The sequence below is a fragment of the Oryzias melastigma genome, linkage group LG9, assembly GCF_002922805.2.
Source record: "Oryzias melastigma strain HK-1 linkage group LG9, ASM292280v2, whole genome shotgun sequence".
NCBI classification, from domain to species: Eukaryota; Metazoa; Chordata; class Actinopteri; order Beloniformes; family Adrianichthyidae; genus Oryzias; species Oryzias melastigma.
This window is the reverse complement of record NC_050520.1, coordinates 1,435,324-1,496,911: the sequence shown is the minus strand read 5'-3', so window position 1 is coordinate 1,496,911 and position 61,588 is coordinate 1,435,324. Positions and strand designations below refer to the sequence as shown.

General features: G+C 39.8%; 2 protein-coding genes and 3 long non-coding RNA genes across 7 annotated transcripts in view; 3 read left to right on the top strand and 2 right to left on the bottom strand.

Annotated features, from left to right (window-relative positions):
• The first annotated feature begins 1,708 nt into the window (after positions 1–1,708).
• On the top strand, positions 1,709–4,113 carry LOC112148889. Its single transcript, XR_002919705.2, has 3 exons — positions 1,709–1,811; positions 3,211–3,291; positions 3,733–4,113. It is a non-coding gene; the product is annotated as an uncharacterized LOC112148889 (long non-coding RNA).
• A 9,155-nt stretch (positions 4,114–13,268) lies between these two features.
• Positions 13,269–16,815, top strand: LOC112148614. The gene is made up of 3 exons (XR_002919649.2): positions 13,269–13,420; positions 13,941–14,080; positions 14,186–16,815. It is a non-coding gene; the product is annotated as an uncharacterized LOC112148614 (long non-coding RNA).
• A 4,824-nt stretch (positions 16,816–21,639) lies between these two features.
• xbp1 (X-box binding protein 1) lies at positions 21,640–24,753 on the bottom strand. Its single transcript, XM_024275855.2, is given in 6 exon segments — positions 21,640–22,588; positions 22,666–22,773; positions 22,776–22,832; positions 22,916–23,032; positions 23,999–24,095; positions 24,397–24,753. Coding segments are annotated over 6 exon segments (1,149 nt in total). The 5' UTR covers positions 24,627–24,753; the 3' UTR covers positions 21,640–22,048.
• Positions 24,754–27,102: 2,349 nt separating this feature from the next.
• LOC118599187 lies at positions 27,103–33,741 on the bottom strand. The gene is made up of 2 exons (XR_004948480.1): positions 33,398–33,741; positions 27,103–27,385 (listed from the first exon to the last, which is right to left on the bottom strand). It is a non-coding gene; the product is annotated as an uncharacterized LOC118599187 (long non-coding RNA).
• Positions 33,742–48,885: 15,144 nt separating this feature from the next.
• Positions 48,886–61,588, top strand: part of znrf3 (zinc and ring finger 3) — a 79,635-nt gene continuing 66,932 nt past the window's right edge. Inside the window, exon 1 of one of the 3 annotated variants that reach the window (XM_036213406.1) lies at positions 48,886–49,491. In XM_036213406.1, the coding sequence (XP_036069299.1) occupies positions 49,255–49,491 (237 nt within the window). In that variant the 5' untranslated portion in view covers positions 48,886–49,254. The remainder of the gene's footprint in view (positions 49,492–61,588) is intronic. The other 2 variants (XM_024276006.2, XM_024276005.2) reach the window with 2 other exon arrangements.

Below are 61,588 nucleotides of genomic sequence, written 5' to 3'. Positions count from 1 at the left end.
ATTCATGATTTATGATTTTTTAAATAAAATTTATGAAAAAAAAATATAAGAAAATTTACAAACAGAAACAAATTATTCATTTTATAAAAAAATGTTTATTTGTTTAGATAAATTTAGCTTTAAATTTAAACAAAATAAAAAGTAAACATCTAAAACCACTTTTCCTGCTTCAGGATTTCAAACCTTCATTTTATTTCTCCATTTCTTTCAGGATTCTTCAGGTTTTTCAGACTGAACCTGCTGGTATCAACTGTCTTCAACTTACGCTGTTTTTCAATTTGAGTTGTTCATTTTCACTTTTTTCTTACCTTCTAACATATCTTTTTTTTAATGAATTTATTTGCTGAAATTCTATACTTTTTGTGTTTGTCTGTTTCCGTTCTTCAAATTCACTGAGTTTTTCTAATAGTTTTTTTAGCTTTTTTTCTTCTAAAGGAGCTCCTTTCCTCCCAACTCTCAAATTCTTTATCCTCATTAACCTTAAAAAATCTGGTAAATTTTATTTTTATATTTTTATGGATTAAATATTTAGACAAAATTGGAGTGGATTCGATTTTTTAAACCTGAACAGTTTTGATAATTTTGCCTGTTTATGAGGCTGCAGAGATGAACCACATTATCTGATTTCTCACTTCTTATTAAGCTTTAAAAGATCTTATTTTTTAATGATTCCTTTCTTATAGATGAGATCAGGCTTCACTTTCAGCTTCAGATGTTTGTCATTGATATTGTTGTTGTTTTCCTCATCCTTCTCTCTTTCCTCTTCTTCTTCTGGCCTCCTTTCTCGTGTTTTGCATTCTCATCATAATAGAAGTTCAGAAATCAAAGGATTAATTCAGCGTCTCTGGTTTAAAGCAATTAACCGCCGCTCCGACTAATCCCCCAGAATTCCTTCTCAAATCCAGAACTTGGCCTCTGCAGACGTGCAGCTCTGTCACCTTTCATTGTTTTTTTCTCCTGACGGAGGAGAAAAAGACTTTCTGTTTGAAGTCGCCAATACATTTTGAAACTTCCTGAATTAGTTTTTATCTTCTCAGAGTTTTTCTCAGTTAATCCGCCACATTCATTTGGAATAATTCAAATGAAACTCCATTAAGGGAACCTAAATCCGCCCAATTTGCACAAAGTTATTGCTTATTACAGACTTGGCTGCAGGTTTTTCTGGCTATTCCTCTTGAGAAATCATGCGGCACCTTTTCTTACGCGCCTCCTTTCCCTGAGTTTTCACTCTGTGGTTCATTTTGTTACAGAGATGCTGCATCTAATTTCATTTAAGATGACATTTATGACTTCAGTTTGCTGCGTTTGACTTTCCTGCTGCTTTCATGATGCAGTAATCAGGCCTGAACACCAGGGGGAGCACCAGGATCAGAAGTAAAGCATCACTTTTGGACTGAAAACGGTTTCTCTTTAGGAGTTTTCTTGCAGACACTTTGTTCCGACTTTATGGGGAATTCAACAGATGCATTAAAAACTAAATTTTTGTTCATGCAGTGGAATTTTTGACAGAAATAGTTGCATGGAGAAACCACGAAAAGGCTGAAGCTCTGTGGGGAAAAAAATAAAGAAACTCTCAGGAAATGAATGAATTCTGTTATCTGTTCTTAATGTTTCTGTCTGATGTAAATTGTGTTTTTGGTGTTTTTACCGTGTTTTTGTGTTTTTTTGTATAAATAAAGAAGATTAAGTTCAAAAATATGTTTGTATTTTTTCAAATTGTTGTGAAGCCGACGGGAGAGTGTGTGAACAGATGACTGATGGGAGGAGGGGCGGGCTTTCTCCACACCAATGCTTCTGTCTACAACTCAGAGGTGAATTTCTGATGAACTGTTGCTTTTTTTTCTTGCTAAAAACAGCAACAGGAAACACATTGAAAATGGATCAGAAGATGATCTCAGTGGGACTGTTTTGTCATTTTACTTCTTGTTCCGTTTGATTCTGGTAGATCTTGATCAGGTGACTCACCTGTCCTCTTGATTAATTACCTCCTGAGCAGTTCAATTTTAGATCACACACCGGCCCTGTTTCATTTTTATTGTTAGTTTCACTTTAAGTAAATGTCAGTGTTTCTTTCCTTCCAGCTCCTGAATTTAGTTTGTCTCTAGCCTACTTTTCCTCACAGTTGGAGAAGTCTTTTGATGGAGCTTCTCATGGGGTTGAAGTAGTTGCTTGGATGACGGCGAGACGATGACCACGCTGTGGTGAAACGGCTCTATCATGGCAGCTAAAGGAAAACAACCAATAATGTTTTCATATTTTTTTTAAAATAAAATGATGCTTTACATAAAATGCTCCAGTTATTTAAAGTTACAAGGTTTACTGCTGTCCTGTTGCTATTTTACTCCGGGGCTGTAGAGGGCGCCATGGAGCTCACTGGATAATCATTTACTAAAATAAATACATCTCAGGGAAATTCCAATCAATTATAATTTGTTAAACAATCACGAGTCAAAGACACATTTCTGGCAGGACAATAAAATATTTGATTTGAAGTCTGGTCTTGCTTGATTTGATTTGATTTGATTTAGGCTGGTCTGATTTGATTTGATTTGGTTTGATCTGGTGTGATGTGAGTTGGTTTGGTCCTGCTTATTGTAATTTGATTCGATTTGACGTGACTTGGTTGATTTTACTTGATTTAATTTGTTTGATTAGATTTTTTCTATTTAACTGAATTTAACTTAAATTAATTGAGTTTGATTTGATTTGATTTGGTCTGGTTCTGTCTGATTTGATTTTAAAAAAAGGTTTTATAAAATAATAACATATTGATACAAAGCGTGAAGCCTGAAAGAAGTTACATTAAATTATACATTTCTGGACATAGTAGAAATCCAAATTTCATCTTATGATACAAACTGTTTCCTTGAAATGATCCAGGTTGTCTTGTGAATTTTATTTTATTTATTTGCCACAATTATTAAATCAAAAACAAAATAACTGCACTGAAAGAAAGTTGATGCATTCTTGGGAACCATAAATAGATGATCACTTTCACATAAGTAAAGACTCGACTGAATAATCCGGAGAAGAAATTAAGGTAATTGAAGACTTTTGGTCAAAAACATTAAATTGAAAGTCAGGTGATTTGAAACCTGTGATGGTTTCCACAGGAATTCCTCAGACAACTGTTTCCTATGAAACTGGTCTTATGCGGTGACAGGTTCTACTTGTTTAAACCGTCCTCTTCTTCGTTGTTTGTCCCTTGAGCCTAAAACAAAGTCTTTAACCAGAAGAAGGGTGGCCAAACCGGCAACTTCCCCCTCCTTCAGGGCTCTGAACACACCTCAGGTAAGCACACCTGTTGGGTCTGATCAAATACCTGAATTACCAGAAGAACAAAGGGAAATGTGTTTTTTGTTTCAACCGTTTGCTCTATCCATCGTCTGATCTTCTGCTGGATTAGGATCTAAATAAATCCTAAATTTAAGATGCAAAAGATCCTGCATGTTTGTGAAGGAAAATAAACTGACACTTAAAAGCTTAAAAAAAGAAGACTTTCCATCATATAGGCCTGTAATATTTGAAAAAAAAAACAACATCATATAATATGATAGATTTTGTGCATTAAAGGACAGGATTGACTGGAAAAAAAAGTCAAAACAAACCCTTTCATCTGGAAAGGCTTTGATGAAGATTCCTTTCTTGCTTTTAATGAAGGATTATTCTGACTCGTCATTTTGATATATTTATACTTTTTACCCCAAACTCCATAAAGTGTTTTCATTCCAGAGAGAAGCAGGAGAATGATCTCCAGACGAGAGTCCCATGAGCAAACCAAGCATCCTGTGCACCACGTGACCCGGAGGCCCCGCCAGAAAACCTTATCTGCTGTGGAATGTGGCTGAGTGGCTGAAAGGGGGTTTTGGGGGCAAAATAAAGCAGATTTCTGTTTGAACGAAGCTGGATGCTGCATGAAACCACCAGAACCTGTAGAAGAAAACCTGCTGGTGTTCCTGCAGAACAGAGGAGCTGCAGGAGGAACAAGCTCATGTCTCTTTAAGATCAATAAAAAGAGTATCAGTGGTAATTGGAATTTTAAAAATGGAAAAAAATGAATTTTATTCTTAAACAATTAAATAAATGCTACATAAATGAGTAAAACGATACATAAAGTCGTCTCGGGTCTGATCTTTTCTTTCACTACATCAGACACTTTGATTCAAATCAAACCAGCGGTTTGTTTTAGCTTTGTTGTGATGTCTCCTCGACAGTGAAAATCTTCAGCACTTTCAAAGTGAATCCTCATTTTTCCAGACGGGATCCAGAGATTCTCCTGAGGCAGAGTCCTGTCATTTTTTTCTGAGGCTACAACCTACAATTTAACCAGCAGTCAGTCCCATTAAACCGTCAATTAGAGATCAGCCTGGAGCACAGACAGCCACGCTCTAAACTCTCTGAACTGTCCTTTACTCTGCAGGAAGGAAGACCCAACTCATTTAGTTCTGTTTGGATACAAATAAGGTAGATTAGGGATCACTGAAGAGAGACTGGAGATGAATCGTGGACCAGCCTTTTCTAACTCCTTGCTTCATGTTTGAGGAATTTTGTCTTTATAGGATGGAGTCCAGATGTTCAGATTCAGTCTCGCTGTGTTTGAAGCCCGTTCTGCTCCCATAGTTCTGACTGGATGAACCTCACTCAGGGGGCGTGAGGTGTTGACCACCACCTCCTTTAAGGCTCCATCTGTCCTTAAACATGCAGGTTTATCATTATCACTGAGTGAGTCAGCCGTTATATTCAGATAACAGGAGAATTTAAGCAACTCGTACATTCTTTAGAGCAAGGATTTGCAGGGAGGTCACATTTTTTGTAATGAGTCCACAGTGCTCATTCAATTTTTAGAATGTTTGATTCTGATGGAAAAAATGTGTAACATTCATAAGATTATAATCATTTCATCTTAAGAAAGATTATTATTTTAAATCAGAACAGTTTAAAAACATTGTTTTTTTTTTCTTTTTAATTATTATTACTTAATTTGAGGGGCTTGACTCAATGGATGACCAGCATAAAATGATCTTGTTAAAGACAGTTTTTAAATCTAGATTCTGGTCTGGATTGGTTTAAACTCATGTGGATTAGTCTTAATGGAGCTAGATATGGCCAAAAAAAAAAAAAGTTCAAATTTCTTTAATTTACTGTCAAACTCAATCGCACAAGGGACCAAAATCCAAAACACACTTTAGGTCGCGGGCCGAACAGGATAAACATTTATTAAACACTATAAAACAACATTTTCAAAGCTTTAAAACCATAACTTTATAACATAATTATAACTAATAAAAAGGCAGGAATATTATTCAAGAATAAATTAACTTAAACCTTGAATAACTTTCAATATTTTACTCTCCATAAAAATATATTTTGTCAAAATTACACAAGTTAGAAATGAGCGCAAGATAACATTGAGCCATTAATAACAATAAAATAAAATAATCTGGAGGGCCGGATCTGGCCCCCGAGCCTTGTCTTTGACACGTGGTTTACTTTCACACTGCACTCTTGAGAGTGGAGGAAAGGGCTGGAACCATCATGTTACCATAGTTACAACTGACACTCCTTTGGGGGCAACGTTGTTCAAAACAAACAAAGAAAGACCAAAAAAAAAAAGCAGAAAGAGAAGTGGATATCTCTAGTTTCTTAAGTAAGTAAATTAAGAATGTTCTGCCACCTACAGTATGGGAGGTGTAACAGCGTCCACACTTTGACCCTTAACGCTAACATTCTTTTGACTGCTGTAACTTTTCATCCGTTTACAGAATTAACGTAATTCCAGCAAATTCTGAAGCAGTTGATCTATGAACTATTTGTTGATGAGTTAACACTTTGAAGGAAATGTAACTTTTTCTAGCTATAATTTGTTTGTTCTCATGCCAGAACTTCACTCATGTAGTTTAAAGCGTCTCATTTGGGTTTGCCTGCAGGCTTCCTGGTGGCCCCACATGATGACTACCTATACGGGGCCTAAATGGGATCAGTCTATAATTTAGGTGAGCTGAATGCGTGAGCCCATTCATATCTTTAACGGGTTACTTTATTTTCCCTCCACACAGGGGGGTCTATGCTGCTGAGTTCACATGAGACCCACATTTAGCCTAAGCTTTAATAACCCGTGTGGGGCCCAAAAACACACATGTTGTCAGTGTCCTTTAGTTACCGCTTTAGGGCAACACGCCAAAAGCTTACGGCTTTTCAGTTATGCAATTTATTTGTGTTTCTAGACAAAAAATACCAGAATTACCAAAAATAAACACAAAATGTGTCAACATTTCGATGTAATTCCCAGAGTACTAATATATAAGAGAGCGTTTCATAACCAGCTGCTGGTCATCGATGGTTTTCAGGATGGAAAAGTCCAGCGTTTCAAGGATAGTTTGTGTTTGAGAGTGCGTGGGGGAGATGAGACTTATACTGGCGTATGTTTGCATTACTACTCATGCTGACTTAACAGTTCAAACCAACACAGACACTGCTAAAAGTTCACTTCACTGGAAACCCACAGGTTCCTGTTTGCATGAACGCTTCCCCTCCAAGGTCCTACTCTGAGTTTAGACAGTCTGTAAGGCGCCTGCAGGGACGGAGAATTAGTCTGACTTACAACAAAATGTTATGTATTTCTTATCTATGTGTTAGCGCTGCCCGCTTGTCTGCATGTAAAAGTCCTTCACCATGTGGGCGTGGCCTGGGGGGTGGGCCTAGTCGGGAAGAGGGTGGGAGGGACTGGAACTGGAGGCAGCATCGAGCCTGCAAAACATTTCTGGAATACCACACTCTGCCCTTCTGTCAGGGCAGCGGGGGAGTAAAGGCTCGCTGGAGGAAAACACGAGCGGGAACCTGTTTGAACTCTTGAGAGTCCTGCTTCAGGGAACTGAAGATTTGGTTTAGAAAAAGGAACAGAAGCGAAAGCGCTTACTATGAATTTGACTCCAGGGGTTCATGTTCCAAATTCTTTCCATCTCTAGTTTGTGTTTTACTGTAAAAAACATTAAACGAATCACTGTCTAGACAGTTTTTATCCTAAAGAATGAAGGTATGAAAGCAAACCTTCCACAACTCCCTCAAAAAAGACATCACTGTTAACATTTAAAACACAACTGATTATAACAGAAAACTCAACGTGAAGATCTATCTTTAATTTAACTAATTTAGGTAAAAAGATTTTACAATATATAAAAAACTGAGTTGGAATGACAATCCAAAGAGTGTAGGTTCCTGGTATAAACAAAGAAAAGGAAAAGTTATGTTGTCATCTATGCCTCTCCATTGGGGCGTCCCTCAGGGCTCTCTTCTAGGACTCTTATTGTAAACTTGTTTTTTTCTTGGGTGACCAAAACTGAAACCACATTAGAAACAATAATATTCTCCATACGATAAACCTCTGCAAAAGATCCCCCCACCCCCTTCTTTACATTAAATGTTGGTTGGTAAACCAGTGAAAACACTTCACAATACCTCCTACTGTCTCGGAGGATTCACTGGAGTAAAACTCTGGAAAAGGAGAGAGCAGTCACACTCAAGCACAAAAATTAGGCTTCAGTCACACACATCCATGAGGGGGGGTTGATCCATACAGGTGCTGCAAGTTTTTGGGTTGTCCGGGCCCATGGAGGGTTGTAGAGAGGAGTGGCTACATCTTAAGGGCAGCTATGCAGTTACCTTTAGGCTTGTACACCTTGTTTCCACTGAGCGGCCTGGACTGGACCAGTTCCCTCCTGGCCGGGCAATTCAAGTGAGCGTTTCCATGGACCATCAAAACGCATGCGAGGTGTAGACCGATGACGTAGCTGTGCGTCAAAATGGTGCAACTACAGCGAAAGAGAAGCTGCATCAACTGACTCTGAAAAGGATGAAAAATAAAAAGATAGCCGGAGGATCATTATAATCCAGAGCAGGTGTTTATTTTAGATAAAGCCGGTTTCTACACTGCCAAACAGTCTATTGTTGTGAATTAGAGAGAAAAAAAAACTCTTCATGTTGAGCAATACTCCAATGTTCTTCAATAAGTGTTTGAAGTGTTTTTGATGAGTATGGATTGGTAACGGACATTCTTCACCCGTGGGGGTCGGGTGACACGGAAACGGGGAGGGGGTCTCTCGAGGATTCGGCATGTCTCCAGTCCCCAACCCCTCCGAATAAGGGGCAATACTGTATGTAAAGAATTTATTAATCTTTGCGAGAAAATTGCAGGGGCGAAAAAGAATAAAGCCAAAAAGAGGATAAAACGTCTGGTTTGGATCTTGAGTTGGAAAAGCAACGGTCGGATGTTTGCTGTAGTCAGAAAACCTTCAATGGTTTACGACAGAAGCTCCACCCTAACGGATCCATTGCATTTTTCTATGGACCTACAACCAACGAGAAACCAGAAATGGTACCAGTCGGTCCTGGTTAACGAGTCCATCTTGTAATAGAAACATTCAAAAGTCCAGTCCAGTCTAGACCACTCAGTGGAAACGAGGCACAAGTGTGGCTGTATGTGGTGAGTATATCTTGAAGTATTCATAAGGCTAATACAAGTTGGAGACACTTATGACGTATCGGTGATGCTGTCGTATGATGCCATTATGCCACACTAGCTGCTACTAAGGTCAAAGTATCGGCTCCTTATCGATTGTGCGCAAATACTGCACGAACTAGGTTAGCACATGATACGTAAGTGCCCAAAAAATATTGAAAAATCCGTACGACGTGCGTGCTTCACCCTTTCTTGATTTACCATGTTAAGTCTTCACTACGACTTCTAACCTGCAAAATGCTTGTAGGGAAAAAAATGTGCACTAACATCTTTTTTTTTCTTTTTCGAGCTAGCGGTTTACGATCTTGATATTCCATATGGGTACTCGCACCCATATGGTCAGGTCTGACTACAGCATTAAAGATTGCTTGGAGGGGTAGACTTTAATGCTAACTTTTGCAAAAACTTTGTGTGTCCTGGGCTCTAAAGTATAGAATGATCTGCCAGTATAGATAAATCATGTACTCAATGGATACCAAACCAACTACAAATGCTTCAGTAAATGCAGCAAGCAGGTCTAAAACAATCCTAACAAATAAAATCATAGCTAATTTTAGGATTTAACTTATAAACTGCACTGCACATTTTGAGATTTGACTAAAAAATAACAAGTTGCAATGAAATGAACACTAAAATAGGACATAAAATGGTGTGAAAGTTTGCAGAAAGGCTTGTGTAATCTACGGCTGATGCAAACATTAAGCCTCTTGGCAGGAAACACTTTTAATCTCTTTTGTGTAAAAGTAGGACGTTTATCTTGTGTTTCAGTAAGATTATAGCGCTCTGTAGTATTATGAAATAAAATGTGTTTTTTTCCCCTCCGATTCTGGTATGTTCTCTTGGTAAGCTCTTTGACCTGCTGATAAATTCCTTTCAGCTGGCTCTTTGCTCTCCCTTATCGCTGCTCAAACAGTTAAGGACACAGACTCTGCTCTGAAAGTCACACACACTTGAATTTTTTTAATCCTTTTCATCATTTTCCTAGAAATGTATCAGAGCAGAAATGTGTGTTTCATTGAGGTTCTGTGTCACTTTGACAGCAGTCATTCTCTAAGTTTAGAGTGACATGTCACCGTATCGTGTTGAGTCTGAGCTTTGAAGTGTTGGCCTGAACCGAGGAGCCACATGTTGTGGCAACAGTAGTAAACTGTGACACAACTGATTACTTTACCCCCGACCTTAAGCTAGCAGAGGAGCAGCTACCCCAGATGAGTTACCAGTCGATTGCAGAGTACGCTCACTTCCTACTAATGTCACTTTAGATTCAACAATGAATCTGTTAAATATGTTTTGGGGGATTTTGAAATTGCAAACTCTGGGAATAACCAAGGAGAAAAGTCCCAGTCTGCATTGAAACCAGAAACCTTGTTGCTCCAAGGTGACTGCCCACCACCACCATACAGACTCTAACATCATTCACCAATTTTTCCTTATTCAAATGAAAGTTTCCAATTTTTCCTTTATTTCATCACTATAGTGATTCTCTCCATTCATTTTCCGGCATGTAGAAAATCTTGGTATCAAAACGTTCAGCTTGTTCGGGACATTACTGCTTGTATTTTTGGTATAAAAAATCTCACGGTTTCTCACCCCTCCCTTTCCCTCCTTAGTGTCTGCACTCTGCTAATTACCTGACCAGTTCCACCTGTGCCTCCCCTTTCTTAAGCTGCTCTCTGTCTGCCACTGGTGCCGGAGTGCGAAGAGCCTTTTGCCTTCTCTCCAGCCCCTCGTAAAGATCCTGTTCAAGCTTTTTTCCTTTCCCTAAGTTTTTGTTTGTCCAGTCCTGCCTTTCTCATGTTTTTGGATGTACTGTTCTGTCTGGACTCAAGTTGGATCATCTCAAGTTGAGCGTGGACCTCATCTGCAATCCTGTTCTGACCATGATCTCCTTCCAAGCTGAACTTGGATCTCGCCCGTATTCCTCCTATAATTCTCAGTTTAAGCTTCAACTACAACTTTCTGTCTCCACTGGTCAGGAGGATCCAGGGGTCTCCTCAGCTCTCCATCATCTTCCTCTGAGCCTGTGTCATTCTGGGGTTCTGCCTTAGTCTTCACACATAAACTTTATAGTTTTTAAAAATATTGAACAAAATATACCCCATAGGAAATAATTAGAACGTCTTCAAAATTCTAAGTAGATGAGTATGGACAGAAGATTGACTCACCCCGATTTGTGGGTGTGTAATTTAATTTTGGAATTTTCTGTGCATAATTCTTGATTTGAGCATAACTTTTGATTGTTACTTGCATAATTCTTGATTTGTAACTCATATTTTTTGTGCCTAAGTGGGAAAAAATACAAGATAAAATGTATACATGCACAAATTAAAATTACTACCGCTTGAAACTAATATTTAAAAATTACGCATGAATCACCTCTTACGCACATTTTGGCATTTGTGTAATGGAAACAGAGCTCAATGTGACCGAGGGTACAAGTTGTACAGAAAAAAAAAACATGAACCTGTTTGTTGTGACACTCTTTAAAGAAAGAAGAGAAGGTGTTTTAGAAGAAAAGGCCAAACCCTGAGGTCATGTGACCTGCTGGTTTTGGCCCTCTTGAAACCAGTTTTTCTGCTCTGTGATTGTTGATGTTTTGACTGCCTCAAACTGCTTCAGTTCTTTCAGATTCGCAAGACAGCCTGATATTAAAACATGACTACTAAAGCATTTTTGGACGTCTTGATGGAATGGCCACATGATAGTGAAACGACCACGCCCCCATTTCAGAACATTTTTTTTTATTTTTAATACATAATAGTTGGAAATATGAATTTCCAAAACACCAACTGTAATACAGTTATCCTTGGAAATGAGATTACCCACAAAAGCAGAAAAAAATCAGGTTGTAGTCACAGTGATGACAAATCGAGTAGTTTTACTCTCCTCTTATTTGGCTCTATCTAATTGTAATACAGTTCACTGTATTAAAATACATGTGACATGCCGCCCCTGGCCACATTACGTTTGGTTTGGATCTAGCTTTAGGGAGGAAGTGATGGTCTCACACCTCAAACGCCAATTCTGTGAGTCCACCAGTGTTTAAAAACAGAAATATTATAAGTACTATAATTTATCTACAGTGTGGGAGGGGCTGGGCTGTGGTGAAGTGGTTAGCACTCCTACCTCACTGTTAGAAGCCTCTTGTTCAAATTCTTGTTTGGTATTTTCCATGTGGAGTTTGCATGTTCTCCTAGTGCATATGTTGGTTTTCTTCAGACACTCCGGCTTCCTATCAACAGTCCTAAAACATGCCTCAAAGGTTATTTGGTGACTCAAAATTTCCCCCAGAAAGGAGGGCGGATTTCATTTGAAACACCCTTAACTAGGTCCCCTTGCCAGGGAGACTCATTGCAAGGACAACCAAGTCCCCAGGTCTAATTGTTCCATCCTATTTGGAAAATAAAGAGCCAAGTAGATGCCCACCCATCACCCCCTGAGTATAAGGCCCAAGCGAGACTTTTGATTGGGCACTGATGGGAAAGAGGCGCTCAACCATAGGAACTACCATGAGTGTGAACTGAATGTGAACTCCCCAACCAGTCAAACACTTCAGACCTTGTTCTGCCCATTGACTGTATCTGAGAAATGGAAATGGGATTGGTCCGAATTGGTATGAGTCAACTGTTTAATGGCAACCACTGTGGCCAATCGAGAGGGAGCTTGTTAGAAGCCCACACCCCTACCACCCTAAAGTGGGCTGCACGATATCTGTCAAACATTTTGAACATTGGGCGTGGGGCCAGCAGGCTCCACCTACTTTTATTGAGGCATCTGATTGGTCATTTTATAGCTTGAATACATTATAAAAATATCATGAAAAAGAAAGGATAATCAAGAACTTTATTTTTTTTTAAGTTATCAGAGCAAGAATGGTCATTCTGACTATTAGAATGACTGAGTAAAAGTTTTGAACGTAGTTTATCTGTGAAGATTTGTAATCCACAAAGGTTCCATTGAAGAACAATGTTTTAAAATTCATCTGGATTTTTTTTCCCAATAATAAAAGACCAAATAAATGCAATTCTTGAGTTCATAGGTGTTTGGACAGAAGCCCAGTTCTAAAAGTCACTTAAATCTGCGATTTCTCACACCTCCAAATGTATGTGTACATTTTTCCACTCTTCAATAGAAAGTATTTACACCTCACAAGGATTTTTACAACCACATTTTCCTCTGCTTGTCTCTTCATGTCAACTGTGGACAAAATGTTCAGAGTTGCGCAAAAATCTGGCAAAAAAACCTGAACTGAAAGAAACATTTGACTCTCAGACCTCATCGGTGTGGGGCTGAAATACGAAAACACCCGGTAAAACTGTAACAGCAAATTTGTTTTTGTTGTATCAGGTGGTCCTGATAAAATCAAATGAAAGCTGACGTTTTAAGCAGGAATTACAGTATTTGGGTCACATAAGTGCCTGTGTGTGAGAGTTCAGTGATCCTGTTGAAATAGATGTTTAGATGAGTCTCTCATTACAGGGTCCCACTGAGCACGCTTGGAAAAACCAACCATAAACATCAGGTTTCAACACTCCCTTATTCTAAAAGTCTATAGCAGTCTGGGAGTAAAAAATGTCTATTGAGGTGAAATCTTTGAGTGAACTTTAAAAGATTGTTTGTGTCTTTTGTTTGGAAGGAGGAACCAAAGATATCGTTGTGTTTCTCTCAGTCGACTGAGTGCCTCTCACTGAGCTGCCACATGTACAGACGTGTAACCATGGCGACGTAGCCTTGTGTAATGTGTGACGTCCGTTCTCCTGCAGCCTGCATGAGACTCTGTCTCATTAAGTTTCACTCCTGGAAGCCAAAACCCGACCTGCCGTCATCCTCCGAACAAAATGTTTCAGTCATTAATTCAATGCCCACGTCACGACCGTTCTAAGAGAAAAGATGCTCTTTTTTTATGTGAGTTTTGACCTTCCTGATGTTAGCTTGGATTTCATATCATTGTTTGTTCTCCTAAACTTTTCTATTTTGTCTTTAGATTATAAAGGCAGCCAATATTACATTTCCACAAGGTTAATACCGTTTTATCAAGTCCAAAACTTGATGTTAAATCATCAAGAACTCCACAGGAAACAGCTTGTTTTTAATTTTCCTGGTAAAGTTCTCACAGTAAATAGTTCCAGGGTTGGAGTTGTTCACGTTCCACCCAAACCCTCAAGGTTGTGGATGTTGTAGATGATTGTGGGGAATGGTATTTTGTTGTAAAACTGATAGGTCTGTTCCAGAGGGGACCGTTTCAGTGACCACGCCTCTGTTAGACTGCTCTAGGTCATCTTTGGCTACATCAGTAGCTTACCATCACCAAGCATGAATGAGGTGTGAATGAATATGGATATACATTGTGAGCACCTGGTAAAAAAGCAGATAAATCTAATCCACTATTATTATCCATTTTCCTAACCTGCTGTTTCCCTCTCAGAGCCGTGGGGTTGCCGGAGCCTGTTGGGTTAAGGTGGGATACACCCTGGACAGGTTACCAGTCTGTTGCAGGGCCTATGGGGCTTGAATGATTGGTTCGCCAGCTAACCGGCAGACAGAGAGTTGCTGTGACATGGCGAGGTGGTTACCTCCTATCATAAGGTCTCCTTAACCTTATATTTTCCCTTTTTCAATCCAAGTAATAATACATTTCTTCCCATTTTATTCGTATTTTTCCACCCTCAGACATCAAGCCTTCAAACTGGGTCACAGAAGCGTGGACGTTGAGGTGGACAGCAGTCATCATTCGACGTTCCTACAGAAGGAGGGAAGCTAACCGTACCGGGAGAGTCTCTGAATGATCTCATGAACCCGGACATGGAGATTACTGAGTTTCTGAAGACATTTTTAGAAAAACTAATTTTAATCTCTGAACATCCTCCACATCTTCAATCCATTATAATGAGATATATACACAGACACCGCTCCATATAGCAATGAGGCAAAAAAAGTTTGATGGTAGCTCCTCCCACACGAGTTAGGGTCACCAAGCTTATAAAGACCTTTTTGGACAGGCGTCCAGCAGAGAATTTGATGCAGGAATTGATTTTGGTGTGATTATCAGGAAGACATCCAACTCCACAAATGTTTGAATCTAAACCGCTTTGGATAAAAGGATCGACAGATGAAGTCCTGTTAGCCTCACAGAGCCACGACCTAAACTGGGTTTTCAGCCAATCGGAACCAGTTCCTCCAGGCCTCCTTGAAGAGGGAGAGATGCTCTTTTCGCTTTCTTGTTTTGTTCATAAAAAAGGAAACAATTGAAAATGACTTCAACATTCTTGCCTTCTGGGCTTTAGACATCCTCTGGTTCCAGTAAAAATGTACAAAAAAACACATTATACTCTCCATTTACTGATGCTTTTGTTTTGAACTTGGTACATCTTCACTTCTGACACCAGTCTGTTAACCCTACGTGCCTCATGTCATTATATCCTAACATACCATTATATCCACTTAATTACCATTACGTATTTGGAATTTAGGTCAGACATGAAGACGTTAAGGAGTTACAGTACATAATACGATTTTTTTTTCCTAAATGCTGAAAATGCAGCGCTTTATCACATGGTAAACGATGAAGTCAGAGTCTCCTATGACCTCACCTTGTCACTCTACGTCTAAATTTACCGACGGGGACTTTTCTGCAGCAACTTTTTATATGACAAGCTGGTGCCGTTATTATCGCTGGAAGGCCAACAGAGCCCAGAGGAAATCTCCTTTAGGCTTTAGCTGCAACTCTGACCGTCTCTGAAGGCGTAAAATTAAAATGAATGGATACATCTTCACTTCATTATTATGCAAGAAGCAGGAGAGACGAGGAAGTCATTTATGCCCCACTCTTGGTGATTGACGGCTGCTTTCAGGTGCTTTGATATATTGATTGAACGTTATGTGAGCATTTTGGAATGTAGGAATTCAATAAAGAGTTATTAAGTTGCTGCCACTAATGAGTACAACAACCTGTAGGGAAACAGGATTAGCTAGCTTTGTTCTTGGTTATTAATAAGTGACTGAGTGCAAAGCAAGCAGCTCAACCACGAAATGATGTTCAGGGGAAAAAAGAGACGGGCAGATGTTGTTTGTCGGTAATGACAGGAAGGGTGACTCACTTTCCCTCCAGGTGAAATCATCCACAAACTGTCCTGAATACCAAAGCGGAGCCTCCTTATTTCCTTCTCATGAGGGAGCAGCAGTGAAAATATTCAGGCCGTTTTCTGTCCTCATTTGCAGTTTGGAGCTGTGAGACTCCTCACATGAGGAAACCATCACATGAGCATCGACTCACCCCTTCAGCTCCTCTCTCGTCTTTTGTTTGACCAGCTCTTTTCTTCATTTTAGCTCTAAAAACTGGATTTACACGTTAAACATAAAAGTTTGGAGTCTGCTGGAGCTCCAGCTCTACTGTAGTGTTTGATACTTTCATTAATTGCCATAATAAAAACAGTGAAAAATGTCCTCAAAACAAATTAAAGAATATTGAATATAATGTGTTTTTTTCCTTGTTATAAATCAAAAAATCCACAAATAGAATTTTTTTCTTGGTAAATTTCTTAAAATAAGTTATGATGTCCTCCTCTTTTAACACATAATTTAATCTTTTAATTGACTTTAAACCCTCATCTTTAAGAATCTTGGTCTGATAATTGAAATTATGATGTCTTAAAGAAACGATACATATATCATTAAAGTAGGTATATTTATAGACACAAACTGAAAACTATTTGACACTAGCAAAGATTTCAAACTTTACTGGATATTTTATCAGGTTTTATCATGTTGTTTTAACTTATCCTCCAGGGGTTTCTCATAATCAACACTGTTGAGAATGTTTACTCAGAATAAGAGCTAAGATCTAGAAATAAGGACATTCATTAAAATGAGTTAATATCAAAACTTTCCAACTTTTTTGACAACAGAAACACTTATTTTAAGACTCAAAAAATGTTATCTTAAAATAAAAAAGTGGGAAAAGTTAGACTGGCATTCACTGTCATTAATTTTGAAACAAAAATTTTGATTTATGGTCTAAAAATAAATGCTGTAGTTTTGATTTTATGCGGGTTTTAAGATGGAGTAACTTGTAATGTAATTGTATTGTCATTTAATTCAAATTTGGTTTTAAAATGAGTCTTTTGGACTCATTACACTCTTGTTGTCAAAATTAACAACAGTTTGGCTCATATAAACCAAACAATATTGCAAACCATTTGCTTGGAATTAGCCAAAAATACTTTTTGCTGGGTTGTGTAACATTTATTTTTAATAATCATGTCTGAATGTTATTTTTTTTTTCTTATTTGTGTTTTTTGACAAGTTGTGTGAAAATCTAGATTTTTTGATATTTTTGTGTTTTATTTTATTTTACTGAATTTTATTTAATCTTTATTTTACCAGCAAATCCCAATGAGCTTAGATCTCTTTTTTAAGGAACACCTGGGCAGAAAGTCATCGTCACATGAAAATAAAAACAGTTAAGACAATAAAGTAGAAATAAAATGCAATTAAGATGAACAGAATAATTAAAGGAGGAAAGCTGCAATAGAAAAGGCTGCTTTTCCTAGTTCACTGTAGATATCTTATATATTGAAATTTAATTTTAATTAAAAATCATTTGCTGCTTCTTATTTTAATGTTCTTTTCCTATTTCCAAGCTGCTTCTTAAAATTTTTCCCACAGAATATCCTATTTTAACCGCTATAACTGTGCAACTGACCTTATTTCTAGACCAGACTAGAATGAGAACATTTTAGGATAAAGTACTTAATATTATTTGTAATTATAAGTCAAAGTAGTTTCATTTGATATATTACCAAAATAAGTTGTTTTCAGATCAAATGACACAATTACATATTCAGTTGTCTCAGCAAATTGCTACATTTAAAAAAGAAAGTTACCATCAATGATAAGATATTTGAACTAGAGACTAGACAAAATATCATTGGTGATATTGTGTTTTTGCAGTGTATGAACAGATTGAAAGCTCCAACTGTATGCAGTGTGTACATCCACATGGCAGCTGCCAGTGCAGGTTTAGCAATCCTCTTTATAAGACTGCTGAGTGCGGTAACCGGAGACGCGCTCCGAGGTTTATCCAAATCCGTGCATAAGTGACAACAGTGTCATATTAGCATGACAAGCCTGCCTCTAATTTAGGCACGAACTCTGACATCCAGAACGTCGGTGGGATTCCCCGTGAAGGAGAAAAGGTTTTCACAAAAACAAAGATGGAGGTTGCTGTCACCTTTGTCCAAATGTACCATCAAAGGAACCCAGGATTTGATGAAAATGGACAGTAAAATGGTTGTATAGGTAAAGTCTTCTAGAGCTCAGAAATGACTCAATTTGTGAAAACTTAAACCACAAACAAAAAGCAAAAATTACAAATAAAAACAATTTTATGGATCAAAATCAATAAAAGCAACATAAAACCACCAGAAGTCAAATAAAGTGTTGATATGAAGTTGAAAGTTTCTCACAAAGTCTCCAAGTATTTAATATTTAAGTTGGACATCCTGAATGAAAACTTTAAAAAATCAAAATCTAAGAGCTACACATTTGTTCTCAGTGGAACAGATTTAGCAAAGAATGGATTCAATTCAATTCAATTTTCTTTATATAGCCAAATTGCACAACACAGTTGTTTTAACGGGCTTCACATTGGTGATTGTCCAAAAACATAAAATCACTCATAACCAGCTCAATAGCTGATTGCTAAACTAAACTAAACAAACTGAGCTAAACTCAGCATTCCTGCCCTTAGATCCTCCTTCTTAGTGAGGAAAATAGGCATCACACCAGGACTGCTAAAGAAGAAATATCTTATCTAACTCTACACTTTAACTCTACAATTACATGCTTGAATTGTGGAGTAGATGGGCTCATCCAGATGGAACTGGGGGACAGCTGGGGGTACGAGACGAGCCAGAGGTGAGGTCCACTGCCAAGGACAGGAGCAGAGACACTCTTTCATCCAGATGGAGCTGGGGGACATCTGGTGGTGCAAGAGAAACCTGAGGCGAGGTCCACTGCAAAGAACAGGAAGACAGATGATCCACCTGGAATCTGGAATCTCTCCCTCTCCAAGACGAGCCTGAGGCGAGGTCCACTGCCAAGAACAGGGGCACAGATGAGCCACCTGGAATCTCTCCCGCTTCGACATAAGCCAGAGGTGAGGTCCACGACCAAGGACAAGAACCCAGAGGAGCTACCTGGAATCTGGAATCTCTCCTTCTCCGAGTCGAGCCACAGGCGAAGTCCATGACCAAAGACAAGAACACAGATGATCCACCTGGAATCTGGAATCTCTCCCTCTCCAAGACGAGCCTGAGGCGAGGTCCACTGCCAAGAACAGGGGCACAGATGAGCCACCTGGAATCTCTCTCGTTTCGACATAAACCAGAGACAAGGTCCATGACCAAGGACAAGAACACAGAGGAGCTACCTGGAATCTGGAATCTCTCCTGCTCTCCCGGAAGAGGTGGGAAAGAGTGACAACACAAAAATTGCACTGCACCAAATGCAGACATGGAGAACTAAATGAAAAGTAAATGATAGAGAATGGTGAAGAAGGGAAGCAGATCAAATTCATTGAGAAGTATTAAGTAAAAAGTCAGCATCATCTGTAAGGTAAATTCAAACATCGTCTGCAAAAAGTTAGAAAAAAACTTGTGTCAGAGCAGCATAAAGCAAAAATAAACTCTTTTTTTAGGTCAGGAAATGTTTCATAAAACATTCCAAGTTCCTGCTTGAGCAGAAACTCTTCAAAAGTCCTTCATTCAAATGTAAACAAAATCAGACAACCCCACTACGAAACAGAGATGAGTCTGCTGCCCTGATTCGGACCAGAATCCACTGCCCGAAACTGAGACGCGTCCACCGGCGGACGTGTTTCAGTTTCAGCCCAGCAGCTGTGAGGTTGGTTTCATCTTTGCTGCGGTTACGCAAACAACAGGAAACGAGGACCCAGATATGTACCAGCTGGGGTGCAGCAACGTCAAAACGACTCTGTGGTTTTCTTCAACCTCCCACATCCTACCAGATGAAGGTGCAGAGAGAAACATTTTGTTTCTAGAAAGATTAAGTTTAAAGACTTCCAATGAAGAAGGTGTTTTTGGTGTTTTTAACATCTTATTGTGCCACTTTTCTAGTGATGGAGGCCATTCATAAAGTTTAAAATTCAATTTCTAAATTTCTTCTTCTTCCAAATGTTGTGAATCAGGAGCAGGAAAAAGATTTAGTTTAAAAAAGATTGTGTTTATATGGTGGGTGGGTCACAGTGACTATCCGCCCCATTTTGATCCATCCACTTATAGACGATTAGATCCATGAACATCATTGTTTTCTTCGTCTGAGCTGGAATCTGGATCAAAACCGTAAGTCTGGATAGCTCTGACATTACTAGGTTGGGTTTGGGGTGTGAGGGTCTGTAAGCTAGTGAGAGAGAGAGAGTAACAGAGAGTGAGGTGAGGGGAAAGGGGTACGGGGTTGCTCTGCATCAATGGTCCCACCCACAACTCAGAGGGGATTTTCTAATACACTACTACAGAAACTATGTCCTTAACAAACAACAGATTTTTTCTATTTTTTTGGCCAAAAATTGCATAATATGAATTAAAAGACTATTAGGAACACTTAAAATAGATCAAAATCTGATCGGAGTGGGAGTGACACTTTCATAATTCACTTATTGTAAATATTTAAAAAGCTCAATTTTAGAAATGAATGGGCTATTTTTCTAAAAAGTTTACTGAGACTTGAGGCCTCTTGCTGGGTTTTGGTAAGTAAGAAATTGGACCAAATGGCTCTTTTGGTGACTGGACTAGATGTTTTCAGCTAGAAACAATTAGGGTGGTGGGGGCGTGTCTTGAGAACATGGGAGCTGTCAACCGGAAACAAAACTCATCACTGAGTTTAGAAGGAAGGTTAAGAAAAACAAGTTTTTTTTTTTTAATAAGTTCAGAAATGCTTCCCATAACCCTCCACATTGAAAATCAGGAACATCCAGAACAGTCCAGACACACCTCAAACCGGGTTGGACCAGTATGACTTGTAGGTATGTTTGCTGATTCACTGAGAAACTGGTTTCTTCAGATGTATCTGTTACTTTATCTGGGTCACTTTGAGCCAAAGCAGTTTGAGCATTCAGTATGAACATTACTGAGATGGTTTCTCTGTCTGACGAGGAAGAAAAGGTTATAGATACCTTCAGGTCATGACCTCCAGGATGGAGCACCTCCATGATCAGGCTTTTCTCTGCTTAAGTTGTTGAAAATCTCTAAATATCTCACTTTAATTACAATGGAACCAGATTTCTAGGTTTTCTAGAAAACCAATATTTAACTTTAATTTGACCTGACAATTAATACTAGTGGTTTAGCTTAAAAGTGGCTTTAGCTCTGCATGGATTCATCTTACTAAAAAAAAAAAAAAACAAGTGAGGGGCATTTATTTTCTGACTTTACGAAAGCCATCTTGGTGAATCAGACAAAAGGATAGACATTTCAACTTTTGTGGTTCATCTTTCTACAGTGAACTGAAGAAATGATACAGCAGCAATAGTGGCCTTGTATAAACAGATCTTCTCTGTTTGATAAGGAGTTTACTTAATTTAAATTCGAAACATGGATCAGACCATTAAGGAAAGACCGGGTTGAGGCGTTTTCTGAATCCTTTTCCCGGTTTGATGCCAAACTAGGCAAAGTTTGGAAAATTAGACTATTTTTTCCATTCATTTGGAAAAACCAAGCAAAAATAGGAATCAGGTTCCAATACAGTGACTCCAGGTGGAATTTAGCACTAAAACTTTAGATTCCAATTTTTAGTTGTCCCAAGCAGAAACTGTTAAAAAGTTTCTACACTTTAAACACAAACTAGCTTCTGTATTCACTCTGGATTTAAAGCATCAAGTTTGACTCAACTTCAGGATTTGGCCTCAACATTCCTCACATGCAAAACTCTTCTGGACTCAAATGTGATCACTTTCCCTCCAGATTTGCAAGAACTTATTCCTCCATAACCATTAATGATTCCATAATTCTTGTTTACTCTAGAAATTGTCTAAATCCCCCATTTTCTTGGTTCACACTGAAAAACAAAACAAAAAAAGTGTTAAAGTAAAACTAAAGTCTGACACAAGATGCAATGCAAAATTTTTTTAATGCAGTAATTTGCTTTAAGAAGAGCAGTTATGATCAGAAAACAGATGAAATTTACAAGCGTACAGACAGACTCCGGATATGACACAAATAAATAAAGTAATATTTAAACATTGGGTCCCCCCCTTCCACTAAATACATAAACAAATACTGTAATTCACCCAAAATTAGTTCAGGACAGCGAATGAAAGATTTTCTGGCAATCTTAGATGCTGTGATGTGAAATCATTTGGGTCCATCTGCCACACGGTGATGGCACAGACCTGCTGTCATGCTAAAGACCCCCAGCAGTTAAAAGATCTTCTTACAGGTGTTTTTTTTCTGGATTTGATGAAGCTACACATCATGTGTATGTACAGTGTGCTGTAACTTTGCGGCCAGAGGAGCCGATTCAGACGCTGATAAGTTGGGGGAAGAGTTCGTTAGCGAACATGTCCTCCCAGCCGTCGGAGCAGAGCGGGGACGACATGTCGCTGAACGGGGAGGGGGACCCTTCGTATCCGGAGTCGCTGTAGGTGTCCGCCAGGCAGGCCTCCTTTTCCAAAGAAGCCAGGGCGGGTTGAGGGGAGCAGGAGAAGAGGTCAGCCGTCTGAGCCTGGCAGGCCGGGATCACCACCTCCTCCGGTTCGTCCTTCACGCAGACCGTCTCCTCCTCCACCACAACTTCCTCCTCGGCGGGGAAGGACGCCTCATCTGTTTTCTGGTCTTTGCTGCTCTCCAGCCCTTCCACGGGCTTGGTGTAGATGTGGTCAAAGTGAATCAGTTCATTAAGGGTCTCCAGCTTAACTGATGGGGCCCCCACAGCTGCAGGTGCGGCGGCAGGTACTGGGTCGCCCCCTCCGACCAGCAGCACCTCCTGGGGCGGCTCTTCGCATGACTTGAGGAACAGCTCTGGGTCAAGGATGTCCAGAATGCCCAACAGCAGATCAGACTGGGGAGGGAAGAAGGTCGATCAGAACCGAGATCCAAACCAAACTTTGCTTTAGAAAAGAAAGCACTGGAGCTCACCTCAGCGTCTGAAGAGTAAGGACTATCTGTATCCATTGAGAGGTCTTCAGCTTTAGGGACTGCTGGGCCTGCACCTGCTGCGGAGGCACACATAGCCTGAGTGCTGCGGACTCAGAAGACCCGGTCCCCAAACCTGCTTCGCTCACACTGGACGACAAAGTCTGGACCTTCATGGGGTTAAAAAAAAGATAATAAAGTCAAAAACCTGCTCAGAAAACCAAAAAAGATGCAACCAAATCAGAATTCCCACCTTTGGTTTTGACTCGAGAGTGTCCAACCCAAGTCTCTGTCTCAGTTCCTCATTTTCTGTTAACAAACCGCTGGATTTTTCCCGGAGCAGCCGGTTTTCGATGTGAAGTTTCTGGTTCTGCAGGAGGAGAAGCAGAGGTTAGAACAGGGGCGTCAAACTCAATCGCACAAGGGGCCGAAATCTAAACCACACCTTAGGTCGTGGACTGAAACAGGATAAACATTTAACAATATGAGCCTACATTTTTAAAACTTTAAAATTGTAACTTAACATAATTATGAACTTTAGCAAAACCAGTTAACATGTTGCTGAAATATTACCTAAACTCCAAAATAACCTGAAAAATCGCAGTATATGCCAAAATAGTCCAAAAAGATAGCAGAATGCTCAACTTTAAAACTAATTTAACATAATTATGAATAATAAAAAGGCAGGAATTTCATTCCAGCATAAGTCAACTTAAACCTTAAATTATGCAAGTTAGAAATAAGCGCAAGATAACGTCAGGCCATTAATAATAATAAAATGACCTGGAGGGCCAGATAGATTTACCCAGAGGGCCGGATCCGGCCCACGGGCCTCGACTTTGACACATGTTAGAGCAAGAGCGGCCAAACTTTGACACATGGCCCGCGAAGGGTTTTAAAATTTGACAGAAGGGCTGCAGTAAAAGCAGATCGAAAAAAAATAAAAAAATAAAAAAAGAAAGAAAATGTACTTTATTTTTTATTTAAAATTGAAATTAAAACTGAGCATTTTGGAGTTTTAACTTAAAAAAATAGATTGCTCTCATTTTTGCAGCAGATGTCCCTCAGGAAAAAAAAAAAAAAAAAAAAAAAAAAAAGCAAAACTTGGAGAAATGTTGCGTTCATGTGGTGTTTTAATGATTGCAAAATGACCGACTTGGGAAACAACAAATCCACCAGAATAAATCATTAAAGGATTATTAATACAAATTATTCCAGTTTGGTGGGCCAGATTAAAGGGCTTGACGGGCCGCATTTGGCCCTCGGGCCGTGGTTTGCCCACCCAGAACTCTTCAGTCAGCAGTGATTTCCCCTCATAATCACTCATGTCACGCACCTCCAGCTCCAGCTCCAGGACCTGCTGCTCCAGCTCCCCCATTTTGGCCTTTTTCCTGTCTCTGGCCGTCTGTGCCGCCACTCTGTTCTTGAGTTTCCTGAGGAGGAAGAAGGATTTCCGTGATGCTGCTGCTGCTGACCCGCACGTTCAGCCATGTTTGTGCCACGCAGGCACGCGCCCGTTCAAAGGGCGCAGCGTTATCAGAGGAGCCGCAATCTGCCTCATTATTACATCTTTAAATATCTACTTTATGAGCTGAAAAGTCGGCTAAAAGCTGAAGTTGTCGTTTACTCTGGGACAAATTGGTCAACTTTGGGCGTGTCCGTCGAAATGTGAGCAATAGCGGCCTCATTTTCGAAGTTGTTCCTTTTTTAAATTTTTATTTTTACTCCACCAACCTGCGCAGTGCCTTCTCTTCTGGACTGAGGTGCGTGAGCCTCTGCCGCTTCCGTACCGGCGGCCCCGCGGATGTGTTCGAGTCCGAGTCCGACGACACCTGGCTGGACGGGAGAACGACGGAGATGGGCCGGCCGAAGGCCGTCTGCGAGCCGCCGGACGAGCCCGCCTGCTTCCCGGATATCAGGAGCACTTTGTGGGCTCCACCGCTCCCCGTAGCGACCACCACCATGACTGAGCACCCCTTCTTTATGATATCTGACTATTAAAAATAAAAATAAATTCTCCGGGTCGCCCCGAAAAATGTCAGATGATCCTTGAGCGGCTCCTCTCCTGGTTGAGGATGTGGGCAGCAACTGCGATCTTTTCTATCGTCGTGGTGCAATTTGATTGGCTCCCTGGGCTGTGACGTAAAACCATATCGATCTGTAATTGGTTAAGGTGCTGATGCAAGTTTACACTGATGCTTCACAAATTTAAAGCCCCTCAGGTTCCTGTTGATGTTTTGAACGTTTGCTTTCTCTTCTGTCATAGTTGCATCAGATTTTATCTCCAATGAAGAAAAATGTTCTTTATATCAATGCTTGTCAATGAAAAATATCAATAACAAATACTTCAAATTAGCATTTTTGTGTAAAAACAATAGTATGATGAACATAATTAAAGATGCAGAAACACTCAAAAGTATTTATTTCTGTCGAGCTTAGTGCACTTGTAAAAACTTGTTTACAACCATACAAAATGCACTCTATAATTAAAGTTTGAAATAACTGCAAAAAAATTATGTAACTTTGTGGATCATTATTAGCCAAAAAAGCTTAACTCTGAAGAGTTAATTAAAAAAAAACGTAGTACTGAAATATTCTGATTATCTTCGATATTTGGCCCTTACACTTAAGATAAATGTAAATTTATGAACACAGTTACTGTTTTGACCAATGAAAAGTTCAAATTTTTATGAATTGTTTAAAATTTGAGTAAAACATTTAGCTGAAAGTTTAATAAATACATTTCTACTATTATTTTTTAATTCCTAATACCTAAATATTTCAAAAAGCCATTAAAGTAAGCAAAAGCAAAAGCAGAATGGTACTTTAGGAACAGAACATCTGACACTAGGAGAACTAAACAACTGAAAGTACACTGTTGAGGTCATGTGTGCCAAAAATCATAATGAAGAAGCAGCAGAAGACAAGCTTTATGTTATAAAGGCTGCATTGGCTACAAGCTGCATTCACAATCAACAATTATTCTCTTAATTTTCAAATTAGTTTTAACTTCTATGTCAGTCTACATTTTTTGTTTTCTCTCATTTCCTCATTTTCCCTTTTATTACGGTAACTAATTAACCAACTTAACAAGTTTTACCACTCCTCATTCCTGCTTTGAGATTTCCTTCTTCCTTAAAGTAACATTCCTTTTGTTTTAAGACTTAATTGACTTTTTTTATTTCTTAAAAAAAATGGAAAATTGTGAAATCGACTGATTTGAACGTTGTTGTTGTGGAAGATGATAAATGGGACGGCTTCACCATTTATTCGGTTTGTTTAAACTTCAAACGTCATCCAAGGCGCAAATGTTCAGGTTTGTTTAGTTAGTTGAAATTAAAGTCATTTCTTCGGAATAAAATGAAAACCTCAGGATGTGGTTGCAGCAAAATAAAAAAAACTGTCAAGTCAGCAAGTATGTACTCTCTCAAGTAAAAAAGTCTGATGTGAAGTTCATCACATAAACTGACTTCACACGGCTTTTTATGCACTTCAGCAAAAATACAGGTTGAAAGTAAAATGTGATAACCTAAGCAGCTTCTCTTCCTTAAACTTTTATTTGCTTTTAAACAGGAATTCACGTCTGCAGCTCGGCAGCCCTTTGCCCTTCCTTCTACTTTGTGACTCCAGCGACGATAACAGCAGCGACGAGAGCAAACAGCTTTACTGCCACTGCAGAGCAAACATCTGAAAAAGTGAGAGTCTTAGTTTGCAACGCTGCGCATAACCGGATCTGAATACAGGACATCCTCCATTTAAAAGTGCACAAAGCTGAGCAAATATCTATTTGCTTTCTTTGCATTTTCAGTGTTAGGGTTGTTGTGACACAGAGAAATGGATAGTAAAGTCAAACATTTCTTCACTTTGGTAGGAAATGCTATTAGATGTCATCAAGAAAAAGAATAGCAAAACACTTTGCAGTGAAGTTTGGGAATGTTTTTCCACTTTTTATCTCAGTTTTACTGTGTTTCTATCTTTGAAAGAATAGTATGAAAATGTTCAAGCTCCTACGCAAGCTAATCATGCTCACGATTTCCCTGCTCCTGATAGGGATAGTAGCGGTTGTGTCGGCTCACAGAGTTGTAAGCTTCTAATGAAAATCCTCTTATGAGGCCTGTATGCTCACCTGGGTGTAACAACACAGTATAAGTGAAGTTACAGCCCACCGGGCAGTGAGAGGCGAGAAGATTAAAGCGCTCTCCAAATGTGGCGGTCCCTGCTGCTCTAAGTGTCTTCAAGAATTTGAAGTGAGTTTGAAGAACACTTGGAGGAATCTTACGTTTACTTTGGAATGAAACAGGGCTGAAAAAGAGGATCCTAAAAATTTTACCTACAAAGTCCCCATCACTCATAAAAGGGGATTTTTTGACTCTTTCCTAGACAGGAATGAAATAAAACCTACCGCCGAACCTTCACTTCAATAAGCAAAGAACTTGAAAGTAGAATTGAAAGATTTAATTGTGAAGATATTTGTGAAACATTTAGGATGAAAATAAAAGTCTTTTGGCGGTTGGGCTCTGGGCTGGAGAAATCTTGCTTGCTAATGAAGACCTTGGGCCAGGTGAAGAGACCCCCCCATTCAAGTTTTGGAGGAGACGAGGCGCAGGAAGCTGGGGGAGCCAGGTGAAGAGACCCAGAGCCCGGACGCTGATAAGGGTTAGGCAGGACCGCGCCAATCGAAGAGCCAGGAGGAGAATGGGGTTGAGGTGGGCAGGCTCAATGTCTGGAATGTGGAAAAAACAAACTTTACTGAATTTTGTGCTTCTGACTGTGGATACTAATTGATGAGTGACGATGAACACCCTGCATGCTCGAGAGGAAGTAAATCTTCGTTATTAATTGCGCCAAAAGCTTCACTATAACTGGCCTTATGGGTGGATGTAGCCGTTCAAGAGAGAAAAATAGTCAAGCCTGTATGTGGCACGCAGGTGAAACGTAAAGGTCGTAGACTACTTTGTGAGCCCTTATTATGCATTCATGCTGAACGTGACTCGTATGGCAGAGGCGTCAAGTTTGAATGTGAAGACAATGTACAGACACAATCTGAGGTTGTGGGATTTAGGCCGTGGGAGCAAGGTTAACACAAGAGACAGCTTTAGGTTGTTTTCAGTGACTCGATCAAAGGGTAGAAAATTGCATCCAACATGGCCGCTCAATGCAGGAATTTTCATCTTGAACTTCCTTCCATTTTCTTAACCCGTTGGGGCCATGGGGTTGCTGTCCCGGTTACTGTTGAGCGAAGGCGGGACACACCCTGGACAGGTCAACAATTGGTCTCAGAGCCCATGGAGCTGGAGCAATCAAGCCTACAACGCTAGCCAGCTGCCAGGTAAATAGCATAGCCAGCGTAGCCAGCAGATCCCTCCAGCTCCAAGGGCCTATAATGTTATTCTAATTTTAACCAAGACAATAATAAAAAGATCCTTGTTTTACTTTTATTTTTCAGCTCTCAAGTTAATGCTCAAATTGGACCACAGGCAGACAGAAGTAAAGTTTAAAACGACCATCAGGAGTAAAGTACACCACATCAAGAGAGACTGAATGATCTGTTGAACCCAAACATGGCAACATGTTTGCTTCTGTAGAGCTCTCCAAAACATATAAACCCAAGCTACTCGCTCAACATCATCCATGCTTTCCATGATGTGGTAACGGATGAAGTCCAGAAAAACTTTGGCAGTCGCTCCGCGGTCGGGGCTTTACAACGTCAAGCAGTAAATTTGACATGCATCCAAAGAGAGGCGGCAGGTGCAAATATGACGCACGGAATGAAAATCTTCATTCACAATTTTGTCTATGGCCGTGCTGCAGGGAACAACTCTTGTACAACATATAGCACAGGTCTCGAACTTCACCCCTGGAGGGCTGGTGTCCTACATGTTTTCCAACCAAGCTGCCATAGAAGCTTCTTATTGGCTAAACACACCTGATCCAGATAATCAGCAGCAGATAAGGCAGGGTTTCTGGAAAACCAGCAGGACGTTGGCCCAGGACTTGAGTTTGACACCCCTGACATATAGGGAGGGGTAAGTTAAGGTGAAGTAAGCGAGACAGATGGATTTTTGATTTCATACTTTATGTAAACCATATAATTCTGTAAATTCTCCTTGTAGTGTTAAAAAAAATTAATCAATGGACAATGTTCTTAATGCCATTGGTTTGTATAAGACCGTGACTATTAAAAGAGAAGGGAGGGTATGATGTCACAGAACTCACACTATTCCAAAATCAGTAGACCAAACTTTATCCATAGATTTCTGTGTGACCCATTGGTTTTCACTACATCAATTTTTTAGTTTGGGGTCAGGTTAGAGGGGGTTGGTGGACAGGGGTGTGAATGTGACGTCAACAAACCTTTTCTTTCCAAAAATAGGCAAAAAACTGCACACCTGTCAGGTGTTTGATTGCATTTACTGAGACATTTTTCAGAGCTTATAATTGGACTGTTTTGTTAATCAGCCACACCCACATGTTTGAATGATTTTGATCATGAAATTAAAAAAAAAAAAACTTGTACAGTTATCATTAAGTATTAGAAAATGAAAGTAAAAGCCAACTTTTAAGCATTTCTGATGTAAATATTATTTATTTTTTTACTGAAGTGATCAAGACAAGCTTTGATTGGGTTACAAACTAGCGAGTGGTTACACAGAGAACTGTGTTGGCTCCACCTTACAGTTTAAAGGCAGAGTCGAAGGTTTGATGGTTACCCATCAGTCAAAGGGCCACACCTCTTTGGAGCACCATTTAAAAGCAGCACACGGCCACAGAGAGAGTCCATGCTGAGCTTATCATGCTTCCACCTCACTGCAGACATGACACTCGGGTTTCTGTTCCATCTTCTCTTAATTGACAAAGAGAAGAAGTTCAGGTGCAGTTCAGATCAAGACACATAATCCTCGACATTACCAGGTCATACAGCTCAAACAACCAGCCTTTAGTCTACCATTCATTTCTGTACAGAACTGGTGCTTTCTGTTGGTAAAACTATTTTTTTGTGATATTTTTAGATAGATCCGTACTTTTGCACATACATTTTTTAGATCAGTGTCTTTTCCGTTCAGTTTACTTTATAGATTGTTTCAATTTGTTGAAATGAAAAAGTTTTTCTCTTTATAATTATATCTACACCAGAGAAACAAGAAGTCTCCTAAGCCTGTCATTGTGAAACAGTTGACAGCCAGGCGTTCAGTTTCAGGCCTTAAATTATCTCTTACACAACCTGGATTTCACTAATCTTCCTCAAAGGGGGGGCTGCATGAGGAACTAAAGCTCCACTCAGCTTTGTCTGGAGGACTCGGCTGAACCAGAGCTTAAACCAAAGCGCACACAAACATTCAAACACAGACGAGCTTACGAAGGCGGCAGCGAGGATCCTCCCTGGTGTTTGACTCTGTCATTAAGGTGGGTGGAATCTCAGAGCCAAGCGAAAGGGTTGGAAAAGCATCTTTGAAAACCGCTTAGACTTCTTCCAGATGAGGACGTAACTGATGCAACACATGTCCAGACAGCTGAACGTAAACCTGGAGACGTTCAGAACTGTGTCAAGACAAGTCTGCGTTCAACCGTCTGTAAACCCGACAGTTTCCAAAGCAGATGTTCCCAAATTTCATCAGCCACAGAGAGCTTCTCATAACCCACGATTCAATGGATTTTTTTTTGTTTCTTTAACGTGTTGTTTAAATGAGAGTATGAAATACATTTTTTAAGAGGTTAAAACCAATTCATGTCAGTAGTTTCTAGAGCTGCAGATGTGAAAACTCTTGAGTTCTGGTTTAGACCAAACAGACTAATTCTGGTTCAAGAGAGTCCTGGTTTATTTGTCCTGTTCTCACACCCACACAAAATCTAGACAGGATTTTGATTCATGAGGTCATTGCTAAAGCTGAATTTTATATGGCCCACTTTCACATATAGCACTCTCAATAACGGACAGAAGACTGGAGCCAACCAAACCTCCAAGATGAGACATGCAATTACAGCAGCTGCTCACTGGGGGGCGCTGGGATGTTGTCCCTGCTTGAACAATGTCGCAAAAATGACAACAACAAAAAAAAAATATAAAACTGAGTGCAGGAATTTTCCAATAGTGAAAGCAAAACTAGACGGTAAAGACATATCGGTGAAGTACAGAAGTTGTAACCTGCACAAGTAAATGTCCCGCCTACGTATCAATCCTGGCGTTACGTTAAAGAGATTTTAAGCGATCAGTTAAACACACGGGTCAGCTCAAGTGTATTTTGAAGAACCAAATTTTTTTTGTTCTGCACTTCTTCAGATTTCTGTTGTACAATGTAGTATTAGGGCCAGTTTACAAATAATTTTTTTGGCTTCAAATTACGACTTTAAATCTTTTAGATTTATGAAAAAGTCTGAACTGTTAAATTACGAGAATAAAGTAGTATATTTATGACTTAAAATGTCATAGGCTAAATTTATGACTTATATCTCATAAATTTACAAGATTAAAAATCTTAAATTTATGTGAAAAAAACTTGTTATTTAATACTCGTATTGTTGCAAATTTTTTTTTTCTTTTAATGAAAGACCTTTTCTATGAGTGACTCACTTCTGACCACTGACTGTTTATGATAACTCAACCACATGACTCCTCCCCCTCCTCCAGACCTAGTTTTAGCAAGAACATGTTAAAAAGAGACACCAGAGCAAGAATGGTTATTCTGACAAATATAATGACTGAGTAATAGCTGTTTATTTCTCTATAGAATTCAATGGAATTTTGGCTTTTTGGGACCAGCGGGTGGTTTCTATTTGGAATGCAAGGGGGGAGGGGATGACAAGTTCAGTTTTAACAAGAGGACCACATTCATGACAAGATTTAAGAGTTGTAGTCACTTTTATTAAAACGTTTTATTGTAAATCAATGATTTCGTGTTCAGGATTAACTTAAAATGTGTAAAAAGAGGGAAACATTTTATAAATTTCAAAAATAATATTAACAAAAACCGCTTCTCTCTGCAGACAAGCTAATTCACAGCATGTTAGGAGTAACGGTATGTCAAAGAGGATTTTAGGTTTTGACAGAAACACGTCAGGTGTTAAAGGTTTAAAGCTTAAAACACAAAAAAAGGGTAATATATAGTGTTATATAAAAGTGCAGTGGCGCTGAAGGAGGGTTTGATGTTCCAGTTCTGGACTTCCTTCTGGCTATTGATTTTCAGCTGCCATTTTGTCTGCCACCAGGTCCCCCTCAGTTCTAACAGACAGCCAATGACTCAGACTGACTCGGATCAAACACTGCTTACTAACATTGTCTGGCTCCAACATGGCGACGTCCCTATTGTGAAAAATATGGCTTCAGAACTAACTTGATTGTCGTTGGATGACACACAATTGGTCAACTTCTCATAAATCAACACATTCTCACTCCCAACTCGTCATATATTGGCGTTTGGTTAAGGACCACTTTGTGACGTTTTGGGTTTCCCCAACTTGTAGCTTTTTGACGTACTGGCTGTTCCCGTTAAACGACAGGTCCCCAACCTCTGGGTCGCGAACCAGAACCAGTCCATTACTGTGACGAATAGTGTACCGGTACCCAAATCCGGTACAGGTACCCTAACCTTAACTTGACACCAGACCAGATGCGGTACCAGAACCGAACAGGTACCAGATGCAGTACCAGACGCTAACCAGAGGCAAACCAATACTGGGTTAGGGTTATGGTACGGGTACTGAGTTAGGATACAGGTTCTGGACGAGTCTCGAGGACCAGTGCACATCTGGTACCGATCCTGAGGTTGCGGATCCTTGATTTTACAAACAGCCAGCATGTCAAAAAATGACGAGTTGGGGACACCCAAAACGTCAGGCAGAGGTCTTCAACCAAACGTCAATATGTGACGAGTTGGGGATGAGAATGTGTTGCATAAATACTCAATGGTTCTCACAAATTGATAAAATATTGTGTTTGGGTAACTCAACTTGAACCTTTCTTCTTTACATTGATTTGAAGACAGTAAACCAATAAGGATACACATAACCAGGAATCATAGGTGCTTCTCTGGGTCCACACCAATGAGTGCAGTGTGAGCATAGACTAAGGGGGAGGAGCAAACAATCATGTCCTGGTGTGGTTAGAGGTACAATTCAGTGTGGATCAATTCAATGAGGTCAGATTGTCCTAACTGCATAAGGATAATCTCTAAAGATGACCTAATACTGGACATCAAAGGGTTGTTGGTGTTTCCCAAACTGAATAAGCAATGGGTGACAGTGGAGAGGAAAACTCCCAGTATATGGAAGAGCAGGAGAAAAAAACTTCCAGACACAGAAAACACTGGAATATGAGTTATTAGACAGAGAAATGTTGGGATTACCAAGTAAAGTCATTTCACTTTTTATGTTTTAATAACTTCTCAGTTCAAATAAAACTCATTACAAGGATTTTGTTTCTATCTTTTATGAAAAACAGGATGAAATATAATCCATCAGCTTCAGATCATAAACATAATCAACCGTCCAGCGGTTAGCTGGAGTGTTAGCAGCAGAAACGGTTTCTGCAGCGACGGCTCGGCTTGCAGGGTAAACAGAACCACCCCTGTGTGCTCGCGGTGGGCGTTCAGGGTAAACAGGGGGTTATGGTGCAAAGCCAGGCTTGACAATGAGGGTGAGCGGGGTCACACCCTGGGACAGCAGCCAGCTGCAGAGGGGGGGTGGGGAGGCATAGATGTTTACATACGCCTCCTTTACTTTTACACGTGTTTCTCCTTACCCACAGTCCTCTGGGGTGTTTGCTGGGCCTGGACTCTTCCCACAGCATCCAGTTTCTGTCTGCCATTATTTAATCGTCTCTCCGTCAAAATGGGCGGCGAGGCGAGCTGTTTGATTTACTTGCCAGCAGTTGGCTCCATATCGGTGCACCTGCATTTGTGCCAGCAGCTGTTAGGATAAGGCGACCTCCACTTTGCATGTACAGATCATGAAAGCGACTCATCATCGCGACCTTAGACTCATCGTGTTGAGTGAAGGCAGATCAGATGATTCAGTGTCTATCAGGACAGATCTTTCCGGCTTTGCTGTGATGTAACAGGGATCTGTCGCAACACAGAAGCAAGAGGAAACCTGTGGAGTCTAGATGTGATGAAACCTGCTTTGATCTCACACACTTTCTCATTTTCCGTCTTTGTCAGGACTTCCTCATGCTTAGCGTGTTGAACAAACGTGTGTGTGTGTGTGTGTGTGTGTGTGTGTGTGTGTTTGTGATGCTCAGTCAATGTCGCAATGCTTCATCATTTCCTTGTTTTACAGACACCCCTGCAGGTAAAGAACTGGTGTGTTCTACCGCCACCTGCTGGAAACCTGAACACATCACATTTCTGAGCATCTGTCTTTTCAATTCTTTTTATTAAACACATTTTTTTTATATCATTATTCCAGGTCTATTGTAGAAATAAAAACATAATTATTGCATCTTCAGGTTTTATATATATTTCTTGTGTGCTTTTATGTCTTAGACAGTTTACCACTCGTTCATATTTTAACAGAAGTTTCAGTTTATTTTATTTTTATGAAAATACTACTTTAAAATTCACTTTACTGATCATTTATGGGCTTAATTATATAAATCAAATTATAAAACTAAAAAAAAGCACTTATTCATTTTAGCTAGTAAACTATAGCCTTTGTTTAATCATTGTTCTCTTTTTGGCATTACGTTTTAAGTTAGTTTTTTAACTTCAATATGATTTCCTTTTATCATTTATTTGTCATCTAATAGTTTTAACAAGTTTATTTTTGACTGTTTTACATCTTTCAACCAAAAAGTTAGTTTTCAGCTTTTTATAAGTTAAGATTAATATTTAAAACAGCAATAAAGCATCTTAAAAAATGTAAAACTTTATTGATATCAAATACTTTCTTTAATAATTTGGATGTAATAACGTGTTTTAAACTCGGCATTCATCTAGACTTTTTGTTGGTTTTCATTTCTAAATAGTTTTTCTCTCTTAGAATATTTGTAGTTAACCACTTAAAATCAAATCTTCCATCTAATTTAAAATTTTAAACATTTTCTTGACGTCTTTTGAATCTGTTACTTCAATCTTCTTCATTTAACGTTCCTTTTTTATGAGCTTTTCTTATAGTACTTAGACAAAGTCCATGTTTTGCATCACAATTTAGCTCAAGCATTTTGAATTTTCTACAAATTGGATTCAGGATTTTCTTGAAAATCTCCAAGAGATGAAGAGCAAAAAAAAAACAACATGTTTTTAAAAGCAACAGTTATGACAGTTAACATTTATAATCAAAATATAGTCCGTATGTTTAGCTTAAGCGTAAATCCAAGTGAGCATATTTTTGGGAAGGCTTAACCACTATATCAGTTTAGAGACATAATGAAAAAAGGAAAAATAAAAGGATAAGGGGATTTTTTGATTTTTTTCCCCCATCTGCTGACTGAAGTGAGTGTCTGGGGAAGACGCCTCCTGGTGCCTCCCTGCAGGGGACTAACAAGTGCTGCCATCTGGAACGGATCGCTGACGCTCTTGAAGGATGAATTTTCTAACTAGCTGGTTTGGGATTCCTTTAAAAGGATCTGCAGGAGGTTAGAGTCAAAGCAGACTGTGTTTTTCTGCTCCTGCAAACGGAAATGCTGTGAGGAGAAATACGACTGAAATCTCCTGAATTAAGATTAAAAAAGTGTCTTTAAAAATTACCTCAAGTTTCTCTTTAACAAGGTTATTTTAAAGGTTTAAAGTCTTCCATGCATGTCTCAGTCTGAGTGTGTGTGTACACCCTACCACAAAATCAGCAGAAAACAAAATAAGTCTCAGACATGAAAGAGGCCCAGAATGGAGGATGATCTGTTTTCAGTCTCGGTCAACCACACTCGTCTCCCGACCGGTCCTCCACTCCGCCGTCCTTCCAAACTCCATCTTTCCATCTTCTGCCACCCAACCGCTGGAACACATGTGGTAAAGCGTTGTGCTATTTCAACATGTCATCTCACGCACATTCCTTCTTTAAGAGCAGCATGACTGATGTGCAGGACGGCTTTTTGGGGATTTGGATGTTTGGGATTTGGCTCCGTGACACAGCGTCTCGCTCCCCAGAGGAACGGTCGGATCAGGCAGAGTCAAGAATCGTACAGGAGGTGTGGGCCTCCGCAATGGGGAGGGCACTGGCACAGAAGAGGAGTGAAGAGAGACAAAGACTGGCGGTTTGGTTTCTAGTTTTTCTAGTATTTTCCCTCTAAAATTAGAAATAAAAAGAAAAGAAGTGAGTCCTTCACATTGAGAATGACATTAAATACCCACCCCGATCATTTTTTGGCCTATTTTGAAATTGTTCCTTGTCACCTTTAAATTAAAAATAAGCAGAAAAAAGCAGAAAAATTAATATATAAGTCACACTTTCAGAGACATTTATTTAACAAAAAACAGGAGCAAGAACAGAAATTTCAGCATGAAATCCTAAAAACAGGATTCCAGTTCAGTGGCCCCGTGGTGGAGTGTCTGTCCCGAACTGAAAGGTTGCAAGTTCAAATCCAGACTGAGTCAAACCAGAGACTCTAAAAATGGGACTCCCTGATTGACACTCAGCATTAAGGGGTTGGATGGGGGGGGGTTAAAGCACCAAATGGTTCCCAAGCGCAGCTGTGTCTGCAGCTCACCCCTCCCCCAGGGGATAGGTCAAATACTGAGAACAAACTTCACACATTAATGAGACTTGAGACAATATTGAACTGAATATATGCCCACTTCATGAAACAGAGGAGAAATCATTAGAACAACATATAAACAATTATTTAGATAACTATAGCATAAAGAACATGCTAATTATTCATCTAAACTTTTTCATTCACATAATCCATTGAATTCTTTAACTTCTGCGTCATTTTGGAGCAATTTCACCAAACCTGGTCTAATTCCCCATTGTTGTCAATAGCAAATACTGATGCACACACCTACAGTGCTCTCTAGTGGTTGTTGCTATTTTTATTTTTTTATCTCATATAAGTCACACTCACAATGGAAAAAACAAACAAACAAAAGCAAAAGAATATTGTCAAAATTACTTTTCTTTCCTGCCAAAATAAAAAAAACATGTCATTGTGTTTCTGCTGAGCAAAAATAACTCATTAGAAAGTTGTTCTATACTTGTGTGCAGAACTGTTGGGTCAGAGCAACCCCGCCCCCCTTACCCACCCCACTGCTGAGAGCCTGGAGCTTAATTGTAGCTCGCACATCATCATTTCTACAACACAAATACAATCTAATTCCAACAGCATTTTTTATCTGCTCCTGATTCACAGCCATTTCAATAAAGAAATACTCAGAAATACAATTTTGAGCTTAATTTTCTTACTTAAAAAGGAACAAGAACATGATAAAAACTAAAAAAAACACACAATTTTCATCAATGGGTCTTAAATCAAAGTGACATTAAATTTTATTTCATTGTAACTTTCTCAAAGGGCCTTAAAGCAAATGACAGCTGTATTTTAATGAATGCATACACTAGTATCAGATGTAAAACTTTAAATTTAGATGACTATTTATGTACACACCGAGGAATAGAAAATACTGACAACTGTTAAACATGTTTTCTGATTATTTTTGGCACATTTATAGGTCCAGACTCATTGCAGTTTACTCTGCACCAAATGACACTGTCAGCCCAGGTTCTCATGACAGACTCTAATTGGTCATATTTAAGTATTAAAAAGACACTTCATTTATTATAAAAAACCCATCAATTGGTCCAATATCGCCCATCGTTATTTTAGCGCCGCTAATATTAGCTTGAAGCTAGAAGCTCGTGTGTAAACAGAGCTCTCAGCGATGGGGAGGGGGGCGGGTTTCTCTGTGCCAACAGTCCCGCCCACAACCCAGAATTGTATTTCTAATGAGCAGCTATTGCTGTGCATAAAATATGTCTTACAAAACAACAAAGGCTTTTTTGATTTGAGCTAAAAACGTCATAATTATCGTTAAAAGATCACTGGGAACGATTTTACGATAAAAAAAAATGGTTGGAGACACACCTGGGCTCCCTTTAAGATGTGGGAACTCCTCTCTACAACCCTCTATGGGCTTGTATAACCAAAAAACTTGTACAGTTGCTGCACATTTTCAAAATATTGCTCAGGTGGGCGGAGTCAACTCCCTTCAAAACGGTTGACCTATAGGATTTGTGGGGTTTCAGAGCCTTTGGGTGACATCAGACATAATTGGTGAAGTTATTGCAGTTTATTTCATGGCTGCTCCATCTTTATCTACAGATACTGGATTTAATTAATGGTTTAGGTCAAAAAACACTCAAACAAATGTAGTTTTTTACATGGAAGTGCAGCATCATTTAGAACCACCATGAGAACATGTTAGCGCCTGTGCGTCCACGTCCGACCCCCCGTCTCAATGTGAGGGCCGGCTGAAAAGGCTTTGAATTCTCCAAAGCCTTTAACCTCTGGGAACATACCTGTCCTTGCAAGCCTCAAATGAACAGGTGCTTCCTTTCAAAGGCCCTCCCCTCCTCTCCTCCCCGACCCCTCGTCCTCCCCCGATTTCTTCCCCTCGCTCTCGGCGGCAACTTTACGCCACCGCTCAACCACAGGCCTTTTGAAATACCTCCCTTCGTCTGGTCTGCGCTTCAAAGTCGACTATCACCCTCCAGCCAGATCCGGGGGGGGTCCGGACGCTGACGGGCCGAGCTCCTGAATACCTGAGACATCAAAGTCTCAGTTATGGCTGCTGGAACACAAACAGGAAAACAGTCTGTCAATTTTCTGTCATGTTTACCTGATTTGAACTTTCATACAATGGAGACATAAAAAGAAGGAAGTTTAAAAATGTCTATTTTGCTTTAGTCAGTAGTTTTCTACAAAGCATCATATTTATGATACATGTTACTGTCTAGTAGTTAAACTCAGGGTTGATGCTTCAGTTTTACTTTCTGTGAAAGTTTATCTCTTGATAATAAAGTAAAAGTCAAATGTTCAGCGTTTACTACAGTAAATCTGTTGTTATTTTGACCAAAGTAACTGAAACAAATGACAGTAAATGGTAAAGTAATCCATGAAGGATTAGTTACTCAAAACTGAGTGCATAGAAAGGTGTGTGTGTACAGTAAATATTTAAGAGTCTGTTTGAAAATCTGTCTTTTTGCATACTTTTCCATTGTATTGTAAGTATATATATTTTTAAGTGTGTGTGTTCATATTTTCCAATTTTTGTAAATGTGTGTACATATTGTGTTGTGTTTTGGGTGGTATATGTGTATGTATGCACATTTTTATGTGTGAGCATTCGTGTACACACTTTTCTGTGTGTGTGTGCATATGTTTATGTTTGTTTCTATGAATGTGCGTTTTTATACACACTTTTGTGTGAGTGTTATATATTTGTGTGTATATTTGCATGTAGGTGTGTGCGTTTACAAGGAATGCAGCAATTCACTTTCTCCATTATTCAGTAAAACTCAATTTTTGTGTTACAGTTTTGTTTTGAATAGATAAATGATTTATGTATTAAAAAATAACAACAAACTAAAATCTGAACAAATCTTAATTTTATTTCATTAATATACAAATAAATTTAACAAAACCTTTCAGTTGGTTCATACTAAGCCTGGTGTAAAGTAATAAAACTAAAAATCCTTAAATTTGGCACAATTATTTAACCCTTTCAGGATGGATGAAGCCCCGACACCATCCTGCATCTCTGAGTGGGAGTGATTCCTGGTGGGTCGTCTGTCCTCCTGCTCCTGGTCGTGGACTGCAGTTCTGCTTCATCTGGACTATGGACTTAATCATCACTCGTCCCTCAGCTCTATATGAATGAACTCTACTCATATATGCAGTTTTAGCAGCTAACTTTTCTTTAACCGTTCTGGTATCGCCTGTCCGTCCTGGGATGGGATCTCTCCCTCATGTGGGAATCCCTAAGGTTTCTTCTTTTTTTCCTGACTCAGGTTTTTTTAGGAGTTTTTCCTTACCGCGAGGGAGGGTCTAAGGACAGGGATGACCGTTCTTTATAGTCTGTTTAGTTTTTACCTATTATGCATATTTTATGACTCCATCTGTGCATCTGTTAAAACTACAGGCATGAAGCCCAATGAGGCAAATTGAATTTGTGATATTGGGCTATATAAATAAAATTGAATTGAATTGAATTGAATTGAACATTTGGTTTAATGGTGTAAAGGCCGTGTCGCACAGCCATAATGCACCTTGTACGGATGAAAATTGGTTATGTCGAAATATAAGTGGAAAAAGTGAAAAAAGATGTTGTTTAATACGTGAAATTTTCACAGATGTTGTCAGGATTCAGAGATCTGTCTCCCTCTCTGGTCACCGGCACGAACTGTCTCCAGACTACTGACTGCACTACATCTCCCAGCAACCCCGGCGCACACTCCCCAGATGCCGCTCAGCTGACTCTCATTACCAATCCCCCACCGGACACTTACTGTTCAGAGCCTGACTCGGTGTGAAGTATTGTTTATGCCACCCTGCCTGCATTACTGAGCATTTCGTTCAGTTTCTGACCCTGCTTCCTCTCAGATTTCTTGCCGCCTGCCCTGACCTTCACCTGGACCCTGACAACTCTACTGCCTTCTTGGATGATCCCATCCTTGTGACTGATTTCTGCCCATCTGAGCTGTGCTTAGATCCTGTCTGAACTAATAAACCTGCTGCATGTGGAACCAGCTGTCTGCCCGTTTGTGACAGGTGTATCACGAATGAACCCGTTAAAACCACGAAAGAAGTACGAATAAAGCAAACAAAGAACACGTAAACCCGTGTTGATTGAGTTTCTTCACTTTGACTGTCATACAGGCAGCCTGCTTGGTGGGACACTGGCCCGCAAGAGAACCCGACCCATTGCCCAGACGGACCGAGTGGGAGACACTCACCTGTAAGTGTGATTATTTAGTTGTTAGTATGTAATTCAGAAGTGGTTCATGCCTCTGTTGTAGAATTTTGGCTAGAGCTGCATAACGATTATAATTACCAGAAACGACTAGATTTGATTCACAAGAGTCTGGATCGATTTGATTCTGATTTTTTCTCTATTCTTTTGATCCCTCAATTCAATTTTGAGTTTATACATTTATACACATTTGTTCAGAAATACTTTAATAATCTAATATGTTTTGAATAATACATATTAATCGGATCCAGTTCACATACTGTAAAATGCATTAGTGAAATAATGATATTGTTAATATCATACAGTTTTACATGGATTCTTAAAAGGAGAAACTCTAATAAAAATGTTCCGATCATTAACATTATAAACATTGTTCTGCTTCTCCTGGAGGGCGTTTCAGTTTGGCCACTAGGTGGCGATTGCGTTATAGCATTACACATTATTCCAGGAGAAATTTTTCCTTATAAGAGTTTGGAAAATTCCTGCCTGTGAGTTTATAAAGATGTTCATTTAGTCAGCAATATATATTTAGGTTAGCATTAGCCGTCCTATGGAAAATCCTATCATACGTTAGCATTAAGCTAGCGGACTTTAGCTTTACGTGCAAAATCAATTTATATTTTTATGAATCGATTATTGATCTGTTAAACCTAAATTGATTTAAATCGATTAATCAGTTTTATCAATCCAGCCCTAATTTTGACATGATATGTGTGCCATAAGCGCAATAGAAAACTTATACATTTGTAGTACATGCGTGAAAAGATTGTTAGACATACGTGGAATAGTCGTGGAAAGCCACAAATTAGCATTTGTACATATTAGCATAAGATTTCTATAATAATTGTGTATAAAATACATAAAATACAAATAAACTGCATATTTCTCAATCAACCAAAGATTTTGAAAAGATCAAAACCAATTTCGAGTAAAGAAACACTTGAATTATTATTATTTTTTATTTTGTCTTATGTATGTACAGTTTCCTATGTTTTATGCTTTATTTAATCCTACTTTATTTTTTATTTTTTTTCTAAGACTTATTGCGCTGTACATTGCTGCTGGTGGACCACCCACAACTTAATTGTGACCAACAGTTACAATAAAGTCTTTGAATCTGAATCTTGAATCTTATGGATAGTGCATGTATCACGAGTGACATTTTTTACTTGGAAAATTTGCTAAATGTACGTAGCGGCTGTGTGACATGGCCTTAACATACTTTGGTCCAGAATTGCACTTTTTTGTACTTTATAAAGTTTAGCAACAAATCTGACTTCCTGTGACTGAATATTGCCAGTAGATCCAACTTCAGTTCTTTGTGTTTCTTTCTGCTCGTCTGTTGTTTAGTTTTTGTTTTCAAGATTTCTCAATGAAAAATGTTTGTAGAGTTTATTATGAAAGGATCCTTTATAAATCCCATAACTTCCTGCAGATCATGAGAGTTTCCCCGTGTGGTTTGCGCGCTGACATCATTGCAGCCATGCAACACACTCCGAGCCGGCTGGAGTCAGTCGTCATGGTGGGGAGAGCTTCTCCCACAGTCTGGGGGCTGGGGGGCCCCTAATTGCTTTATGTAATAACATGCTGCAGGGATGCTCTCTTCTGTGAGCATGAATGTAAAATTGTTCCCCCCTCCCCATTATTTTCTTTCTTCATTAAAACATAACGTCACCGTGCCAACAAAGGCACGATTCACTGAGGCTGGAGCCGGGTCTGCAGAAGCGCCGCGCTCGGACGCTCCCTTTGGGGATTGGCAGCAGCTGAGGGTCTGGGGTTTGCTTTACATTTATGCTGCAAAAGCACAGACTAGGATGAATTCAAATCAACCTCAAACAGAAAATGAACGGCTCTGATGCTGAGCTCTTCGCTCTGTTATGACCTCAAATCTGAGACAAAAAAGAGTAAAAATATTCCCATCGATTATTGGAACCAACAAGTTTAAACTAACATTTCACATTTAAAGTATTTGTGATGCACCAACTATTTAATAATCTTCCAAGACTGTTTTTTTTTTCCTGATTTGTGAGTTTTAAAAATGATTTTGGCAAAACTGGAAACAGTTTTGTTTCTCAGTTTTCCTAGAGTCCCTTGCTTATTTAAAAAGTCCAATAAATGCTCAATCTTTGACCTTGACCTAATCTAATTTATGCTTTTCTAACTACTTTTCAGGTATTATACACTATTTCATGAATTAGAGGATAAAAAGATCCAAAGATTTACATTTTACCAAACAATTATTCCACAGAGGAATGTCAGGTTTTTTAAATATTGAGATTATTGTCAATAAACAGTCTTGAGGCGAGGAACCAAAAAGAAGTACAGTTGCAGGAGAAAATATGTGAACCTTTTGAAATGAATTATATGCATAAACAGGACACATGATTTTGTTCAATAAAATATTTTGGTTTGAATTAAGCAGACAAAGTTTTTTCCTTTGTTATGATCCAGTCTGAGAGAAAAAAACATATCATGTGTTTATTTCGTACAGAAATTGAAGTATTACCAAAGGATTCACATACTTTCTCCTGCAACTGTATAAAAAATGTTGTTTTTCATGATTTATAACACAAAAACGGATGAATCTCCACATCATGATGCTCACACTGCCGTGTTTTACGGTTTCATTTGATCGCTACATTTTTAAAGAGTCACATTCATGCTTTCACTATAAACATGTGATAACATGTGATCACATGTGATGGACAGGAGTTTTAATTAAATGTGTTTTTAACTTATATGAAAGCAAAATTATACATTTCTGTTTATTTTATCAAAATAACTAAAGGTTTTCTGAATAAATTAAGTTTCAAAATACAAAAATACAATTTAGAATATGAAATGATTTCATTTCTACTGATGTAATACATTAGAGCAAAGTTTGTTTTTTTATTATTATTAACATTAAACTTTTGGTTTACTTTAAATCGTTTGGTCTAAGAAATGAAAAACTCAAGTTGGACTGACTGATGTTCACATTTTTAAAAAGTTACTGTGCAGATATGTATTGTTCCTTCTTATTATTATATTTTTTGATAAAAATATTTCATTAAAGAAAACTAAAGTAAATTAAAAATAAAGGGGAGGATTGCTTTAATTGATGGAGCATATCAGAAAAAGAGGGACCAGGGTCCCAAAAATTGCTACTAATTTCCAAAATTTAAATTTTGATGGCCAAAAAAAAGAAAAAAACATCAAGCATTCAGTATGAAGTCTGAGCCACTTTTACAGTCCTCCAAACATTACAGTTTATGTTGTGACACAACAAAATCGTCGGCCCGTCCCCTATGGTGTCACATCTCATGGTACGGTCCATTTCCTGCTTCTTTTATTCAAACTGGCTCCGCCCTCTGTTACCTCTGTGGGCCTTTTCAGGTAATTCTAGACTCACAAAGCAAACCAACAGACCCAGGTAACCGTGAGCTTCCTCCAGATGCTGAATATGAAATAAATCATTTAAAATTAATGATTTTTTTTTTCACTGTGAAAGTATGAAGCTCAGTGAACCTGCAGGGTGAAGTGGGGTACAAAACTAAAATGAAAAATCTAGAAAGAAAGAAATGGAGCATCAAGAGCTAAAGCTCAGTCATCCAAATGTTTATGTTTAGATCTGGAACTTCCAGCCGATGAGCTCCAGAAGGTTTCAGTGACTCCAACGGAAAGATGAAGGGATTTAGCTTGGATGACACGACATAGGGGCGGATGAACGTCTGTGGCGACCCTGAAGGAAGGAGTCAAAGAAAATGTGTTTTTTATGATTTAGAGCATAAAAATAGAGCTCCAGTGTCTGAAATTGAAAGCATGATTCTTCCACTCCCGTGCTTTGCATTTTAAATCGAAGACTTTAAATTTTAGCCGACTATTTATCCACCGAAAAATGTTAGGAATTCTGTAGTAGACCGCCCTGATGGAAGGAAATATAAGTAATGTTGTGTTTCATGATTTTAGAGCATAAAAATAGTTCTCCAGCATGAACAAAACTGAAGATTTCCACAGCATGATGCTCCCACTCTGTCAGGTATTCTAAATATTATTTGTCAGTAAACTGTTCTGCAGTCCCAACCCTGAGGGGAGGAGCCAAAATAAGTAAAATAAAGGTTGTTTTCCTGATTTAGAGAATAAAAATGATAAATCCCTTCAGCATGATACTCTCACTGTCATGTTTTGCGTATTAAATTGAACCCATAACATTGACTATTTTATCATAGAAAAATGTCAGGAAATCTAAATATTAAGACCATTTGTCTTGTAACTGTTTTTTAGTCCAAACTCTGAAGGGAGGAGCCAAAAAAGCTTAAAAAATGTGATTTTTCTTGATTTTTACCAAACAGTTATTCCACTGAGGAATGTCAGGTACTCTAAATATTTAGATTATATGTCAGTGAACTGTTCTGCAGTCCCAACCTTGAGGGGAGGAGCCAAGAAGAAGTAAAATAAAGGTTGTTTTTCATGATGTAGAACATAAAAATAGGGCTTTAACATATAAAAACGGATAAATCCCAACAACATGATGCTCCCACTGCCATGTTTTACAGTTTAAATTGAACACTTCAAATTCTAGCAAACCAAATCTCCACGGAAAAAATGTCAGGAATTCTAAATACTTATGTAGCTGAAATTGGTGGGAGGAGCCAAAAAGAAGTATAAGTAATGTTGTTTTTCATGATTTAGAACAAAAAAGTAGGATTCCAGCATCTAATAACTGATAAATCTCCACATCATGACACCCCTACTGCTGTGTTTTGCTTTTTAAATTGAACCCATTACATTTTAGCAAACTATTTTTCCACAGAAAAAGGTCAGAAATGCAAAACATTTAGATTATTTGTCTGGTAGTTTTTATGTAGTCCAAACTCTAATGGGAGGAGCCAAAAAGAAATGTGAGAAATTTTGTTTTTCATGATTTAGAACATAAAAACTAGCAGCATAAAAACGGATAAATCCCCATATCATTATGCTCCCACTGCCATGTTTTGCATTTTAAACTGAACACTACATTTAATTTTTCTACAGAAAAATGTTTGACATTCTAAATGTTTGAGATCATTTGTCCTACAACATTTCTGCAGCCCGACCCATGGAGGACTTTGCCAAAGACTATTGTTTGGAGCATAAAAATAGAACTTTGGCATTTAAAAACTGAAAAAACGTCAACCGCATGATTCTCCCACTACCATGTTTTTAAGTTTAAATTCGAGTCATTACATTTTACCAAACAATTATTCCACTGTGGAATGTCAGGTGTTCTAAATATTGAGATGATTTGTCAGGGAACTGTTCTGTAGTTGTATTTGATCATAGCTGGGAGGAGATCAGACATTATTCATCTTCAAAGCCTCCTTTCTTCAGAGCTTGAGTCTTGGTTTAGACACTCCTGCAGAGCATTAGGAGATTCATTCCTGCTGCTGACTCAATACTAGACAATACCGAACTAACTTACAACTTAAGTGCTTGAAATAAACTCATTTGAATATTCTCTTGGAACAAACCGACAGTATCCAGCAGAGGGCAGACTTGCAGTAAAAGACTCCCCCTTCCCTATGTCAGTAATTGGATCACTGTAACTTGTTGTCTTAAAGCATGCGGCCCATTAATAAGCTGATCATCTAAATTTAATTCGGTGTTGTCACTGCAGGCTCTGTGCCCATGAAGTTGTGTATTCATGCGTTTTGTGGGTGCACAGGCAGTGATGGGACATGTGGTGTGGATCTGATGTGTGATGTCCCTGAGATCTTCTCAAGCTCAGCTTTTCTCTGTTACGACCGGACACACATGGACCACCGAGCTCCTCCGGGGCTGAAGGCATAACCCCAGGAGTCTTACAGTTGGATTTCAGAGCTGACAGAACGATGAAGGCTCGCTCTGGAAGCCTGCTGTGTCACCTTGTAGACCTTCAGCTGGAAAGTTTTCTTTGCTAGAAGCTACAGAGAATATTTTTGAAAAATTTATCATCCTGTTAACTTGCTATCATGTCAAGCCTGCAGGTTTATGATCAGACGAAATGATAAAGGAGTGAAAAGCCTCAGAGAGAAGATGCTCTGCAGAAGATCCACAGGAGCTGCTAACATGTCGTAATGCAAATCCAAGTCACTATTCTCATAATTCAAATGGTGACACAAAGTCAAATTAAAGCTCTGAAATAACCAGTAGAAACATTGGAGTTTGCATGGATGAATATTTTTCTCCACAAATAAAAATTAGATAAAGATTTGAAGATTGGTCATACTTGAAGACACACTGCTATCGTCTTTTGAGAATTTCTAAAAACATTCCCAGCGGTCTTTTCATTTTGATTCTGCAGTTTTAAGCCAAAAACCTGTTTCGTTTTTGAGGCCATAGTTTCTGCAGAGCGGTAGAAGTTCGTTAAAATGAAAGTTGTGGACGGACCGTTGCTGCCATTGGTTCCTATTGCTGACATCCCTCTGTTTACATGCTCTCTTGCTAGCTTACAGCCTCTCACAAACCCAACGATGCAACAAAAATCCAGCCGTACAGTTCTGCTCCAGATTCCAGATCGGATGAGGAAAACAAAGACGTTTATGGAACTATTTGTCTGCAAGTGGATGCATCAGAATGGGGCGGAGCCGGGAGCTTGTAATAGCTTTGAATAAATAAACACTAAAAAATGCAGTTTCAAGCCTAAACGTATTTATTTATGTCATCCATCATCAGAAAAATGCAACAAAAACATGTAAAAAAAAAAAAAACACAGGATTTTATTTTTCAGAGCTAAGGTAAAAAAAAACTTTTCTTTTTTTTTTTTAATCAATTTTGTTAATATTAGCATGCTTCTTTTAATTTTAGGTATAGAAATATGCTGCCATCTATTGCTTGATTTAGTTACTACACGTCAATGTGAGCAACTTTGTTGAAAATGCACACACATGAAATAAAAATTACTATCTTACCCTTTTTTAAATCAGTTTTTGACGTTTTACTTGTAATTTTATTGTACTTTTTTGCTCTGAATTTCCTTAATATTTAATTGTCTCTTTTGAAGCACTTTGGCAAGATGTGTAAAAATAAATAAAGATTCATTCATAGCTGCATGTAAAAATGTTAATTCAGACTTAAGTGCAGCATTTAAACCAAGGATGGGCAAACTTTCTTACTCGTGGGCCACAAAGGGTTCTTAATTTGATAGATGGAGCAGATTTGTGGCGTGTTTTGGTAATTCACCTTGTAAAAGAAAGAAAAAACATACAGTAGGATCTGGACAAAAACATACCTTAATATTGATTGAGAATTATTTTAAACAGAACATTTTTGGATTTTTTTTCAAAACTGTGTTTTTTGTTCACATTTTAGTGCAGTTTTCACCAATGGGATGTCCCTCAGGTAAAAACTAAAACTCATTGAAATGCTGCATTCTTGTTATGTTGGAATAATCGGAAAAATGAATGTCCAACTTGTAAATCACACATCATGAATATCAGAAAAACAAGAAACTTCCAAACACTACAAGAATGCAGAATAACTTTCTGTAAAGGTGAATTTATTTGTAGTAATTTTTTCTATGTCTGTGGGGAGACACCAAAACAAAGCATTAATATGGGCAATCAATATCATGTATTAAAGTTTGGCGGGCCAGATTAAATAGTTAGTTTGCCCAGCCCTGATTTAAACATACTTAAACTTAAAATATAATTATTTTAGGTAATTTTTGGGGTTGTTATAATGCATTTAGCCTTGGGACAACTTTGTGCATAATTAATGAACATTTAAATGCAAATTTTATTTGAGATTTTCTCTTTTCAAGTATGTCAAAATTATGAAATGTCAATGATTTGTCTAAATGAGGACCAGAATGTAACTTATTCATACATATATGAGTAATTGACTTGTTTGTTCCATCATTTTGTTGTGTCCGGTCACCTGGAGCATGCTCAGTGGAAATGACCACCTTAAAATGAGTTTAGTTCATTCTACAGGTGCTCCACATGCTTAAATACAAACAAGATTTAAGGTAGAATGCTCCCTTTTGCACTTTTTAATACAAATGGAGTTAAATTGTTTACTGTTGTTAATTTGGTGAAAATGCAGTCCACAGTTGTAGCCACTGGGTGAGCAAACATGGATGTGATAGAAAAATTAGCCCGGGTAAATCATGAAGCGTCCTGGACCGGGGTCGTGTTTGTTTTAAGGTGGTATTGCGGCTGAAAGCGCAGGGAGAGGAACCGGACTACGGCACCGCGGAACACGCCGGATCCACTTCAGGGTCCGCTCGGGAAAACGCACTTCCCCGCGAAGTTTGCGCGGAATTGTGGAAGTTTGCGCAGAAATAGGACGATAATAGCAGGAGCGCGCGGCGCCTCCTTAACGGAGTGCTGGCACTTCAGAGAGGGGAGCGCGGAGGAGAGAGGGTCAGACGGAGCGGTGGGTGGGGATAGAGCCCTTTTGGGAGAGAGAGAGGGGGGGAAACTAAAAAATATCACGTGTTCGAAGATCAAAGGAGATCCGCTTTGTAGAGGAGGAGAGGAGGAGGGGGAGGAGGAGGAGGAGGGAGAGAGGGCCAGTGTAATTGACAAGGCTCGCGGTGGTGAAACAAACACGCTTCAGCCCAGCTCGGCTTTTATTGCACAATCCCGACTCCTTTGAGGCTGTGCGCGCGCGCGGAGCCGCTTCCAGACGCCTCCACCTGACCAGTTCACCCGTGAGAAATTATGTCCCGATCCGAGCCGATCCAGCCGGCAAGATGATGCTTTTACCGCGGCAAGGAGGAGGCTCGGCTCGTGCGCCCGACGCGCTGCTCCTGGTGGTCTTGCTGGCCGCCGCCGCCGCCTCTCTCGGTGCCGCCAAGGATACAGCCTTTGTGGAAGTGGTGCTGTTCGAGTCCAGTCCCAATGGGGATTATACCACGTACACGACTGGCTTGCAGGGACGCTTCTCCAAAGCCGGAGCCACGATCAGCGCGGAGGGGGAGATCGTTCAAGTAAGTGCGCGAGACTCCGGGCTGGAATTTTACCGAGCTTCAAACTTTTTTTTCCACCGAGGGAGAGGGCTGGGTGTGGGGGGTGAGCAGCCTCCCCGCCTGCCTGCCTGCATGGCGCGGCGGAGGATGGTTCGAAGCCTGCAAGCATATGCGGTCACAAGATGGCTCCTATCTGCTGGAATTCATTCACGGGGAAACATGCTTCTGCAAGTTATTCAGCTGGAGTCTGCAGATCACTTCTGCGCACTTTACGCACGGAAATGCGCGCAATTTGGAGCAAAAGCGTTTCCTGAAATGTGTGCGTAAAAGTTTGGAAACTTTTACAGCAACTTTTTAAAAATGTCCTCCAAACTTGACCTCCTTTTAAATGACCAAAAATGTCTTATTTTGTGTGTGCGTGTTTTTGTTTTTTAATATTGTGAACATTGTGTTTTTGGGGGGACCATACACCCCCCACCCCACCCCCGCCCCCCAATCATCCTGCAACATGTCAACCACAAGTGCACTCGGCTTGCATGCGCGCGTGCAGCTCCTCCAGAATGAAAGCGGCAGCAATTAAAGATCTTTGCAGGTTTTTTGCTCTCCAGCTCATAAACACCGTGGAGTTCATAAACTTTGTGCCACCTTTTAACTTTTGGATCAGAACAAATCATCCCAACTTCAGTTAAAAGCCTAAAGATGTTGACAAATATTTTACTCTACCATCAAACCACGCCCACTTGAAGCATTTGATGTTCTGACACCGACGGGATTAGAAAAAAACTTTGGTTGCTAAGGAAACTGGAGGATTTTACTTTGACTCAGAGACTTCAATTTCTCCACATGTAATCATTAGGCCCAAGTACTGAAAAAGTTGTATGGTTGCTATGGAATTATCACCTTCTGAAGGTCAATCTGAAGCAGGGGTGTCCAAAGTCAGTCCTCAAGGGCCGGTACTTGTTTTCCAACCTACCTGCCACCGAAGCTCCTAATTAGCTAAACGCACCTGATCCAGGTAATCAGCAGCAGATAAGGCAGAATTTCTCGAAAACTAGCTTTAGACACCCCTGATCTAAAGCTTTGAATCCACTGTGCGGTTCGTACGGTCCGGTCCTCTATTTTGAGGGTTTCCATTGTAAAATAGACCCATTAAACAGTACTGACCCATATCTCTTGAGGGCCCCCATTCGTTGTAGAAAAATGAAACAGGATGGTGGGGCGGAGCCGCTCTAGCCACCTGTTGATTTGCAGAAATGACAACATTAAAAAACAGCAATATAGCGCTAAGCTAGCATTTCAGTTTTCCTCTTCATGATGGTATTCTTCTTATCTGCTAAAAGAGCTGTCTTCCTGTTATACACCATGTACCAGAAGTGAAGCAAGAAAAAGACGAGATCCTGGATGACCGCCATTGTTGTTGCTTTTCTTTTCTTATGACACGCTAGCAGTCTACACCACGCCTGCGCCGTGAAAACAAACCACTCAGTGGGAGCGAGGCTATATTCACGACTGCATCTACCGATGGGTACGGGTTGTCTGCGGGTGAAAAATCGGCAAAACTGTATGGTGGCCCACAAGAAATTAGATGATCATAGACCACTTGGTGAACTCTTAGAGCAAAATTTTTTTTTTTCTATGGGTGTGCTGCGGGTGACGGATCACAGCAAATACTTAAACAGCAGGAGTATGTAAGTATGAAATAGGTGAGACGCAGGGGTCTCATTCAGAGCATAGTATGGGCATCTTTCACCTGAACACCTTGTACCTGCAGCATTTGCGCGGTCAGTAAGGGGCTGGTAATTGCACCTTGTGAATCTTGTGTGGTGCAAGGACATCTTATGACGACATCTCCTGTGAGTCATCAGTGTGTTCAACTTCCATCAACCTTATAAATACTTTATATTACAATGACAATGGTATGTTCCACGGCCTCCTTTGAGGTGGCCATATGAGCCACAAGGTAACTACAAGACACACCTGCACTCTCTGTGACCCTTATGCTATCTTAGGTATGTTGACGTTGGGATCTGGACCCCCCTAGACAGTGCGCAGAACTTTTTTTTTCAATAATTTTTGATTTTCACTCGTGTTCATAGCGGACATGAAATCCTGTCCACCTTCATCCACATTTATCATGGGGCGGATAACATGTAAGGCTTGGGTCATCTGGACCCTATAAGGTGGCACAGACTAGTGTGGACATTAGTGCTGACATAAGCGACTATTTTAATAGTCGACTAATCACCAATCATTTTTTCAGATTAATCGACTAATCTGGTCATGCGCAAACTGGACGTAAAACCCACATCTTAACCATCATTAGCTTTAAACTAACAAAAAACTTTATATATATATATATATATATATATATATATATATAGCATTACCTGCAATATTGCTAGTGTGAATGCTGTACTCTGAATTTGGCTGCTGAAGACGCTAGTGCTGATAGCTGAAGATGCTGAAATTTATGGCTAAAAACGCTGAAGCTGATAGCTGAAATCACTGTAGCTAATATCTTAACACGCTGAAGCTGATAGTTAGCTAAAATATTAGTTAAATACAAAATTAGCCTCAAAAACTGTATAAAAGCATACATTAGCCAAAACAGCTAGCATGCAGCTGAACTCCAAAATAGCCTAAGAAATTGAAAAAAATCCTAAACTAACCAAAATGGTTAGCATGTAGCTGAAATATTTGCTTAATTTCAAAATAGCCTATAAAACCTTAATAAATGCCAAAATAGTCCAAAAAGCTAGCACAATGCCATTATAACTTTCAACTTTACTACACTCCGACATATAATATAAACTAACGACCAATTAACTATTAAATTAGTTGTAGACTATTATAATTGTCGATTAGTCGTCAAATTATGGCAGCCCTAATGGAAATCTTATGACGACATCCCCTCTACGTCATTAGTGCGTTCAACTTCCATCGACCTTATAGATACTTCACATTACCGTACCGTACCGTACCAAGGGTATGTTCCATTTCCATGACCTCCCTTGTGGTGGCCATACAAGCCAAAAGGTAACTACAAGACATATCTGCGCTGCTTGTAAACCTTGCACTATTCTAGGTATGTTGATGTTTGGAGAAGGGTCATCTGGACCCCACAAGATAGCATGCTGAACCTTATTTTTTTCAATAATTTTTAATTTTCACTGGTGTCCATAGCAGATATGAAATCCTGTCCAGTTTTATCCACATTTATCATGGTATGGATAACACGCCAGTGAGTGTAAGGCTGGGGTCATCTGGACCCCATAAGATAGCACAAGGGTTAAGAGATAGCCGCACCTGCTTATGACCCTCAACAACCCAAAAACACCCTTTCAGGTCACCCCCCGTACGGATGTATGTGACTAAGACATCATTACATGCTGAACCCCAAAGAAAAACTGGGGTCAGGTATTGTGCAGCAGCCGTGCATCCCCTCCACTGCAAGTTCTTCCACCTGCAGTTTGGTTTTCACTTACAAACCAGGACTCTGGCGGTAAAAGAAAGACGATACACGGCGATCAAAGGTGGGGAGCCCCACCGTGGTCATTCGGCGCTGCTTGGTAACCACACAGCGAAGTCGGATCTCGGCTTTACATCGAAAAGCCACATCTATTTAGGTTTGCTTTCTTTGCAAACATAGCGTCTGACCACTTGGAGACAGCTTATACTTTGTCAGGCTGTAATGAGGGGCAGCTTGTCCAGCACTCCCAAACTTCTCCATATAGTTTCCACTGAAGATTTATGTAAGACGAAGCTGACAAGATGGCTTAGAGCACACTTTGAAACTCAAGCCGGGTTGCTGTCTTCGACTTTGAAGGGGATTCCTGCTGGGTTCTGAGCTGGACCTGTTCTGAGTGCAAATATTTACCTGTGCAACAATCACACGGAAAGGGTGACACGATGGGCGAACTTTTTGTGAAGCCTCAGGTCGTCTCTGCTGCTGTTTGATGGGAAGGTTTGCTTTGTGTGCACAGTAGTGGTCGGACTTCAGCAGGTACGGGTTCAAATTCAGGGGAGAGAGTGTGTGTGTGTGTGTGTGTGTGTGGGGGGGGGCTGCTGGCATTGATCCTGAGCAAAGACTCGAGTATGATCACCACTTGTACGCTCCTTTTCTAATTCCCTAAAGCTAACAGGGCCTCAGCTTTGCCTGAAGAGTGCTAAAAGTGGCACACACTGCCGGGGCCAAAAATAATAAATTAAGTTAATTTGCTTCTTGGGACGATGAACTGGTGCCAAGCCCCAGGTTTCTTTAACTGCTTTGGCTCAACTCTGTATTAGGAAAGTAATTGAGGTCTCTTTAAATCACTCTGACAGGACATTAGACTGTGTCATCAGATGAGATGACATGTTCTTACTGTAAAACTCTGATTTTTTTAGAAATTTCTACTGTACATGTATTTTTTCCAGATTTTTTTCACTTTTTGAGGTAAAATTTATTTAAAAATTTATAAAAAAAGAAAAGTTTTTATTTGCCATTGCAGGAAAGATGCTGTTAAAGCTTTAGATTTTTGTTGGGATTAAAATATCCGACTCCCTATACAAATAAGAGCAATCCACAGATATCCGTTACAATATTAAATCAGATTTTCTTCTCTGTTGATAAAAGTTTACAGTTTTATGATGAAAAAGGTAGTTTGCCCTCTCTCATGGGTGGAGTGCTCCTGCTTCAGGCTGAAGGAGTTTTAATATCTTGGGGTCTTGTTCACGAGTTGGGAAGATCGGAGCGTGAGATCGACAGGCGGATTGGAGCGCTGTCCGCCTATAGTCATGAGCTCTGGGTCATAACCCAAAAAACGAGATCCCGACGACAAGCGGCTGAACCAAGTTTCCTCTGGAGGGTTGCAGGGTGCTCCCTTAGAGATAGGGTGAGAAGCTCGGTCACCCAGAAAGAGCTCGGAGTAGGTCCAGATGCCTCCTGGAAGCCTCCCTGGAAAGGTGTTCCTTGCCTGCCCCAATGAGTGGAGGCCCTGAGGAAGACTCAGGACACGCTGGAGAGACTACAACTTTTGGTTGGCCAGGGAACGCCTCGGGGTCCTCCCAGAGGAGCTGGAGGAAGTGGCCGGGGAGAGGGAAGTCTGGACATCTTTGCTTAGACTGCTGCCCCAACCAGGTCCTGGATGAGTGGAAAAAAAATGGATGCATGATGAAAAAGAGAAATAGTTTAATTTGAATCCTAGTCCGAGCTGAAACCATCCATATTTTGGCTTCACGGTCAACATTTGGGTGTGATAAACAATAGTTGCTAAGGAAAGTTTACTTAAAAATAGAAATGCAAAAATCACCAAATGCGTTCCTTAGTGTCCGACATGAAGAAAGTTGTTTGGTTGCTATGGGATATTTGTGGATGTCTTCTTTTGGAATCAAACTGGGACTCGTCTGTCTTCTGCAGATGTTCTGGAACTGCTCCGTGTTTCGTGAAGTCTGTAGTTCCTGCAGCACTTTTTAGCTGTTTCTATGCAGAAATGAAAGTCATACAACAGAACTTGTTGATGGGATTTGTGGTGTTGCACTTTTAAATCAGAGGTGTAAAGTTTCTGTATGTGGTTCAGAGCCAGATTGCAGATGTGAAAGAAGGATTGGTGGGAAACCTCAACAATAAATAAACTAAGGTTTCCATAAAAAGCCAGGATTGATCTTAATCCTTTTGTTTGTATTTTCATTGATTACCTAGTTAAATTCTGGTAAATGGTGTAAAGTTGTACCTTCTTTAAAGGTCCTAAGTGCCTAATAGTCACAGTCCCATTCACCCATTCACACACTGGTGGTGGCTCCGCTGCCGAACACTGCCACCAACCTTCCACCAGAGGCACTTTGGGGTTCAATGTCACATGGGCAGGCAAGGCGGGAATTGAACCTGCAATCTCTCGATCAGGAGTCGACTGCCCTACTTCTGTGCTATGGCTGCCCAGTGGTCTCTTGTCCAAAATTCTATGACCTGGTGACCTAAATGCAAGTTTTTTTTGCAAATTCGACAAGTGGCCGCCTTGTTCCATTTGTAATTGGGAGGAGGCAGTTGGTTTTTTTACATGCCGCGGAGGTTTCAAGAAAATAGTTAAAATTTCATGGTGACCGGATGATTTTTTTCTAAAAGTTGGCATCGGTCAGTAGCTGGGAAGGTAAATTTCGAAGTCCCGCAGTTGCAGTCCAGTGACGGACGGGGATGATGCCATTAAAAAATCGGGCGACAGCTGGGGCCGGTGGCAAATCTGATTGAACTTTGTGTAAATGTCTTGGGATGTTGGCCATCCATACCAAATGCCACCGATGGCCAGCCATCCGGTAGCCCAGGAGTATATAAAAAGGTTGCCATTCTGCAATCCTACATCTACATCCATGTCTACGCAAGCGATTTTCAAAAAAATTGGGTGGCGGCATTAAATCTCGAATATTCTGCTGATGCCTCCTCATCCCGCAGTGGCAGTTGTATTTGTGACCGTAAGATTACAGGCCCGCTCTGATGATATTTATGTTTTTAACATGTTCTTGTGGCATTTTTCTGATGGCAGAGGACAAATATAGAGAAAATTAAGCTTAAAATGTGCATTTTCGAGTATTTCTATATTCATATCCTTGTGATTCTCGAGCTTAATCTGTGTCGCCAATAGTTCCACCACTCTGAGAATGAACTACTGCTGTGCTGCAGAAACTATGTCCTAGATAACAACACAGTTTTTGTGATTTTTGTCAAAAAAGGGCATAATCATAATTGAAAGATCACTGGGAATGTTATAAAAGTAGGTCAAAAGATGATTGTAGCAGGACTTAAATGGGCTAAATAAGTTGGTAAAAGAGCCTCCCTCTCTCTCTCTCTAATGGACATAAACAGAGACCAAATTTATCAAAAGTGGTGTTTGCACTCTTGAACGCAAAGATCACCTGATTAGAACAGCTTTGATATGAATAGAAGCTCCATCTTGTATTGTCTCTAAAGGCATTTTTCCTGCTACATCTGGCTCCCCCAGTGAGAGACGTGGCACAGAGAACACCACATAGAGGCCATCGGCCCAAACCTGAAGGAATAATGTGACTTCTTCATAAGAGGCGACCCGGCGCATCCTCCTCATCCTCCTCCCCCTTCTTCGTCCTTCTCCTCAGACAACAATGCGCCTAAAGACTGAAGCTTCTACCTTACAGTTGGCAGGAGTTGTGTCGCGCTGCATTTAGACTATAATGAGGGCTTTAGTGGTTGAAACCATCCAGTGCGCCTTCTCACCGCAGCCTGGAAACCCCAAGAGGCCGTAATGGGCCGGTCCGTTCGGCGGATGCCAGGGACGGGGGCCCCTCCCAGCGCAGAAGCGACAGTAGCAGCAGTACACAAACTGGCTTCTTTTTTTCATTTATTGGCTTGGCAGCTACATATGTATTTTAAGTGCCATCGTCTCCTAACCCCGATTCCACTTTTATGTTGCAGCCAAAGTGATTTGAGGCTGTTTTTGGAACAGACTAAACAGTTTCTCTGTTGCTTAACACCCCCCACCACCACCCCTCCTAGAATAGTAGATTAGTTGTGAGTGATGCTCTGAGAGTTCGGATGCGTTTGGAGGAGATAAAAATGCTGTGAAACATGTGAACATGGAGTTTGGAGTTGCAGGTGATCGGCACACGTTTCAGTTTGGATAATTGCTGTAGCTGGTCTGCACGTGTGCAGAAATCCAGGAAGTAGGGCGATTCGTTTGTATCATAGGTGTGTTGGAGCAGCAGCTTGAACTACATTCACCTCATGAAGCATCAAAAATCCAACCATTGCTTTGACTGTCCTGAAAAGGGAGGCTGGTTTAATGGTGAGATGTAAAACCTGCACACATGCACCTGTACGAGGGTTGACCTGTATAGGTGAGCGGGTTTTTGGGTTGTCCTGGTCCGTGGTGGGTTGTTGAGATTAGTGGCTACATCTTAAGGCTTGTCCAGTCACCTCAAGGGACATCACGAAAATGGAATGTACTATTGTTATGGGTGTTGGAAGCATGTTATGTAGTATTTGTAAGGCTAACAGAAGTTGGACACACTTGTTCTGGTCTACTGTCCCATTACATTGCACTGTTGTCATTTGTAAGGTGCACGTTCTGGTACTGATGAGCGTAGACGCTGGTATGGAGGTCTACATAAGTGCCCGTAGGATCCCTGTGGACACAAGTTTCATGCTGACCTATTGTATGAAGATGAGTCAAAAAGTGTTTTGAATATAATTCAAAATCGCAGTGGAATGAGGGTTTGTTTACTAGTACTTCCTGTATAAATGGCGGGATATTTTGTGTGGTCCTCCTGCGTCCCCCTCACATGTTTGCCCATTTTTCTTCCTTATCTACCCATAAGGACAAAGTGGCTGGAGGTAGGACTGTCCCACGGGAAAAAAGGGTTCACTTTCCAAGGGTCACAGTAAACTTAATCCAGTGTGGATCCTTCATGCTACTGCCTAACTTTGAGCAACAAGGGGGCCCGGGTCTGGGTCTCCCTGTGCCGGTCCCCAGCCCGGATAAAATATACATAGTTGTGTCAGGAAGGGCATTCGGTGTAAAAATTTCTGCCAAACCAAGTATACGGATCAGTGATTTGCTGTGGTGACCCCTGTCGGGATATACCGAAAGGTGAACAGCATCTACCTGTAAAGGGAGGTTGAAGAAATTTAGTTTTTAACGAGCAATAAAAGAGAAGGACTCAGTATTTTTCACGCTTGGAAAAAAAAAGAGGCATCAACACATTGTGTCTTAAAACAAAAGCTAAGAGGTGAGACCAGCAGCCTCCTTTGTTGTTGGACAGGAATGTGCTGACTAACACCGGAAGGCCAAAACGCCAGCCTCCCCTTTTGTTGCACTTTAGTTTTTGACAAAAGACTTGCAAGGTGCATGGAGTCGATGTGTAGCCCGCCCACCCGCCCCTCCGTTTCTCTGCTGCTGGCCTTGGTTTTCATAAAGCAGGAGTCTTATCACAGATCTTCCGCTCATCCACGTTCAAGAACACCGAGTTCAAAGGTCTGTGTTTTGTGTACATCATTACATAACCATTCGCTCCTTTACTCTGGGCTTCCAGTTGAGTTTTTTTTTTTTTTGCCCCTTTGGGTGCTTTTGTGGGGTTGATGTTGATCTCTGCTCCCACAGTCTCATTAAAGCGCATGCAGGTTTGTGTCGTGAGGAAGATCCAGGTTGTAACACAATGAGGCCGGAGGTTTGATGGATTGTGTTTCTCTGGTTTTCTCCAGAGTGAAAATGTTTCACACTCCTCCTCCTCCTCCTCCTCTTCCTCGTTTTTGCTGAAGTGGCGCCCTACTTTTATGCAGGGAAATGTTTTTTTCTTTACTATTACAGGTTTATTAAAGTTGTTCGAGGAAGACAAAAAATTTCTCCGTCCAATTTTGTTTAAATTATTCACATAATAATGTCAATTCAATTTCAGACAGAAATTGTAAAAATAAATCAAAATTTACCTTTACTAAAATCAGTTCTTACTGCAGTTTTTTTTAATTATGTTTTTTTTTAGAGCGGTTAACATTAATACGTTAACGCATGCAATAAATAAAAAAGAATTAATGCCTTAATATTCATTAATATTTTGAATATAATTAATAATCCCGCTTACATCATGGTCACTACTTTTTTCTTGCTGTTTGTCTGGTTTAGATCACTTTTTCACAAAAAGAAGACTAGTTGATCCGTGGTCCAGAGCCATATTCTACAAATAATTTTTACCTGGTAAAACATTGTGATTAATCGTGATTAATCCCAACACAAAAGTTCGATTAATCTGATTTTTTTTATTAATCGATTGACTGCACTACTTAAAAAATGTTCTAAATGTAGAATTTTTTTTATGATTTCATATTGTGATTATTCACAAGTGGTCAGCAAATACTGTAAAAAAAAAAAGTGATTCATTTTTTCCAGGTTTGTGATTAATTAGTTTAATTTTTTTAATCGTTTCCTGACCATAGTTTTTTTGCATCATATCAGCTTCTGAGTTTTTGACACTGAAATAGAAGCGACAGATGAGGAGCAACCAACCAAAATGAGTCACAGAGGATAGGAGCTTGACTCAGGTCAGGTCAGATTCCATCGATCAGAAAGAGATTTTTGGACAAACGTTTAAGGAGAAAGACACTAAAAAGCAACAAAGAAACATCTGGATTATCCACAAATTCCTGGACTGATGTTCTGATGTTCAGGAAGGAGTGCATCTCCAAACATCTGGGGCTTTAATTTGCCTTAAAAAGCAGCTGCGCTCCATATAGGAACCATTGTAATCGGTCTGAGCGGTCCTACTGGACCGGCTGCTCCGGACCCGCTTTTACTTCACTATATACAGGAAATTTAGCAAAATTGTGCAAAAAAAAAAAAACTGCATAAAAATGTGTTTACTTTCTAGAAAAGTCGACGCAACTGTAGAAGCTGGGAACATGGATGAGGTAAAAAATAATGCCTCTCTAATTGTAGGATCAGCACATCGCTGGCTGCACAGATTGTATACCTCACAGGAGCTGCACTTTCTGAGGGTTTGTTGGTTTTAGTCACAGATGTTCTGATCTCAAAATTAGGTCAAGCAACTCTGAATGCCGCTAAGATGCACTTTAAGGGGTACGAGTACGTATAAGTGAGGCATTCTCAGGTCATAGCAGCCCAGGTCAATCATGGTGGGGGTAGTGTGATGGTGAGGGGCTGCTGCGTCTTTGATGTTTATTCACCCCTTTGTGACTACGATCTAGAGCGGCCTTGTTAAAGCTGGCCTTAAATCTGATTAGAAAAATGTGTCATGACCTCAAACGGCCTTTAGTGTTGGAAAACCCTCCAATGTTTCTGGATTGTTCAGCGTTTACTCACAGTTAGTGTGTTGTTTCTTCACACTAGGCAGGGATGAACTTTATTTTTCTTTGAATTATTGAAGTTAAACTTAAAATGTTATGTTATTTGGTGTAAAGTTACAATTTATTGATTGCTTTTATATTTATTGTGACCAAATATTAGAGCTTGATTAATCAATCTGAATCAATCTAAGCTTATTTGAATAATAATCGATCCATAAATTAGAGATTGATGTACTGCATAATGCTAATAAATAATAATGCTAAAGTCTGCTAGCTTTGATGCCAACGTATAAAAGGATTTTCCATAGGACGGCTAACGCTAGGTTTACACTGGACGCGGAAGCGGTGCAGAGCGGGTTGCATGCAGCATCCTCTCTTTCCTGCACCAGATGCGAAAATAAACCGGGTTTTCTCATGTACGTATCTTGATGTAACTTCCTGCCTGGATTGACACAGATCGCTCGTTGTTCGTGCTCAAAATAGACCAGGAGCAGAAGCAATCCGCTGCACAGTGGGAGCCCTCCACAGCGCTCCGCACCTAGTGTAAACCGCACCATAAATTGACAACGGCGCCAAATGGAAGCGGCCTCCATTCCGGCACTGTGACACTTCTGTGTCCAGCGTGAACCAGACGTAATGCTAACGCTCGACATAAACATGACTAAATGAACATCTTTACTTACTCACTGGCATGAGTTTTGCAAACTCTTTTAGGGTAATATTTTGTAAAGTAACACTTTATGGTCTAAAACACAGTTTTTTGCTCATACTTTCTTCTTCTTTTGGAATAAGGTGTAAAGCTATAGCACGATTGCCATCTAGTGGCCAAACTAAAACGCCCTAAAGGAGAGGCAGAACAATTGTTTTAGATTTATTGTTTGAGAATTCATGTAAAACTGTATAGTATTAACAATCTCATACATTTTGAACTGTATTAGATTAGTAGGAATATCTTTATATCTTATTAGTGTATTTTTAAAGAAATGAGTCTAAATGTGTAAACTCAAAATTGAATTAAATCGAACTGAGAAACAAAAAAAATATCCGAATTGAATTGATCCAAGTTGAACCAAATCAATTCTGGAAATTTTTCCCGATACCCAGCCTCAATAAATATGTGGTTTAAGCATGAACGACGTAGGACAGTTTTTTTCTCTCCACAATTTAAAGTTCCTCCACAGCTCCTCCTGCTCCACCCGTTCCAGCAGCTGAAGCCGGGCCTTCTCCCGCTGTCCTCCGGCCTGAACGGGGAGGGGGCCCCGCCAGGCTGACCGAACATCCGCCGGGTCCCATGCCGCGGGTGTAAACCACATGAAT